The sequence below is a fragment of the Polypterus senegalus genome, chromosome 3 (genome assembly GCF_016835505.1).
Source record: "Polypterus senegalus isolate Bchr_013 chromosome 3, ASM1683550v1, whole genome shotgun sequence".
In the NCBI taxonomy this organism is placed as follows: Eukaryota; Metazoa; Chordata; class Cladistia; order Polypteriformes; family Polypteridae; genus Polypterus; species Polypterus senegalus.
The window spans coordinates 219,974,642-220,046,730 of NC_053156.1; the positions used below are offsets into that span (position 1 = coordinate 219,974,642).

A 72,089-nucleotide genomic window follows, 5' to 3' on the forward strand; every position below is an offset into this window, starting at 1 on the left:
CTGTCGACGAGGTTGACACTCTCTTTGAAGACAGACACACTGCTGATGGCTGTGCTCAAGAGGTCATTGAAGGCCTGGATCTTGGTTTTTATCCAGGATACTCGCAAGCCCAGACACTCAGACTCCTTGCTCAGTCTCTCGAGAGCCCCAATCACAGTCTCCATTGAAAAAGCAAAGATCACAGCATTGTCAGCAAAGTCAAGATCACTAATCTATCATTATACCTTTAATATATTATAATGGAAATTCCCTATGTTTGTTTTTTTTGTGTTTGCTTATTATAGTTACTGTTAATTACAGTATGTATTTTTTATACTTGTGTTGGGTATATCTAGTGTACTTTATAGCACTACATGTGTACAGCCTCCTTACCTGCATGTAGAAAGCTGATTCCAGCAAAGAGACTTACTAGCTCTGCACAAATAGACCAAACGGTTGTCTACAGACATTAGCTACAAAGGCACCAAACACCAGAGCAGATGCCCACTCACCAAACTGCTTTCTGTTGAAGACGTCTCTTCTCAGCTGCTAACCCCTGTTTGAATATGTCAATCACCTACACCAGGTGCTCTTAACAACATCCCTTGACCCAATCAAGAAATATAAAAGTCAAAATTATTATAAAGCAAAATAAAAAACACAGTAAAACCAATGGTAGCAAAAGTAGAAAATAGAAAGAGTCTTAAAAGGTTAGGAAATGTATTTGAAAATGAGTCTTATTAAAAAATACATGTGATGGAAGATGATTTTTTTTCAAGTCAAGCTTCAGAGCTGCTTCAGATTGTTGATCAGTCCTCAGAGGTCTTGACAATTTCTTTGCGATCTTCTTTCTTTTGTTGCTCCCTTCTCTGCTCTCCTTGCTTTGTTCTCTATTCTCTGCTCAGCATGCATCCCAAATGTACAAGTCTTCATGTCAAAGTAACAATGATTACAAGAATAATCAATAAGTGCTTGTCATTCTCAGTCTGCTTGTCCATTCTGATCCTAATTATCCTGGCTAATAAATTACAAAAAATATTTGTAACAATCCGGTTTTTTTTCATACTTTAAAAGAATCGTCTAAAGGATGCAAGGTTCAAGTCAATAAAAATACAGAGTTTAACATCAATCTATACCAGTCATTTAAACAGATACACAAGTGTTTGTTTGAAACAGGATTTTAGAGTCCAGAGTATAAAAGTTTACAGATGCTCTTTTGAAGAAAAAGGACCAGATTTTCTTATTGCTGTTTACTACGGTGTACTAATAGATGGCAGGTTAATCAGTATTAACTCATATACTGTAGTCCACATTTTGACTTGCTTTCAGTCCAAGTTCCAATTTCATTTATTGTTTAATTCATAGTTCAGCATTTTATCCTTCTTATGCTATATATCCATGCCCATACAGCATGATAAATTAAAAATGTTGTTTCTGTTTTAAACTATTGATAGCAAAAGCAGAATGTGTTAACTGCAATTGTCATCTGTTTACATATCCAAGGAGGAAAGCACAATTTCTTCTCATTGTGAAATCTCTACAAGGTCCTCTCTCTCACTCCAGAATATCCAATATTGATGAAAACCTATAGTCGGGGAAAAGGCGGTGGTCTAAGAGTTATAATCAGAGACAAATTGGGGATACCTCTTCAGAGAATACATTAATGTTCAGTCAGTGCTAGACACTAATACAGTTAAATTCATGACATGCACACTTCTTAAAGTTCAAACCATCTACAGTATACACTGGTTTAGACCCGACTATGCTATTAGTCTTCCTTTAGCATATAGTTGACATTACCTTCATTACTGTATTGGGCATTACTGTATTTAACTACATATTTGCCTATTTAATCCAAATATAAGTTTGTGGCATGCCAGAGCATCAACCATAAAGGCAGCAGCTATCCCAAGATCATTGGGCACTATAGGACCAGTGAATGATAAAACAAAAGTGTCGCCCAAATATGGTAGTAAAATTATTGTACATGTATATTTTATTTATATCTGCTTTTAGATTGAAATAAAATCAAATTATTAAATAAAATTCTTTTTGTTTATTAATAAAATGTAAACTAATTTATAATTATTGATGGATTGTTTTACTTGGCTCAACTATCAACCCAACCATTCATACATGATTGAGCCCCCTTCATGCAGTTTATGACTTGTGGTGGTCAGCTGGGGGCTTATGCCCAGCTGGGACGCCTGGAAGGACCAGGAGATGAATTATACCAACCCTGGGCCACAAGAGGGCAGCTGCCCCTTCTCTGTATGGGGGCCACAGGAACTGAGCATGGAAGCTCAACCCTACAGGGGCCCGTGGCCACCACCAGGGAGTGCCTGGAGGATTGAGGAGCCCTGGATGTCAGCACTTCTGCCAGGAATACCAGGGACACTTGGAGTGCTTCTGTATGCTCATGCGGCACTTCCGCCACCCCTGGAAGTGCCACAGGAAGATCGGCAGAGGGCACCTGGAGCACATCTGGGTGGATATAAAAGAGGCCGCCTTACTCTAGTCGTTAGCCAGAATCGGGAGGAAGAAGACAACACTCGGAGGAGAGGAGTGGAGGCAGTGAAGGAAGGACTATTAAAGGGCCTGGACTTAAAGAGGGTGTTTGGTGCAGGGGTACTGTGTTGTGTGTGGGATAGCTTTGTAGAATAAACGTGTGTGTTTTGGTGTCTGCCTGTTGGTGTTCGGGCTGGTTTATCACAGACTCTATTCCAAGAGCATAACAAATACAATAATTTATTTCTTGTATAGCCCAAAATCACAGAAGGAATGCCTAAATGGGATTTAACAGTTCCTGTTTTTTAACAGTCCCCGTCCTTGACTCCCTAAAAAGACACGAAAAAATTAAAATAAAAAAAAAAAACCTTGTAATAAAAATTGGAAGAAATCTTGGGAAAGGCAATTCAGAGAACAACCTGCTTCCAGGAAGGTTGGGCGTGCAATGGGTGTCAAAAATTAGGTAAATACAATACACAACACAGACCACAAGTAATGCTCTTCACAGAGCCAGATGGCCAATCTATCATTGTCACCTCAGAAATACAATACAATTGCACAAAATGCATGAATAGATTATACCGCTGACTACATACAGAACTCTCATAAGTAAGGATACAGAATTGTTCAAATGCAACAGAACAAAATAGAAACTAATTAACATGAAAAACATCAATATCAGTAAATCAGCTAACTGTAGAACCAGTGCTAGATTGTAGAAATAAAGTCAGAGACAAGCCAGACACAGTCAGAGTCCAGGAGACCTCGGCCAACCAGCCACCTCCACTCCACTGGCCATTTTACAGCTGAGTCAGTGCTGGGCCAGACAATCTGATGAAAGGACCCTTCTACCCCATAAGGTAGCATAAGATGCCAGACAGGAAGGAAACCTTGATTTGGTACCAGGATAAAAATAGCTAGCTAATTTATTGTATTAATCACTAGATTTACATCCATTACATATTTTTTAATTCTGTTATAAATGGGGTTTGGTCATAGTGGGTGATCATCACATATACTCATAATCATACTCATACACAACATATGCACATGAATCCAATAATTCTAAGTCTTCTGATTTTGTTAAGATAGCTAAGGTTACAGCTATCATCATGGAACTACACCAATTTAGAAATAAAACAACAAAGCACTCAAATCACTTTGCTTTACTCTTCATTTTAATTATCAACACCAACTGAAACACCAGAGTCATGTAGTCGTAACAGTTACCAGCAGAGGACCTCAGAGAACCAGAAAAGGAAGACAGGACTAAAGCCTCCTGCCTGTTTTGGTGAACTATAAACTGCTTCTGTAATCTGTTTAATAGTATTTCCTAGGAAAAAATTAATTCAATAAAGTAGTAAAGGTATCCTGAATTAAAGCAATGAATGACAAGCAAAAAGAGCATTATTCAGATTACTGTAATTGTCATAGATTGGAAAAGAGCACATATTACCATAAATGAACCTTATTACACATCCCAATAATAATAATAATAGTAATAATAATAAACAATCCAACACATCAGGTTGAAAAACTGCTGACACAGACAGACTACATGCACAGACACAATCAGATAGCAAACATTATACCTCAAAAACTAGCACTACAACACAAAGTAACAGATACTGTGGTTGAGTAAAGTAATGCAAGTCCCACAGATAAATGTCGGGGTACCATCCTGGTCATCCCAGCTTATTTCAGTCCAAGAAAATATAATGAAGAGGGCCGATATGTGTGCCAGTACAAATAACAAAAAATGCAAAATAGGAAAGCCTTCTGGCTACACTGCAAAAAAATGAAATCTAAGCAAGTGAAAAGTACTTGCAGTATATGACATGACATTAAATGTTGCTTTCCTTATTGTAAGAATTATTGACTTATACTTAAAATTATTTAGCTCACTTTAAGAACTCTGGTCAAGTAAATTTTGCTTACGCCATTGCCTTATTTTTTTTTTTTTGCTAAATGCAAGCAAAACAAAACCCATTTAAAGTTTTTTATCTAGTTTTTGTAAATGTATTTTTTGCACTGTAGAATAACAATTTTTTTTTCTCTCTCTCTCTCAGGTTGTAAGGAGCTCCATGCTATGGTGCAGCCTGTTCACAACTGACTGCCTCCTTCCAGCAGCTGTGGACTTTACAGTTGGGGAACTGAAAGGGGTGGAGTCATTTGCCCTCATTGGGCATCTTCTCTGTACTTCGGAGGGAAGAAAACAGGAGAAGGTTAGTGCAAGCACCCTCTCTCCGCTCAGAGTGGTAGTACCTGCTTCAGATAAGGATCCATTGACATGCATGCATGACAATACATACAAACCATATTGCAAGTACACTCCAGAACAGTAACAGAGAATTCCACACATAAACTATCCTGGGAAAAAACTATACTGGTAGTCAAAACTATCCACCATAACAGACATAACACTGGTGGACAAACAAAATAAAGCTACATTATTGAGAATGTTGTACCAAACTCACACAACCTTCAAAATACACACAAAAAATAAATCATTGTATTCTTCACTATTTGTGTCATCCTACATACAATACACAAAAGCCTACACGCATTACATGTAAACCAACACACACATAAAACTACGGAAAGCATTGGCTTAAATTACTGTACGTGTCATATGGTGAGGAAATCCATTAACATAAACATAATCTACTAATCATATGCACACCGCATAAAATTGCCTTATGCATTGGCCTAGGCAATTTTTAATATAGGCAGTAGCAATGGAACTATCCTAGAAAATACTTTGAATAATAATAATTCTGTATGACTCCATGGTTAGCACTGCTAATAATATTCTCAAACCCATTTAATTCAATTTAGGGACATGGCAGGCTGGAGCTTATTTACAGTTAATATTAATAAAAATGGTAATAATCTATAATCTGAATTGACACACTCTCTAGGGTTATTTCATGTCAAGCAACAGGCACTGCCCAGAGGGGCCACTTGTGATCCTAAAAATAGATAGGGACAATCCAGATGACATATGGACAAAGAATAATAGACTTTTATTACTTTTAATTCAACCTTTGTACATTTGGAGAATAATCATTATATGGAAAGGTTCATCTTACCAAGATACAGAATTTAAAAGAATTGGGTGTATAAGAAGATGGCTTTATCAGAGCTCTAGTAAACTAAGTTCGAAAACTGACCCAGTCTTCCTGTGTGAAGTATGTAAGATGTCCTGGCGTCCCCTTGTTTTTGTACTACAGTTTCCTAACATAGCAGCTCTGTGTATGACTTTATCTTTTTGTGAATTTCCCCTTGGGATTAATAAAGTATCTATCTATCTATCTATCTATCTATCTATCTATCTATCTATCTATCTATCTATCTATCTATCTATCTATCTATCTATCTATCTATCTATCTATCTATCTATCTATCTATCTATCTATCAATTCCAAAGACATGTCTGTAAGGTCAATTTGTGATTGTCAATTGGCCCAACATGAGTGTACTTGTGTGGGTTTGAGAATACCCTGTGATAGACCAGCGCACCATTTGTGGTTGGTTCTTGTCTCATAACTCTTAACTGGAATGAGGTGAATGAGACAAGAATGAATGGATGGCACAATGTATGTATTAAATGGACACTTGCACTGTTTTGTATACAGGAGTTGTAAAACAAATTTAACATGAACAAATACATCACTATTTTCATCTTTTTAAAAAAATATGCTTTAAATGTTTCAAAAACTCTGGAAAGCAAACATACTGTAATTCTACAAAGGCTAATGCTTTTCCAGTGGTTGTTTTCTTTACCAAATTTAAATAAAACATGAATTGTAATGACTTGGATTATTTTTCTTAAATATAAAGGCAGCAAGCAATAGTGAGGTTTTTTGGTGATTCTCTGTCTTTCACCGCAGTAGCCACAAAACCACATGTGGGATGTTGCTGAAGCTTCTGCATGAGGTTGCAACAGTTCATTTCAATATGAGTTTTGTCTTCCTTCCTTTGGCCTAAAAAGAGGAAACTTGGTTTAAAGTAAAAACAGAAGTTTGGTCATAAAACTGTCTCCAGCATTTACTGTTCACTTCAGTCTCCCAAAGGCTGTTAGTCATTATTTTCTTCTATAGACATGATTTGAGATATATTGAAAGTTACAATGAGATATGGGTTTCTTTGTTATTTTATTTTTCTAGATTTACTCAAAGTCCTCTTGCTTTTTCTACTGATATTTATTTAGTGGTAGTAAAACATGAGCAGACATTGCCCTTTTGAACAGGTAGGTATTCACCAGCAGGTACTTTGTGCAAAAATCATAGAGAGAGTAATTAAGACTAAGGAATTATTTGGAAGTGGACACCAGACATGCAGGTATTAGTAGCTAATAAACAGCAACCCTGATGGAGATAACTTGTGTGATGGGTGATGTGGCTTTAGTGTCAGACATGTTTTGTACACTGGGTGGTTTAATTTCTCTCACAGGCAAAGGAACATGTAAATATTACATTTGAAACACAGTAGATGAAGAGGCAATAGGCACCCATTGTTGGGATTGGGGTAAGAAGCTGAAAGGCAAATTTCCTGGGTAATCCTGTTACTGATTATTGTGATGGCTGTCTACAGGATATAGGTATTTGCTGCCTTGCAAAAGAATCACCGCTTTGAAGTTTTAACTGGTTAAATACACAAACAGTACAAAATTGTTATAAAAAAACTGCTCATTCCTTGGAAAATGTTTGTATTTACCTAACTTAGAAATAAACATGTCTGAGAATATTGGTTTCTAATCAGCATATGTGTATTCATTGATAGTTGGTAACAATACATTTTATTAACTTGTGTTTACACTATTTGATAACCCCAGGAAATTTGGATGTGCCATTGTTTAATCCATCGTCCTGTTGGTCTAGGCAGGGACCAAAAGACATTTAAACTTCTGGGCAGAAGGCAGGGTTGAGGGACGGTCCACTGAGAACGCAGCCAAGACACTCACACAGATCACAGGGGCTCGCAGGCAGACAAGGGTATTTGGCTGTTACGACGTGAGGCACAAGGCCGGCAACACTTACGTCCAGGGAGGAAGAGACAGTTCCACAAGAAGATGGTTGTGGGTCCAGCGAGAGAGGGAAGCCGCATGAAAGGACCAAGCAAAGCTGGCGGATGAGAAGTGAGGGATGCCTAGGTTGCAGCAACACAAGGAGCTCAGAGGGAAAAAAAAGAAAGACAAAGAGACGATTTGACAAAACTTCTGTTGGGAAATGAGTGTCCGGTGAACAGAGTGCATCTGTGGACAGTTGGACGATTAATTGTTTAGGTCAAGTGTGCAAACTGGACTCTTCATCACTAAAGGTTGTATCCCACACTTCATGTTTTAACGGACTTTTAAAGTGTGGATTGTGTGCTTTCCTTTTAAAAAAGGGAATTTTGTTCCTGATATTGTTAGATTTTATTTGGGTCGTTTATCTTTTTAATGTACTTTATATTGCCTTGTGTAATAGACGTTACTTTTGCTTTTCCTGAAATTACTGTTGTGTCTTTCGTTGTATGTTTACTCACCACCCAATTTATAGAAACCTGTGTGCTATTATCGGTAAATTTCAAGAGTTCCCAGTCTCTTAATAAAACTAGGTGGCGTAGTCGGATATTTTAATGGTATCTAGGTTAGATTACCTTTATGTGTGACCAGACATCTGTCACATTATCACAATGTCGCATTATCACCCAAGAAAGCATTCTGTCAGCGGTGCTCCTCCAGCTGTAAACTGAAGTGACTATGAAAGTGTCAGACTGATGCAGATACAGCCTGTCATGAGTAGTGGACAGGTTACAATCGGGCAATGAACACAGCTAACAGCAGAGATTCTCAAAGAGGAATATTAGAACAAACCTGTCTTCAACCAATCAGCTTTGAAGGCACAAAATTTTGCACTTCGTAATGCAGTCCTTCCTCATTATCTGACTTTTTTTAATCCATTTTTGTCCATTGTCCTTGAATTTTTATACCATACATTCAATATCCAAATTGCTATTCACTAGAGGGCACATTTCACCCAATTAGCCTCCAAAAAAAGTTTGAAAATCATTGTCCTTGGGCCTCATGTATAACGCCGTGCGTAGAATTCGCACTATAACATGACGTAAGCACAAAAGCCGAAATGTGCTTATGTACAGAAAAATCCAGATGCAGGAATTTGTGCGTACTCCAACTTCCGCGTTCTTCCGCTACATAAATCCCGGTCAGCGTGAAAAGTAACGCTCGTGCACGCGCCTTCTGTCCTGCCTGTTTGAATATGCAAATCAATATAAATCGCCCTTAAGCTCAGCCTTCTGTGAAAAGACAATGGAAAAAGCAGAGGGGAAAATATAAGAATTTCAGCGAATACCAAGTGGAGGCAAAGGAAAAACATACTATTTGTTCAAATAAACCGTGGTATAATCAACAAAAGGAAGTTGATCGAGTGACATAGTGTGTTGGAGAAACTTTAAAGCTCACGTTCACAAAGTCGCACAGTGCCGGAAATAAGAAAGAAGTTGTCAGATATCAAACTCGCCATGAAAAGGCGAGTCGTAGCCCACCGTCTGAGTGTCATATGAAAGCTTATTAGGGTACAGAGAAAAAAAAGGCACACAGTGGGAAAAAGCATGAAATGTCAACTTTAATCTTGAAATTTCCACTTTAATCATGTAGTTTATTTTGTCATTAAAGTAGAACATCATAAACTTCATCTTAAAATCATTTAATTAACCAGTTTCTCAAATCACATCGTAACTAAAGTAGCAAGTTAAATGCTTTGTTTTGTATTTGATCTTCTATGTGCTCTATGTGTGTGAATCACTACTTGCTTCTTAAACCAGATCTCTTCCTCCAACTGGACACAGAATCAATTACATTCGTGATATTACAGCTCTCTGAATAACTAAAATACTGAGATGTATACATGATATCATTTTCATGATGATAGGAGTTAAAGCACGTTATTAAACATGGGTTTCACGACGTAGTGATTGTGCACGACCTTCGATGAAATAATTTATTGCAGCAGTACTCAGGTGTGGCTCTAGGCTTGCGGCGGCCCTGGGCAGAGAAAGAATCGGTGGCCCCTTCGCCCACCAATGTCAATATGGTATCTTATGCACGGTGGATGGCCACGTCCTTTGCGAACACTGCATAGCCGCCTCGTGCTCATGACACAAGTGTTTAACTTTTGTCAAAATTTGCTGCTGTGTTTTCAGCTGTGTCTTTATTTTCTCTTTCTGTTTTATATTCAATATATATTGGCGTGGTCGCCCCTGCAGTCCTTGCTTTTCTTCCTCCAAGTAACCGATCGCCACACAATCAGCTCTGTAATAGACGTTAAGCCATCTGTAGGTTAGAGCGTCGATTCTTCAAAACGTTTAAGGAACATTGAAATATCTTCGTAGTACATGTTTAATTATTCTATCCTTCACGACACTCCCAGTGAAGAATATAGATTATTTAAATGAAGTTAAAGTTTTATTTGTATAATATAATAAACATATTTTGCTGCATTTCATCTTAAAAATTATATCGTCATCATATGTAAATACGCGCTTTATAAAGTGGCTCAGGTTGTGTAATATTATAACTGTAGTGCAAGTTTACAGTGAGGTGATTGTACTTATAAGTACAAACAGTTCTACAAGGAGCAATTGATTGAGCGCGTTTGTAGTTCTTGGGATGAAACTGTTTCTGAACCTCAAGGTCCATACAGGAAAGGCTTTGAAACGTTTTGCCGTGGCTGAGGCAGCGTGAGTTTGATGCTGTATACCAATAATTCTCTTTCCGATCAGCTGCTACTGTGATTTCCCACTCAGATACAGTGATATAAATACTCCGAGTGGTGCAGTGAGAGTAATATGGAAAAAGATGATCCGCTGTGGCAGCTCCTAACGGGAGCAGCTGAAAGAAGAAGAAGAAGAAGAAGGTGCAGTGTGAGTAACAACGCTAAAGCAGTTATGGTATTTGGAATACTATAGCTATTCCCTGGACCATTATATTATTACAAGTTTATTACAATCAGATGCATTATACTAATAAACAATATGCGGTTAGTTTCAGTGTATTTATAAAGCCACGTCAGGAAAATAAAAGAGTAACCACACAGGAACAGTAGCACTGCTTTGACGCTGGGTGCCGCCAGTCTGCAAAACCGAGTGGAGAACTTGCATACGACAGGGTATGAGGTACCGTGGAAAAGTGCGTGGCTTTACGCCAAGTGTTGGTTTTATACATCGCGATTTGAACGTGGAAAAGTTCTTAAGCAACATTTCTGTGCGTACACACCGTTTATACATGAGGCCCCTGGAGTCTAAAATCTTCACGTTTTCATTTTTGCTCAAATGAATCAAAATGAACTATAAGGCAATTGCAGTTCACATTGAAAGTATGTACTCAATTTCACTACAGGGGCAATTCACTCATACTGTATTAAACCAGTAATTTATAAGCTTAATGGATCTGTTTCATTGATTTAATAGTAGAGGGGGCAGAAAACAGTATGAATACCACAGAATCAAAAAGTTTTATAACTTGAAAACAGAAAACAAGTATGGATACAGGATTCAAAGTTGTTTCAATTAGTTCATACCCTGGGGAAGGAAAGCAGTTCATAGGTCTGTAAAAAGATCAAAGACTTTGAGCAGCGTCATTCATTGTAAGGACAGTCAGGCAATCAAATGTGTGCAATGTAACATGTACCAAAGCCCCATGTGAAGTTGTAATATTAGTATGGCCTGTCCGACAAAAGTGGAATGTCATTAAAAGCAATGTCAAAGATTGAGACACAAGACAATCTGATCTGAACATCAGAGAAAATAACTTATGCATAATGCTAATTGCTAATTCAAAAAGTTGCCCAGACAGGACAAAATCCACCCAAGTCTAAATATTCTCATTTGTAAAATAAATTTGTCATTTTCATCCTTTGATAGAGGACCATAGAGAGTAGATACTTAATAATGGTTCAAAAATCAAAAATAACATTATATTCATAATCATCAACCTTGAAATAGTCTAAAATGATACCTAACCTGCTTATGTTTGAAATTTGTAATTTTTAACCTTCTAAGAAAGCCTCCTAGAGGTCTAGGGCCACCACTAAAGAATCAGATATCAAAGATATTAACATATTCACGATCAACAGCCTCAAAATAGCATAAAACTGCACTCTAAATACCTATATAACTGATCCCCATTTTTTTTACATTTTTATAAAAGGAGTAACTTTAACCCCTCATATCTCATGTGGCATGTACAACCTACCTTCTGATCATTTTTACTGAAGATACCTACTGGTTTACTTTTTATTGCAAACAGTTTCCTGCACAAAATATGGTCCTAAAAATTACCTATAAATAAACTTTTTTGGATCTAGAGGGACAGAAAATAGGAGAGCAGCCAAAAAAGCTAGGCATCAGGACTGGTCAAATGGTATATAACATATGGATTTTTCTTGTACCGGTGAGTCAGCAAGTGCGGACAAAAATCTAGAGTGATTTCAAAGTGTTTTTAATTGATTCCTATGAACATGATTAAATATTTAAACAAAATAGAAATGTTTGTTGTTTTTGAGCTGATACGATTCACAGTTGTGGCCTCTTTACACCCTTCCTAAAATTCTTGTCCCACTTATCAAACATAATGCTTTATGTGTGACTATACCCTTATTTCACCAAGGTACCTATATAGAAATCACATTATATCTGGCTTATATTCCAGACCAATGAATGAGCAGTTTCTCATGGAGTCCTGAATGAGGCACATTACCTGCATTGTGAGGGAGCGTCAGTTGTGACACTACAGCCATGTGTCACGATTCCCAAAGGGGGATCCGGCTTGCAGGGTTCTCATTGTTGGTTACACGAGTGGCTGGACCAGGCCAAGGGGATGCCCATGTAACATCTGTCTGCGGCAGATAAAGGGTCATTTCCGGAGGGTGGGACTTGACCTTGTGTGTTCCTGGGAGAGTGCCAACCAGGATCCTGAGCTGTTTCGTCATGTGGTAGGTGCAGCACTGCGCTGTACCAGTGCATGCTCCCCACCCTGACCTGACCTGACCTGATAGTGTAGAGTAATGTAGAAAATATTTCAGTAAGGGTGTTAGCCAAGGCAGACAACAGAGAGCAGTCAGCTTACAGTAGCTCTTTTTAACTCTCTTGTGCTTGAGGTCTTGGCTAGCAGCTTGCTTGATGGGCAAAATGCAGCCACTTCAGTGTGCCAAATATATTTAATTATGCTATGTGTGTGAATTAATAATCTAACTGGATAACACTTCTAGCAGCCTTCATTGTTTGCTGCCTGCTTCTTTTTTTCTGACAGAAAAAGATAAAGTCCATCAAGCACAAGCAGACAGGCCACACTCTTTCAGTGCTCTGTTGTCTTGATTAATAACCTTTTCTACTGGCCATACATTTTCTTTATTAGCTGTTTTATGATCTCTCCAGGTCCTCAATTCTTGTTTTTATATAGCTTTATGTGAATCAAACAAGGCCAGACAGCACTGCCTTGTTGTTCCTACTGCAGATATATAGAAAGGATACATTTATAAATAAAGCTTTTTCCTGCACCTCAAGAAAAATAAAATTTAATTCCTCACATATGATGGTGTTGTTTAATTTCTCAGCTCACAACCTGCCTCAGTGAAATTAATACCTGGATGGAGCAGAACTCTTTAAAATTAAATTACAACAAAACTGAACTCTTGCAAATTGGTACTAAAGGGCAAATTAATAAAATGAGCTCCTTCCCAGTCTTTGGTGCTGATCTCACCAGACCTGCCTCTACTGCAAAGAATCTTGGTGTCAGTTTTGATTCCTCCCTTTCTTATTCCGCCCACATAAACCACATTAAGAAACTTTCTTACTTTCACCTCTGTAACATATCTTGTGTTCGCTCCTTCCTCTCCTTTTCTAATGTTGAGAAACTTGTCCATGCTTTTATCACATCCCACATTGATTATTGTAACTCGCTGCTGGCTGGTGCCCCTTCTAATCTTATATCACAGCTCCAGCATTTTTAAAACTCAGCTCCAAGATTCCTTACTTGAACCAGCAGCAGCGAGCACATAACACCCATCCTGCTCCACCTTCACTGGCTCCCCGTGTCTTACAGAATCGAATATAAAATCCTACTAATAACCTACTAGGCCTTAAACAACCTTGTACGAAACTACATCAGTGACCTTCTCCATCACTATGTGCCTGTCCACCCACTAAGGTCCTCTGATTCTGGTAATCTTGTTGTACCCCACACTAATCTTCACTCCATGGGTGACAGGGCCTTCAGCTGTATAGCACACAGACTCTGGAATGACCTACTGAAATTAATCAGGTCAGCTGACTCCATGAATTCTGTTAAAAAACAACTCAAAACTCATCTGTTCAGGATGGCTTTTAGCTCTACTTGACTTTATTACCCTTTTCTCAGTTTACCTCTATGTGAAGATGCTCATGTAACCTGTATGCGTGTGTACTAAACCATCAATTATGTTGTCTGTTAGGCTTTTTTTTCTCTATATTTGTTGTCTTAATCTTCTTTATTTATTTATCTGGTTTGTACAATGTTATATACTGTATACCCTGCCGTTCTTCCTAAACTCTGTGAAGTGCCTTGAGCATGGGAAAGGCACTATATAAATAAAATGTATTATTATTATTATTATTTAGATTTACTTTTTTGGATGTCCAAATTATCTATTAAGTATAAGAAAAACAAGTCATTGACTTAATTTGTATATATTTAAATATCATGTTAATACAACAGAAAAATATTGAGATGTGTTCATATTTTAGTTTTTTTTATATATAGTAAAATGCATTGCTTATAATAAAACATAGTTGAAGTTGCAGCCCTAGATAAAATTAATTTTTAATGTTTTGCAGACATACTGTTTAGCTATCCATTATCTAACTAGTGCTGAGAGAACCTCATTGAAATTGTTTCACCTTGAATTTTGTGAAAATGCGAAAATGTCAGTAATTTCAGTAAACTTTTCAAAAAGCATGCAATTTTGAATGGATTATAGCGGTGCAATTGCCATTTAAATGTCCCTGGGGTTTAGGGAAGCATTGGCCAACTATGCAGGACCAATTATTGTGGCCAAAAATATGATGCAGCAGTGCCTCCTTGAGATAAAATTATACTTGGAGTTCACAATACTGTAAGTTATTTATCTCTCGTTGCATCTCCTGAACTTCTATTGCTCCTAACTCCTCTATTGGAGTTCCAGTGAGATCTCTTGGCCTGAGAGGGGTGAAGGGTCTTGTCTGTGAGATCTAATAAAAGTAGTGTTAGCTTTCCATCAAGCAGAGATAATTATTTTTGTTGCTACTAAATGTAATTTGAGCTCAGGGAAAGCTAACAGAATATTGCCCTGAAACTACTAGAGCCATAATGATTAAGAAAAATATAGTTGACTACTTAAGTAAATATTCCGGTTTTGTATGCAAGGCTGAACTTTGAGTTGTGATATATTTTGGCTTAGTAAATTATTGATTAATTAGTGAACATCTGTTATTCTGTCTTCTGCTGAATTACAAAGTGCGTGACTTTAATTTTCTCTAAGCTGTACTTTTTAATAGTCCTTTTCTCGATTCAGGCGAAAGCATTTAAATTTAACAGAATTGATCTGTGTCCAAAGCAGTCTTCAGTAGAGCATTGACGATTTTTAATTGCCATTTTATTATGCTGTATTGAAGTTGAATTATTGTAGTATAATATTAATGCTGTAAAGTTTGTTCAGTATATGAGTGGGAAAATGTTATTCTATAGAATTTAAATTGTCTATAGGACTGCATTAAATATGAATATGTATGAGAAAACCAACTGGTTGTACAACTGATTATGCTGGAGAGCATATAATAAAATCTGTTGAATTTAATTGTGGTTAATTCTAGAGTTGAAATGGTAATTTAAAAATAAAATTTGGGTAGCAAATAGGCTATATGCACACTGTAGTGCTGACGTACTTCCCATGAAATCTCAGCAAGCTCAGTCACTTACATTGTCCATAATGCAGTTGTAAATGTTTGAGAAAAAGAAGTTTAAGTTTCAGGGTACAGAAAGCTCTAAACCTGAACATTGTTGTGTACTTTTATGTCAAGCTTCCAGTAAGTACAGCAAAGTACTTGGTTTTCATACATTTCCTTCCAATGTGGAAACCTAAATTGATCGTCACTATCTAGAGAGAGTTAGTTACGGTTAGACCCCATACCCGAGTTTGTAGCAGTAATTTAATAAAATAAGATTTTCACAAACCAGAGCTGTGACTGTTGAATAAGGGAGTCCTTGCATTGTTTGAGTGGAACAATTTCTCTGTTCCAAATTAAGACGGGGGTTTTTGAGAGGTGAAAGTGAGTGCCAGAAGATGTCACACCAGACGAGGAGTAGTGATAAAATCCTTGAAGGACACAATGACACTTTGGCTCTGGATCCAGCAGTTTTTGACATAACACTTAATGAAAACATGTCTCTCAGAGAAGAGATCCTCCAACTGAGGAAACAAATTGAGACCCTTGCAATGGAGCAGCGGTTTGGCATTCACCTTTTGCTGGCTCAGACAGAGACATTCACTTTTTCACAGGGTAAGATGCCCAAGAGACTCATGTTATATTATAACATTGACGTTGAGTGGCTGGATTCTCTGCTCTTTACTTGTCCTTATATTATATTTATATCATTTAAAGTTCTGCTTGCCTTTTACCGCACTAGTTGTAAAAAGCATGTGCAACTGTGCAGAATTGCCCTTTTTTATAGGTGCTCCTGCTATTGATGATGTAATGCCAACTCGTTCTTTTGGTGTTTCATCCCTGGCTAATATAATTTGTCCAGCATTGTTGCAGTAGTAAGCTTATATACATATTCACCTGTCATTGAATAAAGTTTAATGACTAATTATTGAAATTCTATTGTTTTAAAGAAACATAATGTAATCACATATTGATACCACGTAAGTTAATCGTAGACACAAGTTTCTAATATGCCCAGATCTTACCTTTACAATTTTAGATGTAGCTTAAAACATATAGTTTGAAGCCCTTCTCTTTTTTAGCTCCTGACATTTGGCGCAATGTTAGAATAATGAGACTTACATCGTTTACTGTAAGTCTGGGCACATATTGAAGCAAATGGGTGAAAATGTCATAGCTAGTCTGCTTTGATATCAGCAGCTGAGCAAAGGAAACCACAGCTTTCTTAAAATAAATCTTGTAAAAGATATACAATATATCAAACCCATTCTGTGTTGATTTTTTCTCAGTTTTAATGATTCTCCTTCTTTCGGCTGCTCCTGTTAGAGGTTGGCACAGCGGATCATTTTCTTCCATATCATCCTGTCTTCTGCATCTTGCTCTGTTACACCCACCACCTGCATGTCCTCTCTCACCATATCCATCTACCTCTGGACACGTCTCCCCCCTCTTCCTCTCCTTCTTCGACAAACAGTAGCCCAATTTCTGCCCTTCCTGACGTAACCCTCCCCATTTATCTGGGCTTGGGACTGGCATGAAGAAACACACTGGTTTGTGCATCCCCTGTGGCTGGTTTCTCAGTTTTAATATAGTGTGTATTAATTTAAGTGATAAGGTTGTTAGGTGTTTAATTTTTATTCTTATTTTTGTATTTATTGTATTATCCCAATGGGAGAGGCACAGTGTGAGTCATATCCACAGTCATTAGTACCACACTTCAGGTCATCACTGTGACACGGTGTATGATTCAGTATTCTGTAGTTCATTTTTGTAGGAAAAATATTGTAGTTTTTTTTTTTTTTTTATAAAATAAATGTATTGTGTTATCAAGACAAAGCCTTGCAGCTTCTCATTTTCATAAAATATACTTTTACTTTTGGTACTTACTTGAAAGTACATACTTATTTTAATTTTACTCAAATATTTTTTAGCTGAAATACTTCTTACTTCAGTGGAACTGAAAGTACAAAGTACTTTGATTTTTACTGAAGTATCATTTTTGAGTACATTTTACAAATCTGAGCAGAATCAACAGTGACCAATACTGTATAAAATCTTCTTCTTCTTCTTCTTTTGGCTGCTCCCGTTAGGGGTTGCCACAGCGGATCAACTGTCCGCATATGTATTTGGCAAAATTTTACACCGGATGCCCTTCCTGATGTAACCCTCCCCATTTATCCGGTAGTACACTCAACTTACTCAAAGTATCTATACATTTTGAAGAAGAATTACAATCTAGATGTCGCACTGTCTTTGTTTTAATCTGTGAGTGCATTGGCAAGGGCAGGACTAAATCAAATGTAATTAAGCAGTGATCGGAAATAACTTCATTTAATGAAGTAATATTTAAATTTTGTATTTCAACTTTGTAAGTTATAATTAAATCTAATGTGCGGTTATGCTTATGAGTTGGACCTTTGACAATTTGACAAAATCCTACTGAATTTAACAAATAAGTAAAACATTTGCTAGAAGTGTAAGTTTCCACATCAATGTGTACATTAAAATCCCCCATCAGTACTACGTGATCATAATTTATAGCCAAATCAGATAGAAGATTGATAAATTCAGTCATGAACAATGAATATGGCCCTGGTGATCTATAGACTAGCACTATAATTGTGTTGGAATCTGTTTTAATATTTAAAATCAATGCTTCAAAGGATGTAAAGTCACCTACATTTTTAAACGCGATTTGCATTTTGTTACAATGAATTATTCCAAGACCTCCTTCTTGACCAGAATCTCTTGACTTATGAAGGAACAAGCATCCATCTGGTGACGCCTCAGCTAGGGGAATAGTGTCACACTTACTAAGCCAGGTTTCAGTGAGAAGACACAGATCAGATTATGTACTTAATATAATATCATTTACCAAAACAGCTTTACTTCCAAGAGAGTGAATGTTGAATAAGCAGCATTTAAAACTGCATGCTTCTTTCTGAACTGGTGATATATTTTTTGTTTTATTTTGAAGTAAATTTCTATTACAGATTCCCCTGGTGGAGGGTCTTGTTTTATCCCTTGGTCTAATTATACACCTAATCTTTTGGTTATTAAGTAATTTAAGGTTTGCTTCAAGACTAAATTTACTGGATGCTCCACAGCAGGGATTATGGGTAACAGCTTCAGGATAGTAACAGGTGGGGTAAACTACAGCCTGTGATTTAAGATGTTAAATGCCTCGCAGTGGCCAAGATTTCTGACACAGAGGCCGCATTGGACCGTGTCGTCGACGATGAAGTATTCCATGCCAGACCAGGAGGTGGCGAAGTGGACTAACTCTTTTTCTCAATTCTCTGCAGACCAGTTACAGGAAATGCTGCCTGGCTCCAATGACATCACTTCCAGTTCCGGACTCAAAAACGCTGTCCCGGTTCTGGCCCCACTGATAACGTCACTTCCGGTCTCCGCTCCAAAGATGCCAGTTCCGGATCTGACTTCACTGATGACATCACTTCCTCTGCTCTGCTTTAAAGCCACCATCTTTGAGCTATATAATCAGTTATTTTGTGGACTCCAGTCTGTACACATCTGTACATTATGAATATTCATTTTGCAGCCAGGAATAATTTACGGGTGGCTGCCCCAAGCCTTTTTGTGTCTTTTGTTGTGATTCTGACAACCCCTTTGTTTTAGCCATTAGCATCTTTTATGTAGTACAGGAATGCCTCAAGAGTGCCCCTTACACATTGTCAACTTTTAAGTAAAAACAAAATGTATAAATCCATCCATCCGTCCATTATCCATCCCGCTATATTTTATCTACAGGGTCTGCTGGAGCCAATCCCAGCCAACACAGAGCGCAAGGCAGGAAACAAACCCTGAGCAGGGTGCCAGCACACTGCAGGGCACACACACACACCACACACTAGGGCCAATTCAGAATCGCCAATGCACCTAACCTGCATGACTTTGGACTGTGGGAGGAAACTGGAGCACCCAGAGGAAACCCATCCAGACATGGGGAGAACATGCAAACTCCACGCAGGGAGGACCCAGGAAGTGAATCAAAGTCTCCTTACTGCAAGGCAGTAGGGCTACCCACTGCGCCACTGTGCCACCCAAAACAAAATGTATTTATCTAAAAATCGTATCCATGTTTTGATTGATTTGATCAGGGCATTAACATATGAACAGGGGTTAATTCATTCTTACAGTCTAAAATTTGCCATTGAAGAATTTCTATTTGTCAGGAATCATCACACAAAATAACGCCATATAGAATGTTAGATTTAGTGAGGGCTTAAGAACATGTGAGCCGTATAGCCTTATCCAACACACCCACCATGACAGAACACAATGGAGAGCAGATTTGATGCATTACCTTTAATTCCACTTTCCCAAATTTTACAGAATTATTGACAAATTTATTTTGTGAGGAAAAAATGAGCATTTAATACACTGAACTGAACTTTTCTGTGGACACTGCCTTGACATTTATGCTTCACAGAAAAGACCACACCAGCTGAAAGAATGTGCCAGGAGGATCTCGGTGCAAATTTGCAGACTGAGTTTTGCAACCACATAGTAAAAAATAATGGATTTACTGTGTAGCTGCATTTAGAGCCGTTCCATAACAGATGTTCATAATTATGTATGGCAAAAACAAAAAAACATGTTTCTTGTGTCCTGAAGTTTGATATGTAGATTAATATGCATATGCATGGAGATATAATGAAACCAGACAAAGGATACAGAATGCTCAAACAACCCAGTGCCAGATTGAAAACCACAGGTTGCATTAGGATTTTTTTTATTCATTAGGCCTGGTCGTGTTTCCTGGCATGTCTTTGAGAACCGCGTGAGTTAAGACCAACTGCAGCAGGAGCAGCTGGCATCGAAAACCAGTCCAGAAGCACAGCTCTGACTGTAGGTCTGGCCATTCAGGCACTGATAAAAATGATTCTTGTTGGTTGGGTCAGGGAAAAGGCCGTTACTCTTGCCTGCACAGAAGCTACTGTTGCCTCCACTGCTGCTGCCTCCACTGCTGCCTCCGCCAGAGCTGCCACCACCACCCCCACTGGGAGCCGGAGTTGCTGCAGTTGTTGTGACTCCTTTAATAGGCGGCAGGGGTGTTGCTGGTGGTTTGCAGGCTAAAAGACATAAAATGATTCAAGCATATAAGTTCCAAATTGCTTTGTGATTCATCGACTTATGTTATTTTTGGACATGATGACTTACATGTGTATCCCTGCTGTTCATTTTATTTTTTTGTTATAGTTTGGGTAAACAATTCTGATTTTTTTGGTGTTTTGGTTCGGAGATTTAAATTGAAAACAATTTCATTATTCAACAGTGTGTATGCAGAAACATACCGTATGTGAGCTTAATAAACATTTGCCATTTAGTTGCAGTCATCCTCTGACCTTTCTAAGTGAAACTGAGTAATCCCACCTCGCAGAAAAGCCCATTCCAGTAAAACAGCTGAAACAGGCTAGGTCAAATCAACCATTTAATATTTGATGCTTTGTTTAATGCTGGATTCTCTATGATTCTTAAAAGCTACAATCTCATTATCTGACAGAATCACCAGAACTAGCACTTGATGTGTGCCACATATGGAGGACAGTTTTCTGTATTTGTCCTGAAATAAAAAGCCTGGCTTAGATTTTTTTGTACAGGAAAGAGAGGCTCAATACCCTGCGACAGAGTTAGCACTACTGCGGCTGCTGTCATTGGCATGCTTGCACCTCTTGGTCAAATCTAGATATTCTTTTGCTGATATTATAGCAAAGTCTTTTTTCTTTGATTTGTCAGTAATTATTTGTCTTGTCTGGCCTGTGTGTGTCCTGGAATACACCAGAAGGAGATATCGACTTCTGTTGAGCATAGAGAGGTCTGGTCTTTACAGTGTGACAAGGTTACTACTGTTGCTGTCGCAGGGAGAAGCCATCCAAAATGTGTGTGTGTGTGTGTGTAAATACAGGATATCTGGGGCCAGGGATGTCTGCTGTCTGGGCAGCATGGAAGTATATACAAGTAATCCTTGTCATTCTGCAACTCCTAAACTTCATGCTCAGCATATAAAACCACTAATAATAATGATGGAATGTTATGATTTATAGTCTTTATAAAAATCAAAAATTCTAAAGCAATCAGTGAACATCTTTTCATCTTTTGTGATCTCCTCTGTGGGGCTCCTACTTAAGTCTGTTTATAGCACATGTTTTTTCTCTCTGCATATATTTTTTTTATTTCTTAATCTTCTGTAGCTAACATGCTGATGTCTCTTCTATTCATTTGACTCTTGATCTTAATGTACACTGGTGTATTATACTTTTTTTTATTAATTCTGTGCCCTACATTTCTCTATCATTTATTTGAATTGTGTTTTATTGCTCTTTTTTAAAATGCCTCTTAGTGGTATGTTCTGCGAAACAGAGAGACAGATAGAACTTTATTTGTCCCCAAGGGAAATCTGGTTTCCTACATAAACTCTTTAAATAAATAAATGTATAAATAAATAAATATACACACACAATATGGTCTGAACACACACCAGAATGACTAAAAAGGGAGTAATTTTAAAATGAAAGAAAAGAAAACACAGTCACAGTGTGGTATTATGCAGGTGTATGGAAGTGTATGAAGGAGCCACATTAGCATTTCTTGAGACACTTCTACTGAATAATTTGTTGTGTGATATTTAAGATAACCAATGTTTGATTAATTATGGAGGTAACGCAGTAGTTCAATAGGAATTGTAGTAGTGCAAAGTATGGCTATTCAGTCCTTAGAATAAACAAAAATTTGAAATGTGCCTACAAGTTATTTTTGCTGTTTTTGTTTGTTATCACAAAATAATTATTTCCATTTATCCAAGATTACAGAATAGCAAAACTAAAACTTAGTTTAGTGTTCCTGGTAAAAGATATTAGTGGTTGGAGTTTTTGACTGTAAATTTAGATTTTTTGTTTTGTACTAGACGTCAGATTGCATTCAATTTTCTTTTATTATTTGACTAGATTATTTAACAAAGGTTTCAACTCCTGGTCTTAAAATAAATCCTGATTGACATCTGGCCACTACAGGTAGGAAAGCCACTGTAGCAAAAGATAGACCCCAAGAAAACAACTGGAGCTGGTGCCTCATTTATAAAACATTGCACAGATTTGAGCATGAAAATATGCAAAAGACATAAAAACAGGAAAATATGTACGTCAAAAAAAAAAAAAATTAGATGTATCAAGTCTGCACATACTATGTAATTTACTGTTTATAAATCACAATCAGTTTGTAAATGTGCGTAAGTGAATGTGCCTTAGCACTACCCTGAAACATCCATATATGGAGTATGCTAACCAATCTTATACATATGCAATCATGATGCTGCAGAATTTCACTGGATGCTAGAATAGCCTCCATCCTGATGCATTGGGATTCCACCACCTGCATTAAACAGTTTCTAGCTATGCTCTGCAACTGTAAGCATAACATCATGCATGGCATAGTATTGCCTCTACTCTGCATTCTAGGGCACGGTAAAGGCATAAGGCACCAGGATCTCATTAGGTTGCCACCATCACCTGGTACATGCAATGCCGTGATTGCTGTTACAATGAATAACACAGGCTACAGGACCTAATAGTTCAGCCAATTACCTTACCAACCAGTCATTCACCATGTAAAATGCCGTCACCCCTGCAAATGGTGCTTTGCCTTGAAATAATAATGAATCATTGGTTGAGCCAGGCCACTGAGACGTGACATTTGTCAACCAACCACATCATGGCATCACAGATTATTTGTACATTTACAGAATGTGACTACTTACAGCTAACAAAAGCAGCTTCATTCTCTCTAGGTGCCCTTATTACAATATGAATGCAGTAAATTGGTCCGATTATGTCAGGAGAACTGAACACTGCTGCAAATAGCCTTTTTTGGTTGTCAAAAACATACTTTATATTTTATATATATATGCACCCACACAAAACAGAAACTGGATGTAGTGCCTCGCCGGTCAGTTAATAGCTTCTTGCACGGCAGACATAATGAAATGTAGCTTAGGTGAGATATTCCTAATCTGTCAGCTACCTACCTGAGATGTGGCAATAAGTAGCCAATATAAACTGACAAAAAAACAAAAAAGTTCTTCAGTGCCAATATGTAGCAGTGGCCTTCTTAAAAGGGAACTACAATGAAGTCTGCACATCATATTCATTACTTTTAAGGTGCAATATGTTTGTCACATTGTAATAAGTGTATAAGTTTAATATGTCACTATGCTCTGTGCAAATATGTATATAAATAATTCACTAAGGCAAGACAACCATGGAAAGCATGCCGGAAGGGGCGTGGACTCACTGAGCCGCCGACAAGTAAGACACCTATGGCGCACGAAGAAGGAGCCGCGCCCATCAACTCCTGGCACCTCCAAGCCACGTTTACTGTTCATAGAGGCATGTTTCTCATGGAGGTGAATCGCCATATGCAGCGTGTTAAACGGTTTGCGAGGGGTATCCCATGGGATCCTCAAAACAATCCTTTACAACTGAGTTTAAAACACAATAAAGTAAGCAGTCTTTAAAAACCGAGTTTTCGGTTACGATGCATGACCGTATGCACCATAGCAAACTGTTTTACTGTGTTGGTTCGTTCCGTGCATTGTTATAATGTTGCTTTTCTTGCTGATTTATTACATTACTGATTTTTCAAATGTTAATTTTCTCCCTGTGCTTAAAAATGATTAAAAAACCAGCATGATTATGCAGCATATGGTACGCCGCGGGTTGGCTAGTATTTTATAAATCTGCCTTTTTCTACTTACATGCACAGATGACACAGAGCCAGATTTAGCACAGGAGTTCACCATAGAAGAACTGCTAGGCAAGCATTTTAATACAAGACAAGTTAGGGAAAACTGCGAAATGGGCAGTCACACTGAGGCCATTGTATACTATATTTGTGTGTCAAACTCAGCACAAAATTATATCTTCTTTGCCTTGTTTGGAAATGTATTATTCACCTAAGTGGGGGCCTGCACCTTTAAAGCTGATGGACGGATGGGAGATAACGTTATCCGATCCTTCCTCTGTTTTGCAGCATAAGCCATCATTAAAGAAATCTGTTATTTCTCCTATGTGGTTTCTTACCGCCGTATCACTCCATTCAAAACTTTTTTTAAAAATATGGCAGGGTCAAATTATTTATTTAAATCTTAGAATAACCATTTATATTGGGGAAAAGGGCGTTCTCCTTTCTTTTATTTTTTTCTTTTTCTTTTGAAGTCTCTCCTCTCTTTCTCTTAGGTGGGGGTTGAATTTTGATTTGTTAAGTTTGACATGATTGTATGGAATGTTTCTTTCTTCAAACTATGAAGATGGTGTTTGGTGACATCAATTCCATTCACTGTGCTGTAATTACTAGAACAGGATGGTTCAAATATAACACACTGAGCTCACTGGTGTTTAAAGACTTTTTGAAGACTTACATGCTCTCACTCTCACTTTATGTTCTTCTTCATCACAGACAGTCTGCAGGTCCTCTAAGTCAGAGTAAGTCAGGCATGAGGTGTTTAGCTAGAGAGTCTAACAAGACTGAGCCCTTACCGCCGTATCACTAAGGGAGGGTACCGCCTTTTAATATCATATCTGTATAGATTCAGATTATGTAACACACCGCAATTACAAAAGAATTAATTCCTACAAGGGTGCTAACGCCCCCTGCTGGATACACACATCAATGTACATTACAATCACAGCTCAGTGATATGTATTATTATGCACGTGAGTCATTATTTAGCTGGTTTGCCTCATTTCCCTACAATATAAAGGGTGTTGTCATTTCTCAGTTTCTCTGAAATATTGCGTACCAATGGGTCAGAGCATGTTGCATGTTGATGTTTCTCCATCAAGTTTTCTTTTATAAAACCAAACATTTGCATGGCATGTTGTGTATGCACATTTAAAGCTTCTTTTTGTGTATACAAGTCAAATCCCGTTAAAGTGAATACTGAAGTAACACAATTTTCAGAATGATGATTACTTTTTGTTGTCCTGATCAAACATTTCATTTCATGTTTAATGGATTTCATTTTAACAAAATATAAATTTCAGTATAAAGAACATTTTTTTGTCCAAAAATGGCAGCTGAAAATAATAATGTGATGCAAAATATAGTTAATGCAATGCCTACAGTATACTTTCACCGAGTCTCAGGAACCATGCAACAGGCTCTCTCTTTCTTGTTAGACCAAAAGAAAGTGTTAGTCTCTTGTGAAATTTCATACAGGTATAGCTAAATTCTGAGTCAGTGCTGCACCAACCATGCGTGTGGGTAGTTTTATTGTTTGCGGATTCTGTACTGTTCGAGATTCATAGCGCTTCTCAAAGTTTTCTTTGCAATGAACAAAAAAATTGAGAAATGGCGTTAGTTTACACTAAAATAGTTACATCTAATGTCTCATTTTCATTCTGTTTTCATACCTGTATTAGTATTAAAAAAAATACATCTATCCTCTCATTTTCAAATAAAATATTTTTTGCAGTTTAAGAAGACAGGTACAGTCTCAAGACTTCAATCAAAATAAGTGATGTTACTTCAGCACTCAAGCACACAAGATAGGAGCCACGACATGGAGGCAATTGTCTTGATATAGCTCCCATCTTCAGCTTACAAGAACACCAACAGCTTGGAATCACTGCTGTAGCAGACCAGGGGCCTCATGTATAAACAATGCGTACGCACAGAAATGTTGCGTAAGAACTTTTCCACATTCAAATCGCGATGTATAAAACCTACACTTGGTGTAAAGCCACGCACTTTTCCACGGTACCTCATGCCTTGTCGTACGCAAGTTCTCCGCTCGGTTTTGCAGACTGGCGGCACCCAGCATCAAAGCAATGCTATTGTTCCTGTGTGGTTACTCATTATTTTCCTGACACGGCTTTATAAATACACTGAAACTAACCGCATATTGTTTGTTAGCGTAATGCATCTGATTGTAATTAACTTGTAACAATAAAATGGTCCAGGGAGCAGCCATATTATTCCAAATACCATAACTGCTTTAGTGTTGTTACTCTCACTTCTTCTTCTTCTTTCAGCTCCTCCCGTTAGGATTTGCCACAGCGGATCATCTTTTTCCATATTATTCTCACTGCACCACGCGGAGTATTTATATCACTGTATCTAAGTGTGAATCACAGCAGCAGCTGATCAGAAAGGGAATTATCGGTATACAGCTTCAAGGACACGCTGTCTCAGCCACTGCAAAACGTTTTAAAGCCTTTCCTGTACAGACCTCGCAGTTCAGAAACAGTTTAATCCCAAGAACTTTAAATGCACTCAATCAATTGCACCTTGTAGAACTGTTTGTACTTATAAGTACAATCACCCCACTGTAAACTTGCACTATAGTTATAATATCGCACAACCTGAGCCACTTTATAAAGCGCGTATTTACATATGATGACAATATCATTTTTAAGATGAAATGCAGCAAAATATGTTTATTAAATTATACAGATAAAACTTTAACTTCATTTAAATAATCTATATTCTTCACTGGGAGTGTCGTTAAGGATAGAATAATTAAACATGTACTACGAAGATATTTCAATGTTCCTTAAACGTTTTGAAGAATCGGCGCTAAGCTTACAGATGGCTTAACTTCTATTGCAGAGCTGATTGTGTGGCGATCGGTTACTTGGAGTGACGGCTACGCCAATATATATTGAATATAACACAGAAAGAGAAAATAACAACACAGCTAAAAACGCAGCGATAAATTTCGGCAAAAGTTAAATGCTTGTGTCATGAGCACGAGGCGGCTAAGCAGTGACTGCAACGGACATGGCCATCCAACGTGCATAAGCTACTTTACTGACATTGGCGGGCGAAGGAGCCACCGATTCTTCCTCTGCCCAGTGCCACCACAAGCCTAGAGCCGCCCCTGAGTACTGTTGCAATAAATTATTTCATCGAAGTGAAACACATGTTTAATAACGTGCTTTAACTCCTATCATCATGAAAATGATATCACGTATACATCTCAGTATTTTAGTTATTCAGAGAGCTGTAATATCACAAATGTAATGGATTCTGTGTCCAGTTGGAGGAAGAGAGCCGGTTTAAGAAGCAAGTAGTGATTCACACACATAGAGCACATAGAAGATCAAATACAAAACAAAGCATTTAACGTGCTACTTTAATTACGATGTGATTTGAGAAACTGGTTAATTAAACGATTTTAAGATGAAGTTTATGATGTTCTACTTTAATGACAAAATAAACTACGTGATTAAAGTGGAAAAGATTGAAGTTGACTTGCTTTTTCCCCACTGTGTGCCTTTTTTTCTCTGTACCCTAATAAGCTTTCATATGACACTCAGACAGTGGGCTACAACTCGGCTTTTCACGGCTTGATATGTGACTTTTTTATTTCCGGCACTGTGCGATTTTGTGAACGTGAGCTTTCAAGTTTCTCCAACACGCTATGTCACTCGATCAACTTCCTTTTGTTGATTATACCACGGTTTATTTGAACAAATAGTATGTTTTTCCTTTGCCTCCACTTGGTATTCGCTGAAATTCTTATATTTCTCCCGTGCTTTCCCCATTGTCTTTTCACAGAAGGCTGAGCTTAAGGGCGATTTATATTGATTTGCATATTCAAATAGGCGTAATTCTGGGAGGATTGGGGGCCTTACATAATGCGCGTGCACGAGCGTTAGTTTTCACGCTGATTGGGATTTATGTAGCGGAAGAACGTGGAAGTTGAGTACGCACAGATTCCTGCATCTGGATTTTTCTGTGCGCAAGCACATTTCGGCTTTTGTGCTTACGCTATGTTATAGTGCAAGTTCTACGCACGGCGTTATACATGAGGCCCCAGGAGAGTAAAACGAAGACCAGGTTCAAGCCCAGTGTTAATTTTTCTAGAACTCATTTGGCAAGCACAGTACTTGGTAAACCTAATCCAGCAGAGGACAATTAATTGCTTTGCCCTTGATTTACTGCTTACCAGAAGCAGCAAAGCAGCTACAGAAATGTCCTTGAGACTCTCCCTTTAGAGATGGTGAATTGCCGTAAATGCCGATCACAACAGTATATGTATTTTCCCCTTATTAGTTATAACAAAATTTTTGTTGTAACAAAATATTTTTATGGTCCCATGAATTTGCTTACAATGGAATTCCACCTGTACGCAAGTTTTATGAATAAGGCCCATGGAAATGAGAGAAAAATTTGTTGTCACAAAGCAGGCTAGTGTGTTGGTCCTCCGTGTGTGGTAGTGCCTTGAGTAATGAGATAAGTGCTATACAAATGAAATTAATTATTATTATGATCACTGGAGAAAATGGTCTTCTTTGTGACTGCTTTTTACTGTTAAATTCTATACCTGTAATTCATTGGCCCAGTGATGTACCTCCCAATTTCTGGTGGGATCATGATCAAAATGTCTTACCAACTTGATCCAATCCAAACGCTTTGTGCAATACGTTGATCAGTGGGTATTTGCCTTGATTACAGAAGGTACCCAGATAGTCATCCATGTCAATAGTCCAGACAACAGCTCCTCCAAACTGATTGCTCATAACCCACTGAGCCTGAAACATAAAAATGAATGCTAAGCAAATATAGAATGAAGATCTGAATATGAAGCATAATTGTAGAAACATAAGAACGTTGAAAAATGAGAGGAGACCATTCAGTCCATCAAGCCCATTACTTAGGCTAATAGCTAAGCTGTCCCAATATCTCATCAGGATTCTTCTTAAAGGTTTTTCAGGTTTCTGTTCTTACTAAATGCCTTTATATTTCTTTTCAGAATCCCACAACTCTTTGCGTAAAGAAGTGCTTCCTGGCTTTAGTCTTAAATGCACTTCCCTTTAATTTCTACTGATGTCCTTGAGCATGTGATTCACCCTGCAGAATACTGCATGACACTAAACACATAACTCTGAAAACTTTCGATTAAGCTGTAGAGTGAAACTTAAACTCACTTCTGATTGACAGTCTATCCTGGCAGCAACTATCTCTGACTGGAACATCATTCCATTATACTGTTTCCTCATGAACTGACATCCGACCATTTAAGAAACACCAGTTATTTAGCATATGCCTTTTATGAAGAAACTGGACTTCGTAGAGTAAACCCTGACAACTCCCAGGCTAGCCCCTGTACCACTAGGCCATGTTTAGGCCATGCGTTTAGTTAGGAAAATCATTATTATTGTCATAATTTGTATTAATATGAAGAGCCAAAATGTTTCTTTCAATTTGTCTTTGATCTTTTCCAAAATTTTTGACTGGATGGAGTGAAGTTTGTGACATCTAGTTCAACTATGATATATCTCATCAACCTGTTGCTCTAATGTTTCAGGAAACTTGTCCTGCCATGATTTCCTCCTGGAAAAAGTAATGTTAAACGTCTTTTCTTCTTGCTTAGTGAAAATTAAAGACATTACCTTAATTAGCCAGTCCGTAGTAATTTCTAGGCAAGTAGCTCTGAAATATATATTTTTATTCACTCAGGTGATTGTTAAACCACTACTAGACATATTAAGACATTTTTAAATTTACCTTAATTCCAAAGCTCTTTTCATTGTCATAGCCAACCCACTGGTTTCCTTTGTATGCATACGGCACATCTTGTGGGGTATACCACACTTCAGTAGCACCTTCCAAAAAGGTACAGACCTGTAACCAGAGTAAAAATGGCATTGTATAATTTTCCTTTTTATTTGGCACCAACACAAGACTATACACACAACTACCATTATCTGAATAATGTTTGTTATATTTATTGGCCTTCAGGCTTAGTCAGGTTGGACGCCAATAACGCTGTAATGCATCTTCTCTTTACAGGGCATCAATTGATCCAGGTACTATTGACCCTAATAATCAATAACCTTAATATTCCTACTTTGTCCCCAAAAGCTTCTTACCTTCACATAATGCTTGTTATGCTTTTCCTTGACATTTTGATTGAGATGTAAGGAATGTGGGATACAAGATTAATGCTCTATGACATCATGGTCTCAAGAGCCAGCTTCGGTAGCCGAGGATTGGACCACCAAGGTTCCCGCCTTCGGCCACCACCCAACTCACACTGCACCCAACCTCCTTGGCCCATCCCATAGGTGGTGAGCCCATGAGAAGGGGAACCCACGTTGCCTATTCGGGCTGTGCCTGGCCAAGCCCCATGGGAGAAGAATGCAGCGTGAGATTGACAGGCTGATTGGTGATGCTGGCTCTGCATCTTTCTGTCGTGGTGAAAAAGGAGCTGAGCCGTAAGGTAAGGCTCTCAATTTGCCAATCGATCTACGTTCCTACCCTCACCTATGGTCATGAGCTACGGGTAGTGACCGAAAGAATGAGATCGCGAATACAAGCGGCTGAAATGAGTTTCCTCCACAGGGTGTCTGGGCTTTCCCTTAAAGATAGAGTGAGAAGCTCAGTCATCCGGGAGGGGCTCAGAGTAGAGCCGCTGCTCCTCCGCATCTAGAGGAGTCAGATGAAGTGGCTCGAGCATCTGATCAGGATGCCTCCTGGACGCCTCCTCGGGCTGGAGGGACTATGTACACCTTGGGATTCTCCCGGAAGAGCTAGAAGAAGTGGCCGGGGAGAGGAAAGTCTGGGCCTCTCTGCTTAAGCTGCTGCCCCCGCGACCCGACCTCAGATAAGTGGAAGAGGATGGATGAATGGACATCATGGTTCACTAGATCAGTCTATTTGGAAATTAACTTTTGAGCTTGTTGTTTTGTACAACCTATCTGTAACATTTCCAAAAGTCAAGGGCCATTTTCCAAAATGATCCGAATAAGCAAATATTTCAAAGAAAAGATTTGCTTAACACAAATTCAGAGTAATTACACCACTTTTCAAAAAAATTAACTTTTCACTAAGCTATCCACTAAACTGGAAATCAGGAAGTTCACAAAGCCAACTTTTACATTGTTGTGGCAATGACATCACTTTCAGGCATAAGAACATAAGAAATATGACAAAGAGACCATAAAGTCCATCAAGCCTGTTTGTTTAGCTAATAGCTAAGCTGTGCCAGTCATCATGACACAGCAACCAGAGTAGATGCTAACAAAAAGAAGCTCACAGAAAGACAAAACACTAGCACCTGTGAAAACTAAATCATGGCATGGCAAATAATATAAATAATATATAAAACACAAAATAAATAAAGAAATTAATTATGATTTTTAAAACAGCAATAATTACAAAATGCCCAGTCTGAGTCTGCCTAAACTTTTTAAGAGCAAATTTAGCACAAATTCTAGAAAGATTTTTTTACACATATACAAAACTCAGCCTGAAGTCATTTTGGGTAAATTAGGTAAATTGGACTGGTAAGCCTGTTATTGAACAAAATGGCCTGTTTTTGCCAACATTTTTTCTAATGTTTGATCCAAAAGAGTGGATTTCCTGTGCAGTAGCAGCTCACACTTATCTAGTGTCAAATGATACCGTAAATGAACTAGGCAATATCCACACTATCTAACACTTAAAAGCCTATCTAAGCTAAGTTCAAGCTACTGGTTAAAATGCCAAATTCTGTGTACTTTCCTCAACAATTTCATTCTGATTAAAATGGTGAAAGCCAGTGCTACACTGAGGTCTTTATTTCGTCTCCACCATTATAATCAAAGCTTTGTATAATGTTACCTCAAAGTAAGCAAGTTCTCCCGCCTCCTGTGTATATTTTCCAGGTTGCCCTGCACCAGAGATTGGAGCGCCTACGCCATTATTTGAAGGGTTCCTAAGAGTGAAGGTCTGTCCATAGGTGGGAAATCCAATGAGGAGCTTCTCAGCTGGGGCTCCATTGTTCTTCCAATAATTCAAAGAGTAATCCTGGCAAAAGAGAAATGAGCCTCTAAGTACTTTACATATTAAAATAATCCCTCTCATAGTTGGGGAGGTTTAGATGTTTCTGCTACACGTCATCTTTGCCATGATATGAGCTTTGGGTGAGAGATATCAATAAGAAATAAGCTTTATGAGCCTGCTGATCATCTTACTCATTCATGCTTTTATAGAGTTCAAATTATATTAGTCTACAGAGAACACTTATTATCACACCAGGAACTGATTATTTTCAAGAGGCTACATGGGAAAGGAGGTTGGGTTTATTCCACTCATTAATTGCTTCTTATTCTGGTGTCATGATTTCCTTATCATTTTATTCTTAAGAATTGGTCACAAACAGAATAAGGTGGCAGCACTATCTTCTGGATCACCAACCAGTTAAAATACATAGATTTAAAACTTGTGTCTTGCACTGCTACTCACAATATTGAAGTAGATGTCACCCCCCTGATCAGCAGGGCCCCGGAACAGAGGACTGTTTTCTCCAGTAAATGGTTCCCAAGAGCCATGCATGTCATAAGTCATCACATTGATCATATCCAGTGCTCTGTGAAATAAATGGTAGACAACATTCAGAGAGTGTCCCACTACTGGAAAGCCTTGTGAGGGGGGTTAAACACTTTTGCATTATTATGATAGTGAATAATACGTAAGGACATATTTGGGAAGCTGCTATTGTATAAACCCTAACATAAAGACAAAGAGGAAACAATGTTTACACTTAACATTTTAACACCACTAATATTTACAGTGAAGTTTACACTGCTTCCAGTTTGAATGTTTGTTTTTTTGCACTTATAACTGATGTCAATGAACGACTGTCTGTCTGAATTTGACCTGTAATGGACTGGCACTCTGCTCAGGGTGTGTTCCTGCTTTATGTCCAGTGTTGTAGGTGTAGGCTGTAGCTACCAAAGCCTTTAAATTTAATTGAGCAGGATCACTAAACAGATGGATGGATCTGCTTACTTGCATTTTTATATTTGTTAACTTTGCAGTGACTGCATTAAGGTCATGAATCATTTTTTGTTTGACCCCTACCAAATTATTGCATTACTAGCAGAGCGAAATGGTGCAATAGTAAGTCCATTTGTTTCATTCATTTATGAACCTCTGTTCATCACATATGCCTTATGTCCCTCTTTCTTTGTACATCTTGTTTTCATTGGACATTCTAGCACTTACGTCCCTCTTTCTTTCTACTTCTTGTTGCCTTATTTTGTTGGATATTCCAGCCTTGTTGTGGACACCAGATGAAATGACACACAGTTGCATGGACATACACTGCATGGTTTATCTTATACTGGCCCCTTACTTTTGCCCATTGGACAATCCTGCTCTCTTGCGGATGCTGGGTGACATTATGCCTGGGAAAAGGCACAGGTACCTGACGGGTGGAGGTCTTATTGCTTTATTGGTCAATGGAGTGAGGAATTTACAGTTTTCTCTCAGAATTGAAAAATAACTATTTGATATGGTGGTTTTTGAGCCTAATCATGTAAGCATACATAATTTTTATTTTAGCCGAAGCAAGGTAAGGACCTTGAGTAATTAGAGCACATGCATTGTTCACAGAAAATTGGGGTCTTAGAGAGCCTAACCAATACATAGCACATGCAGATAGCTCACTGAATGTGCTCATTTAGTAATAACCCATAAATAGTATTGGTTAATGGAAAGTTGGCATGCTGTATATAAGACCTCTCAAAATGCCTCAAGCCAGAAGCTCCATTGGCACAGATGTGACAAACCAAACCTTTGTTCCTACCGAAAAAATGAACTGACATCTTCAAAAACCCCACTGAAGATCTATAAGACTATTGCACTGTTGGTTTCTCTTTGGCTATATTTGTATGTTTCATTATACTGCAATGTATATTAGGAGTGAAAACCGCATTTTAAAGCAACTTAAACATATTGTTTATTTTAAACCATATGTCCTAATCTGTCTGTCATGTTCACTAAAATAGCTCTCTACTCCTGACGTTACTCTTCCCCCTCCCCTTGGCTCACAGCCTCTGTCTCAGATTAGCGCAGATATATCATTCCTGCAAACTAACTATGATTCTTAGTGAAATGAGAGAACACGTAAAATCAACCAGAATGTTCTAGCAAATTACAGAAAAAAAAGATCTAAATCAGTTAAGCAGTTCTCTCGTTTGCTAACTAAATGAAGTTAAGGTTATGCCCTGAGGCAGATGCGTGAATGAGGAGGGCCCCGCCCCCCTCACCACAGCCAGATGAGTCTCTCTCAGATTCGTACTAATAAATCGGTACCGCAAGCAAACTATGATACTTAGCACGATGAGAAAGTCGCAAAATCAATGGAACGTTCAAGCCAATTATAGAAAAAAAAACAGATCTAAATCCGTTAAGTAGTTCTCTCGTGAAAAGCAGACAGGCATACAAACGGGTCTAAAAAACTATAAGAAATTTCGCGCTTGGACCATGAAATTTTTAAAACCGTTTCTTAGCGAGCACTTATGGGCCAAGGGTAACCTACATTCCAAATTTCAAGTCCCAAGTCTTCATGGTTCCGGAGATTTCATGATGAGTGAGTCAGTGGTATTTGGCTATATATATATATATATATATAGGTTCAAAGTATGAGCTGCATTTCTAAAAGAACACATTCTTAGAGGACATGCTTCAGGACACAATGGTCTTTGTTTTTTGCTGGATTATGTCTTACTTGGAAAGTAATATTTTGCAAACTGCTATTTTGTTGGTTAATTAAGACTGTTTTCTTCAAATATGCTCACCATTGCCCTTCAAAGTAATAAATTCACATACTGGCCAAGCTGTGGAATTTGATAGGCAGACTGGATAGTGCCCACTCCAGAAGACACAGCAGCGGACAGCAGTAGTCTTGCTCTGTTGGTCTGTTGAGCTTCCTTCTCAAAGGCTGCCCGCATTTCCTAAGAAAAGAAGAAAAAGAAGGATGGTAAAATTCACCCACTTGAACCACTTTTATTGAAAGTATATAAATATATAAAAATCCAACTTTGTCTATCAATATATTCTATCCTCCTTATCCATTTCAGAGTTGTTGATAAATAAATACTGCCTTGGCATTTTCAGAGATAAAATAGTAACATTTTGATTTGTAATAAGCAAGTTTTTTTTCTTAATACTTTTCTTAAAAATATAAACACAAAGTCCATTCATTTTAGATTTCCTAAGCATGTTAAGTGCAATTTCTGTGTTGTGAAAAGCCAAAGCCAATTCCTTCAAGATTAAGTGTAAGGATCAACCCAGTCCTAGTTGGGATGCCAAAACAAAGTGATAAACAACATTTTAATATTTTTAAATTTACCTCAATCTATTTAGATGTTGTTGATTTTGATCTTAAACACAACACAATAAAGAGACATACTGAGAATGTTATTAAGCACATACTGTAGCTTAATAAATATTGTATTATCAGCTAGTCCTTGTAGAGTGACAATATAGTTTCATTAGGAGCCACTAAACCAAAACCACCTATGTCTCCGTACAAGGAATGTCATGCTAATGAAAATGGTTACTCACCTGCAGCAAAACAGAGTAGAGCTGCTGATCCTGTGGAGGGCTGCCTCTATTTGCTGGGTATTCCCAGTCAATGTCCAAACCATCAAACTCATTCTGGCGTAGGAAGGTAATAACAGAGCTGATGAAAATTTGTCGGGTCTCAGCTGTTGCCACCATGTTGCTAAAACTGATAATAACAAAAGAGAAAATCCGGTGAGTCCAAAGCATGTCATACACATAGCTGTATTTTCTGGATTTTAAGTCTTGACCACCCCTCAAAATACTTTCCGAATATGTATCTACCTTATATGCAGGGAAAGAAAATAATTGTGTCAGTAGTCCATCGCAGGTTTTTGTGATATGGCTTTATTAAATAAGCATTACAAAACTGTAGCAATAAAAATGAAAAGCACAAATAAAATAATATAAACTCCTCTATGATGGCCAATGTCCATTACATGAACAAGTGGAATATGAAATATAAAGCCTGATTACTGTGAAAGCTTAAAGTATTTGTATAATTATTCCAGCAACCATACAGCCAGCAACCATTATGCTATGACTCAATTGATAAAAGAAAGCTTCTGATGACCCATTATTGGACAGAGTGTGGAAAGCAATATGATGGTGGGGGGGGAATGTTGTAAATGTGGACAAGAAAGTTAAAAAAAACATTTGCATATGACTAGACCAGGGTTTATCTGGGATAAGTAATCAGAGCATTTATAATCTCATTCTCCCTCTCCTGGAAAGCTTGGATGTTGGCTAATACTAATTAGACTTTCTAAAATCATGCTGACAAAAGTTCAAAATCAATTAGTTTATGAAAAGAAGATAACCAGCGATGAGTATTAAGATTCAGATAGAATTTTCACTTAGAATTTAACAAGAGCTTGGCAGCAATAGTTCCCAGTGGAAAGTGATCATTTGATAGAAGGACAAAGAGAGATTAGACAGGTGTATAGGAATAAATATGTGAGGAGAAAAAGAAAAGAGAAAGATGTAAAGAGGATAAAACATACAAGCAGCAGACAATCAGGAAAAAAAAACAGAAGGACAAGACCGAGGTATCTGTTTTATTAAAAGAACATGAATGGCATAGAAATTAAGGATGTTTCCCCTTATTTAAACTCAACATGCTATTTGTGAGAAAACAAAAATGGGCCTTCTGGGGAATCATTTAATATTTTTGAAGATGGTATCCCAACACAATAGGGGGTAATGGAAAAATGTCACAAACCCAGACGCTGAGAGAGAGAAAACATTGACCTGGGACCATATATTAAATGAGAGAATTAATGTGTAAATCAGTGAAGACATTGCAAGTAAGAATATGGTAATCAACACATAGTTTTAATTGTCAGTCAAGTAATTATTATCATGGTCCAACCTGAGACTGGCTGTCCTCCCATTTTCGACAATCAGTTCTTGAAAATTGGAGACTGACAGCATAAAATTAGTTTAGAGCCCAATTGCATATCTGACTGATGCATCATATTTATGGAAGCCAACATCAGTCCTAGATAAAGATTTGCTGATTTGCATTTCATATTTAAAAAAAGGAAGCATTTCTTAGCATATATGAAGTATGTATTGTAAAAAGAAGTGTACTTACGTATTTTGTGTCCTGCATCAGATCAGATAAGGCTGCCAGTGGTGACAGGTCTTGTCACTTTAAATGACTTTTCCATTTATTTTTTTAATTTCAATATTTCATTTAGATAATCTTAGTGAGTCATAGTCATGGTAGACATATTAAGCAACTCTGTCCAATCAGTCTGCAACTCACCCAAACAAAATCATACAGGTTGCAGCCATAGTGTGTAGTGGGCTTTGTGCATGTATGTGTGGAGAACCAATGAGTGCTCAGCTGGAAGTACAATGCATATAATGCAGCTTCAAGGACTATGGAACATAGGTGTTTTGGACTTTGCAAACAGAAGAGAGGCGCAAGAGTTTGATGCTTTGTGTTTTACATATCATAACAAAATGAAATAAAAAGAACTGAGGCTGTAGTTGAACTCATTGTACCTTTAAAACATTCATAGAGCATTCAGTTCTGTCAAGTTCTGAATGTGTTTTAAAGGTACAATGAGTTCAACTACAGCCTCAGTTCTTTTTATTTCATTTCGTTGTGGTATGTAAAACACAAACACATTAATGGCTGTTAGAAAAAGGGACAATACTTTGGAAATTTGAAACTGTGCTGGAAAGTAATCACAGGGTTGTGTAGTTTATCGTGCCCTGTGTGTTTTAGTCATGTAATCTAACAGACAAAGGCGACAACATTGTCAAGTTTGACATCCCCTCCGAATAGAGGTAGTGTAATGTGCCACCAGCTTGAGGGGATCACTACTACTGCTGCATTCGACTAAAACACGGAAGTGTAATTTCTGATCTCTGACTCGAAAAACAGAAAGAAAATGTGCCCCAATATCAGAATTGTAACTCGCAAACATGGGCCTAGTCTCTCAAGTCTAACTTTGTCCAACTTCAGATTATGACATCAATTCAAAATGGAACTGTACACTGCAATCAGGACGTACAGAGACACTTTACAGGTTTAATTTGTTTATGACAAAATTTTACTTTAAATGGATCCAAGTCCATACCATTGAATATTGAGAATTTAAATGTTAACATTACCAGAATGAGCTCTAATTGATTAATTGATATTAGCTCGATGGTTGTTTTGTGATGGTTGTTTTATAATTTTAACGTCCAAGCAGAAATTGTACTATTTATTGTGGCAAACAACATAAAAATATATATTTTTTAAATATGACAGCATATTTCTCAGTGGTTTCTGCTTCAATCTGGCCTATAGAACTATTGGTTAGGGTTGGTTGCTAAAACATAAGCTTTCATGGCAGCATCCATGTTAACTTTCTCACTTGGATTGCGTGAACATGTGTAGGTTGCAAATAACACAAGTGCATCTTCTGACTTCCCAGCTCCACCGTATGATGAATTCATTATAAGGCTTTGTCTTCTACAACACCTATTGTTTAACTGTTACTGAATGGAATTAGATATCTTTGATACCTTAAATACATGGATATTGTTTAAGCATGTACTGAAATTTTACATTTTGCAAAGTAACTCAAGCAAATGTATCATGCAAATGAAAATATAGTCTTGGAGCGATAATTAGAAGAGGGACAGTAAATAATGTTGCATTCCATTTGAACAGGGAAGTCGGATATTCCGAGTTCCAAGTAGGAGGCTTCAACTCTTATTAAATCAGTCATGCATACATTTTCACCTAAATCAGTAACTTACAAGTGAAGCAAGCAACTTAGAAAGTTGTACAATTAGGTGATTATGTGAGTCTAATTAACCTTAGCACCTACCCTGTGGATCCAAAGTTCCAGCCACCAACTGACAAAAGAGTCTTCAGGTTTCCATTTCTATGAAATAAAGAAAAAGAGAGAAAAAGCTACTGAATATGTATAGGAGCTTAATCTCTAAAAAATACTATAATAACTGATTCATTACTGTTGGCTTTATGTGCTCAGAATTTAACCTCTTTTATATTAAGTTCTCAATTCAGTTTCTTTGTGCAAATTACAGGAAGTTGAAACTCCACATTGTCTCAATCGCCCCTTTGTATGGGCATTAGCGTACTCACTGGTTCTTGAGGGCATTGAAGGTGTTGTACAGACTGAGATCATCCCACTCATAAGTTGCAATCTGGTTGTTCTTCATGGTGGCGAATGCATAGATCAGGTGGGTGCACAAACATGGATCAATGTTATGAGGCATGTAGATGGTTGGTGGAGGTCTGTACTGGGCCCAGTTGGTGAAATAACAGGACAGGATATAGGCAGACCCTACCAAAAAGCACAGCACAAAAGCAGATTGTATCTTATTCTTTTTGTTTATGATACTCATATTGGTATTTTCTGTGAAGGATTTATTTAATAACCATTATAAAGGAATTTCTACACTAAACACAGTTTTGTTTTTCACCTTTACTCAATAAAGGTGCTAGAGAGCAGGCCATTTTACAAAGTGGTAACCATCTAATTTAAAAAAAAAGCGATACTGGAAAGATAGAAGAAAGACCTGCAAAGGGGAGACAAGAGGTAATACATTGACCAGACAGAACCCTGTGTTTTAATGCATTAATAGAGCATTAAGTGAATATAAAAGTAACTTACCCAGCTGCATGTGCAGCAGGAAGGCCAAAGCTGAAAGGAAAAAAAATTTTTACATAAAAGTAGAATATATATACACAGTAGGCAATGAAAAAATAATGGTAGTGTTTGAGCACATTTAGTATATACATATAATAATTCCAAAGAGAATGATGTATTGATTTTACGTAAAATACATAGGATAAGCATAAACATGCAAAACACCACTTGCCCAGCTGCCCCATCCACTGTATGTCCAAAAACCGTGTACCTCACCTTCTCTTGTTCACTTTTTCTTACATTGCATCTTTCACCCAGGTTTTCTCCTACCAGAAACACTTTTAAATAGCTTTTACACCCTGGAATCCCAGCTATATGGTTCTTTGTAATTTTATTGCATATTTCTTTTGGGAACAGTTTTTGCATTCCTTTCTTTATGTAATTTTTGATTTTTTTTCTGATTTACCATATTAATCCTTGGGGAAAAATTGTCTTTTATCTTTGACCTTTGAAACAATTTTCAGGTTAAGGACCAATGGAATAGGATCCCTTCTGACAGTAATGGGACTTGAAATGGCATCGTTCCAGATACCAATGCAAATCCTAAGCCACAGAGCCACCGTGAAGCGCCATTTTGGGCTATTTACAACAGTAATGCTCTGTGTCAGTCATGTGGACGGGTGCAGTTGATTTGAGTAATGTTATCATGTGGATGATATTTAAGGTCGCTGTGCTGTACAATAGACATTTACAGTGAGTTTTAGATTCAAATCAAAACAGAAACGAAGTTGTTTGCATTTGTTATTTTGGAAAAGGACATTAGGTAGCCAGGAACTTTACCTGTCAAATACTTTAATAGCTGTTTTTCTCTTTCTGACCTTTGTGACTTGCTAGACCACCATTGGGACTAGTGTTTTGGTGTAATTACATTTTTCAGGTCATTTTAGTACAAATGCCTTTCTTTTGAGACAGGCTTTTTCATTTTCTTCATAACAGCACTAAACTTTCTGCCTGATATTAGACTACTCAGACCTCAGACCTATGGCTGAAGCCAGCTTTCAAGCCATTTCTGGGGTTTTTACAACTAGAAGGGCTGCAGTTTAGGCCTCAAGTTGCTTCTGCTGTTACTTCTACCCTGAACCTTACATGTGTTCTTTATGGGGGGAAAAGTATTGGACCATGTCAACCCTGTCTCTTTCTCTCTCTGTCTCTTCCTCTTGCCAGTTGAATCACTGTTCCTAACTCAACTCTCAAGTCCAAGAAATTAAAATTATTTAATTTTAATTAACCTTGTGTTTGCTACAGCAGCGGATAAAAAGCACCAGTTTTTAAAAGAACAGTCTTCGAACAGGTGTAAGTCTGATGCCTGTTCCATCTATTCAGTCATTTTGTCAATACCAAATAATTAGACACAAGTCATAGTCAAAGTTTATTTCATAATCATTACAAAATTAAGCTTTTGTATGATGTTTAGGTGGTTTAGCACTAAGCTTTTATCATTTTTATAAAAGTGGTGAGCTGATATTGCATGTCACATCACAGTTGCCTCTTGCAGCTAATAAGTGCTATTCTTACTGATCACAGCATGGGGGCACCCACAATAAATTGCAATAAAAATGTATTCAAACAACATAACCAGAGCAGTAACTCCAAAAATGTAATAAAATAAATTAAAACATTCCCTGATGAGATCCTGACAATAACAACAGTAGTAAATTCAATAAATTGTAAACAAATTTCTATTTACCATATATGCTAACGTATAAGTCAGGTCTTGAAACCCGGAAAATCGCTCATAAAATCAGACCCCGACTTATATGCCCTTCAAAAATGCCAAAAAATTTTTTTTACATCTTTTTGCCTCCTTCAGTCTTGCATCAGATTCTCAGATGTATCGAATTTTGTTGCAGCATTGCAGTTACCAATTTCTTTTGCTACTTCAACAACGTTTCATTTAAAACCAGCTTCATATTTTCTTCTGATCAAACGCTCCATCGTAGATAAGGGATGCTCTTATGATAAAGGTGTATGAGGGTGTAAGACACAAAAAACACAAAACAGTGCAAATGTCGCTTCAGAATAGTTCGGGTATTACTGTGTGGTCACGTAGGCATAATAGAGAGTGAGAGCGCAAGCAATAGAGTGAGCGAGAGAGAGAGAGGTTAAGAGCACCCGCTGATACAGCACATTGTCACACCCACATAGACAAAAAAGGCAGTGTGCTCCGTGGTTACTCTCTCAGGTGGGCATTAGCATATCATAATCCCTTGTACTAATAGCACGAGTTTTCTGCATTCGACTTATACAACCGACATTATAAAATACCAGAAATTATACTGTAAAATCAACTCCACACTTATTCGTGACAGATCCATGAGTATAGACAATGATTACAAACATTATAAGAAACAAAACGTTCGTTAATTAGTTCCTGACACAGGTTCAGTGAGCCTAAGGCTTAAAGGGGCTTTAAATCAAAGCCAGGGTCACGTTCAACCCTACTTGTGCAAATGGACAGTAGAGCAGAACTCCCTAGTAGTACGTCTCTCCAGGGTCAGGGCCTTGTCTCACTGAGAGGATAGCTACACCAGGGCCGTCTTAACGCATGGGCACACTGGGCAGTTGCCCGAGGGCCCCATGAGCATGGGGTCCCCATGCTAATCTATGTATGTTGTAACTTCCTGAGTTGTTGTGTAGGTAGGGGCCCTGGTGAACAGCTTTGCCCAGGGGTCTACAATGCTTTCAAGATGACCCTGAACTGCACCACTTGAAAGAGAAATCTGGTCTCTGTTTTACCTGCTTGGGACCAGGTCCTACTCTCTGTTAGCCTCAGGACATCTGAACTTCCACCAATGGTAGTTCTCTGGCTAATGGAGCTGTGCTGGTATTTGGTAGGTTGCTCGTTTGAATCCAGGTAGTGCAGGAATGAGTGCTACTCTGTTGGACCCTTGAGCAAGGCCCATAACCTGCAATTGGTCCAGGAGAGCTGTTCAAATAGGTGACCTTGAGCTCTGTCCAAATGTTTCTCTCTTTCGTTCTTTGTGTCTCCGGAGAATAAGTTGGGTTATGTGAAAAATGACAAGTTCCTAATGCAAGAAATTTTATATGGCAAATTAAGTTAATAAAAGGCCTCCATGGCTTTACCCTTTTATAAGACAGATCAAACATCTCTGGTACTTGTACGGTTATTAGCCCTCTAGTGTCCCAGGGGAAACGGAAAATGGATTACCACAGTCATGCACTTTTATTTTCTTTGTTTATAAAAAAAAATACTGTATGTGTCAGGTAGATAAACACATTTTAAAATGTCTAAATAATGAAATTCAACAATTTAGAAACGAAACAATAACATCCAGGTATACCACTTGGAGTTTACTACTGTGTATTTGTTTACATATTCTAAAGATGGAAGCCAGGAAGCACCTCTTAGTAGAAATGGTTATAGAAATAATAAACAATCTGCTGAGTCACAGTGGTGATGATACGCCTTGAGAACTTATAAAAATTTCTTGATGAGATATTTGGACAACTTAGCTATTATCCAAATAAACAGTCATGATGGAGTAAAAGGCCTCTTGTTATCTGTCAATCTTGTGAAGTTTTGACCCTCCACCTGCTCTAATAATCTTAAGATATACCAGATACTCTGTTTCCTCTGGATGCTCTTGATGCAACAACACACCAGTTACAGTAACTCAACCTTCAAGTATTAGCAGTGCTGCTGAGCTTATATGGTAGAGGCAAATGACTGCTACCTGAATTAGATGAGAGAGCATCTTAGAGGGCTATATAGAAAAATGTATTCTTACAATTGGTTATCTCTATGTATTAGAAAACTATTATAAGCACATATGAAAAGTATATTTTATTAAGCATTAAGATGTAAGAGTGTGAATTAAAAACACTTATGTCCACATATTTTTTATTATTCTGTATGAGCTAGAAACCACTAATAGTTTCTTAAGCCAAAAGCTAGACGTGCAGGAGAGCTGGAGAAAGATGGACCCCTTGCTTAGAAAGAGAATGTGAACTCTTTGGCTGTAAATTATTGTAGCAAGCAAGAATAGTCCTTATCAAACAGATAAGATAGACAGAGCGGGGATTTGACACCCCCTAGCTAAGGATCATTGGTGGAGTTAATTAGAGGCAGGACTAGAGCAATGGAATACTAGGAATCAAATGAGGATGAATAATGCCTTGTGTGATAAGAATATTAATAAACGTAAGAGTTTCTTTTAGTTGTTTGCTCATTGTTCCATCTTAAATGAGTCTGTGTGCATGCCATACAATAAAGCTTAATTCTGCTGTCTGTTCTGAAGTCTACGAGTTGCCTTCATTGGGGCTGAGGACGCCCATGCTGCTAATCTGCTTCAACAGATACTCAGCCCGTGATTCTTAACCTACTTTAAAACCCAATGGCCTCAGTCTATGTTGTATTGCATCTGCATTATTTTAAATTACACTTTCATTAGCATGAATCTGAAGTATACTAAATAAGTCTAAAACGTATGGGCGCATGGACGCTTCCAATTAAATCAAGTTACAAATCACAAAAGCATTGTAAAACAGTGAACACAATCCTACAGTCAGCATAGTTCTGGGGTACATTGGTTCCTCACTCAAGGACAAGAACTGAACTGATACCTCAGTGGTTTACTAAACCATAACCACTAAGCCACACCACCTGAATATCCCTGATGTCTTAGTAATGTGATTCCACTTCATCGGATGGGCTCAAACTGAAAAAAAAAGTTGCATGTAATCTGTTGAATAAAGGATTAACACTGAAAAATGCCCTGAGGTGATTTTTGGCTATGTATTATTTTTTTTATTAATGTTTGTACATAACTGATTAATGCCCCTTCTGCCTCCTCTATACTTTCTGTCCTGGTGGAGAATGTTTTTGTCCTTCTCAATAATAATAATAATAATAATAATAATACATTTTATTTATATAGTTCCTTTCCCATGTTCGAGGCGCTTACTCTTTGATAAAACCTCAATTAAGAATATTTTCATCCTTCCACCTATTTTTCTAACATGCATAATCTGTTCAGGCTCACTGGGGGCCACTGCCTGTTCAATCAGCTTTAGACATTTGGTGGCAACCAGGACTGGATGGGGCACAAATCCATTGCAGAGCACACTTATACACACATTCTTACTTACACTGTTACAATTTTTAGTCAATAATTAACTTAAACCACCTTTCTTTGGAAAATGGGAAGAATGCCCACACAAACTGTAAATAGAAAATGAGCAGGCCTGGACTGGATCTCTGAGGCAGCATTGCTAACCACTGTAGCACTGTGCTGTCCTTCATATATTCATGCTTCTGCCTAATTTAAATTTTAATATGAATTAAACAACTAAGTGCATAAAATAATAAATTCCACTTCTGATGTCTGCTCTTTCTCACTCTGACAGCAGATGGAAAAGTAGATGAATATAAACAAATCAGTTCCAATAGCAAGGAAGAGGTAAGATAAATAAGAATTTGAAAATGTACAGATATAAAAATAAAAGAAAAAATAAGACATATAAAATTAATGTCAAAGTATATGATAATAGCCTCCCATAAAGGCAGAGTAAAAATAGGTTATAGAGAAAAATGATGGAAAAACATATTAAACATTGAGTTTGACTCAAGACTTACTAACCCGACGCCAGCAGTAGCTTGCCCATCTTTGCCGTGGTGCAGACCCCCTCGATTCCGAGCTGGGTTTTTATAGTTCTCTTGTTGATATCTTCAGTCTTATCAAACACAGCTGCATTAACAGTATTGACCTGAGATAATGCCCTAAAAGGAAACCTTCCAAAAGCAGATTGAATTGATGCTATCAAAAGTTCTGTTTATATAGGACAATATTATCTTAAAATTCCACTTGGGATTATGAATTATGATTGTATAGTTTTAATGTATCAATTTAATGTACATTTTACAGAGTATTTAGATTGAATTAGTAAATATTTAGTGTTGTCTAGAGGTGAAATATTATTAGAAACAAAATTCCATTTGTGTGTCCGCTTGCTATTTCAGTTCCTGACGGTGTCTCAGTCAGTTAATCACTATTTTATGTGGCAATCAATGGTCAGCTGAGAGCTTTGCTTTAATTTATGGTTCACAATGTTACTTGACTTGCTGTTCAAATTAAATGCCAGTCCTTATTTATAGTGACTGAAAAGGCAACACCAGGGGGGTCAAAAGTCAAAAGTTGATATGTTGAACTTCTCACTTAAGGCTGACAAAGCTAGGTTTGACCATTTTTATGAATAAACAAGAGCAATACTCTCATGATCATTAAGCATTCAAAAATTTTATAACTTAAAACAAAATCAAAGCACCAAAAGAGTTCCCAGATTCAGGAAGCTTTGAAAGTTAAGCTCAGGTTTACCCAAAGATATTTTGACATTTATTACACTCAGAGGTCAAGTAGACTGTATCAGATAAAACAATGCAAGACAAGCTGCAATGGATTATTGACTGATTGAAGGATTTATTGATTATATGTAACACTTCTTATCATAGAACATTAGCAAAGAAAAAGACCTAATTATGGATCACCAGCAGAAACAATAATAAAGCCACAGTACTCTTATTGTGTCTATTAAAATGGACACCATTTGATTTAAAAGAAAGTGCTGATAACTGAGACTAGTGCCAAAAGTCTAAAGGAGTCATACATGTTTTAAAGGTGCCCTTTCAGTGTTTGTGCAAGTAAGTGGATTATATAAGTCTAGGACATTATCTTTGAGCCCTCGTATTTTATCTAAGTGAAGAGATTATCAGCAAGGATATTATGTGTAAGACTACTTTGTGTGATTTTTATTTCAATGTGAAGGGTATGGTTGTGTCTGCCTTCAATGTGTTTGTACATGTGTACATGTCTTTTCAGCCTCTATCTATCTATATATCTATCTAGAATATTTTGAATTTATATTTTGAGGTGGTGTATATGAGCAATTGTGGGTATGAGTAAATGTGTCCTGTGATGGACTGGCACCCCATCCAGAGTTGGTTCCTGCTCTGTATCCAGTGGTGTCAGGATACATTCTGGCTCCCTGTAACTCTGTATTGGAATATTTGGGTTTGTTAAATAGATGGCTGGATAAATGGATGTTGAAGTCACAGTGATCCTGAAACACATAAGGGGTTGGGGAAATCAAGCAACAGTATTTTCTTTTCTTGCCCCCACAACACCCTTCTGTTCTATTAATCAAATCAAGAAACTTTGCTCCAAGCTCAACAGCTGCAGTTGTGTGTCCAGAGCCTGGTTAGTTGCTCATGCCAATTGTTATTTGACATGTGCACAAATTGTAATGTGGAATGTGAGTTTTTTTTTTAATAACAACAACAACAACAACATTTATTTATATAGCACATTTTCATACCAAAAAGTAGCTCAAAGTGCTTTACATAATGAACAAAAATAATAGACAAAATGAGAAATTAAAATAAGACAACATTAGTTAACATAGAAAAAAAGTAAGGTCCGTTGGCAAGGGAGGACAGAAAAAACAAAAACAAAAAAAACTCCAGACGGCTGGAGAAAAAAATAAAATCTGCAGGGGTTCCAGGCCACGAGACCACCCATTCCCCTATGTATGCATAACACAGGTCTACAAATTTTTTTTTTCAGGTGCCAGGGTTTTTTGAATGGATTTAGGGTATATTGAGGGTGCTGAATTCAAAAATCCTATTACTTTTGCTGAATTGGTTCTAGTTTTTGAGATAATGAACATCCATGAAAATAATGCATTTCCACAATGCGACTTGTGTGTGATAACAAATGTAATATCTTTTGCTCTGTCTTTTGACTCTTTAACAGTGTCTTAGGTAAATGAAATATCCCATATAATTATTTTGTATTTCAATTTGTATGCCTACAATGCTATAAAAGCGACTTTTTGAAGCCAGAATTCAACTGTGAAACAAAGAAGAAATATCACAGACTTTGGGCATCGAATATACCTGGCTTATTTTGGAGTACAGCTTGGAGACCAGGATAAGTCTCAGGCTCCACATATGGTTTGCAAAATATATGTGGAGCACCTACGACAGTGGACAAAAGGTGAAAGAAAAAGTTTAAACTTTGGTGTGCCAATGGTATGGAGAGAACCAAAAAACCACCATGATGATTGTTATTTTTGTATTCTAAAGATTAATGACTTTAATCATTACAAGAAAGCTTGGTGGGATTATCCTGATTTGGAATCAGCAAGATGACCTATTCCACATGGCAATGACATTCCCATACCAGTGTTTTCCACACTACCAAACCAGCCACTGTCAGACTCTAAATAGAGGCAGGGATTGGAGTGTATTGCAGGTAGTAGCAGTGGAAGTGAATTTGAGGGAAGCTCTTTGACGCCTCAACCATTAAACCAAAAAGAATTCAATGACCTGATTCGAGACTTACATCTATGCAAGCAAGCATTTGAACTTTTAGCATCCAGACTTAATGAACGAAATCTTATAAAGGCGGAAGTTAAAATTACAGCCTATCGGACAAGAGAAGAGAGGCTTCTCCCATATTTCAACCAAGAAGAAGAACTTGTATACTGCAATGATATCCCAGGAATTGTACTTCAAATGGGACTAACAGAATATCGACCAGAAGACTTTTTATAGACAGCTCCATTAGAAGCTTGAAATGTGTTCTCTTGCACAATGGTAACTGTTATGTGTCTCTTCCCATTGCTCACTCAACAAAACTTAAAGAAGAATATGAAAATGTAAGAATTGTATTACAGAAAATCTGTTATCAATAACATCAGTGGTTGATTTGTGTTGATCTAAAGATGGTGAACTTCTTGCTTGGACAGCAATCTAGATACACAAAATACCCATGCTTCATGTGCCTCTGGGATAGCAGGGCAAAGTAAGATCACTGGACAAAAGTGTCATGGCCTACAAGGGAAGAAATGATTGTTGGCGCCGCGAATATCATCAACAAGCCGCTGGTGGACAAGAACAAAATCATTCTCCTACCGCTTCATATTAAACTAGGATTGATGAAGCAATTTGTTAGGGCTTTGGACAAAATGGGTAATTGCTTCAAGTACATTTGTAGATCATTCCATGGACTGAGCATGGAAAAACTAAAAGCTGGAATCTTTGATGGTCCTCAGATTCGTAAACTCATAAACGATTCCAATTTTATCAAATTCATGAATGACACTGAGGCTTCGGCCTGGAAGAGTTTTGTCTCTGTTGTGAAGAACTACTTGGGTAATCACAGAGCAGACAATTATGAAGAACTGGTGCAAGATATGCTTGCTAACTTCAGAAATTTGGGAGTTAATATGAGCATAAACATGCACTATCTCCATAGCCATTTAAACAGATTTCCAGATAACTTTGGAGACTTCAGCGAGGAACAAGGCAAGAGGTTCCATCAGGATATGAAGGTGATGGAGGAGAGATATCAAGGCAGAAGGGACATACACATGATGGCAGACTACTGTTGGACTCTCCAACGTGATTGTCTTGATGACACACATTAAAAGGAAATCGCATAAACAGCGTTTTTTGAAGCACTGTCATTAATAACAATTAATAACTAATTAATATTGAATTAATTAATCAAATTATACATAACTTTTTTCCTGTCACTGTTTACTTGCTAGTTATAACTAAAATAAAAATATTCTTGCAATTCTGAATGCTTTTCAAACATGTTGTGTTAATTAATTAATTAAATATTAAATATCTCAGAAACTAGAGCCAATTTGGCAAAACCAAAGTCATATTCTTAATCAGCACCATAAACTTAATATAAAACCATTCAGACATCGTTGGCACCAAAATTGAATGATTCTAAGAACATGTAATGAAAAGTGCAATAATTATTTTAACCAGGTAATCATTACTTCATTTAATGACAACAAAATATGGAATGCCTGAATTTCAGGTGTAGCCACTAGAGGGCATATCAGAGCAGCAAATACCAAACACATCTAATGCAACACAGTTCCAGGTTCAAATAAAATTATTTTATTTATAAAAGTTCTTTAACAGGCTATTTGCAATCAGTCCAGCCCAACACAGCACAGCACAGCACAATACAATCCTTCATTTCTCTCTCCTTCCTCTCTTCGCTGGAAAGCCTTGTCCACCACCTCCTGAATCTAACTCCCTGAGTAAGCCAGACTAGTTTATTTCATGCTGGACAAGGGAATAATTCTGATGTCATAACATTGAATCCAGGGAGCACTTCAAGATCTGACGGAGCAGCTATAAAGTAGAGGCAGCGTCCCCTAGCACCGACTAGAGCCGTCCCCCTCAGACTCTGGCTCCCATGAGCCCAAATGGGGGCACAACAGTGATGCACTATCACCTAAGTCCACTGATGCAACTCTTTGTCCCCAAAGAGCAGTCTCCCGTTGTCCTTCCTTTATCCCTGCCTTCATATCTGCGTGAGGGAGTAGCATTCATTCTTCTCATTGGTCTCTCCAGAATGGTGTCCTTCTGGCCAGGTAAGGTATGGCTTTCCATTCTGGAGGGTAGCTCAGTCCACCCTTGAGCATCACACAGTCAATGGAAGAAAGGAAGATCTTATTTAGGATAGTGTAGAGTGTATGCTCATATAGCTGTGCACAGCTGATGGATGATACTTATGATTTCCAACTTTGAATCTTGCATGTACAGTATATTCCAAACAGCATACGGTATAAAGCTACACAAATGTGGAAGTGAATGCATTGACCAGTGTACCAAATATCAATAATTTTAAAAACTGAATATATAGATAGCAATAAACACAATTAAGAAATTCCATTTTGTAAAGAATACAGATTGGCTAATGGAGATGTGAGTGTTTATATACCATATCACCGTATTCATTTTTGGACACATTTTCAATGAGCAAGTATGTGTGCCATTTCCTTTCTCTTCATCCTTCAGCAAATGTTAGATGGTTTTGGCATTTATTTATTGTCCGCATGTTTTTGACATGGCCAAGCAGATGTTACTTGTTCTGGAGCACCCTCAACAGCGTAAGCTAAAGTAAAGTTTCTTGATACAGAAAAGCAAGGAAAAACAATTTTCAAAGTCAGAGTGTTTACTGAAAATATTACAAATCAGTAACAGCGTACTGCACGATAATGTGCAGTGAATACACTTGACTTGAGCATTCCTAGTTTTCATCCTCTTTCTCTGTACGTTTATCATTCATTTGCTCAGAGGCTGATGCGCTTGCTGCTTCCTGAGCAGCTTTTCTTTTCTCCACCCTAGTGGCCGGCTGCTTCTCTTCTCTCGTCAGCATTTTTTCGTGTTAAAACTGATTAAGTTAGATTTTGTGTTGCAATTACTTAGTATGTTTTCTTTAATTTTATCACTTATTCTGGCACTTATTGTAAGTGTTCAATCTGCCTCAAGGATGATTAGCGAAAGTGGTAGGGAATGAGAACGGCACCCATACGCATGCGCGGCACGGCCGCCCTACTGCGCGCTGCCGAGAGTTGATTCTACAATAAAATTTAAAAAAAAATAAATAAAAAGAGTAATAAAAATCATCACCCCAAAAATGGATAGTAGACATCACGTAGTGTATGTGTACCAGATTTCAAGTCGATAGGTGAGCTACAAGTGATTTAAAATCCTGGACAGACAAACGAACAGCCACAGTAGCATATTATATAAGAAGATAAGGGAGTATGTTATGCTTAAATATTATAAGCGAGTATGTTATGCTTAAATATTATTTAATTTGTTATAGAAGCATAAAAGTATTAACATAACAAGTTACACATATACATAAAAATATTACAAATTATTCATTTTCTTTTGCACTTATCGCCATAAGTGCTGTGCACCCATATAATATTACAGCCTTCATTCCATGGATAGGAGGATGTGATATTAATGGCTAGTATGACCGAATCAGCTCCTTTTGATGAAAAATCATCCCATCATGCAAGTGACTTTGAAAAGTTCCACAAAATTTGAAAAAAACATTGATGCCAATTGTAGGAATGACAAACAAGACAAAGATAAAGAGCAGGGAACTTCCTTGGTGAAAAATTAAAAGAAAATCAGAAAGAGTAACTCAAACCAAATGTTGCCCCAGCCACAAGCAGATACTGTCAATAACTGATGAGACAGTTTCCTGAGCAGGAGGTGCATCTCCCTTAGTTGCAGGTCCAAAGATAAACCCAATTAATCCAATTCATTAGAGCAGGGAGTCATGGCATATCTTAGCAGGAATGGGTGCAAGGCAGGAACCAACACAGCAGCAGTAGTAGCAATGGTAGTAGTATGATCGTCACGGGTAGAGAGTACAGTAAAATTCTTCTTTAAATGTTCAAGCAGCAAGCAACTCTTTCCATTCATGTGTACCATTATAACTAAGGATATAGACAGTGTCACGCACATATGATTAGGAGGCAACTAAAAAGCACAACTGAAGGGAATTCCACACCAGGACATAAGGTGGCAGGGCATGCTAATCCTGTGTCTGTTATCTGTGCAGATCAAAAATGGGAAATTCTGCCCGATTCCACTTCCGGCCCTAAAGATGTCACTTCCAATTCTGGCTATGTCACTTCCGTTTCTGGCCCAGAAGACGTCACTTCAGGTTCTGGCCCTGAAGACATCACTTCCTGGCAGACACCTTAAAACCCACACAGCTTCCTGCTTCCAGTCAGTCAAATGTTGGACTCAAGCCTGTGCATATCTCTGCAACTTAATTTGCCTTTTGCAGCCAGTGCTTAAATATACGGGTGGCTGCACCAAACCTTTTTCTATGTGTCAAGGTTATTTATTTCACAACAGTAAGACGTGAAATGGACTAGTTAACTGGTAGGTAGGTATTTTGATAGATATGATAAGGCACAAAATGATAGATAGATAGATAGATAGATAGATAGATAGATAGATAGATAGATAGATAGATAGATGTACCCCTTACCCCAAATGTGGAAGAACAGACGTGAGGAGACCATCCCACAACTGTACCTCCGTCCATCACAAGGCACACACATACCCAAACAGGACCAACTTGGACTCAGTAATTAATATAAACTTCTCATCTTTGGAGAAGTAACAAGAAGGAAACCTATGTAAACATGGGAAGAACATGCAAACTACAGATAAACAACGACATGGTGGAGGATATGAACTCAGAATACAGGGTCTGTAAGAAAGTACCTGTTGATTCACTTGATGACAAAAAAATCACTGGCTATGGTGTAGGCCAATCTAAAACTGATTTAAAATATATTAAATTTACAATTTTTAAAAAAAATATTTTTAGTAGCCAGAAAGCATCTCTTACATGTTTAATATAACTATTAGTATTCAGAATTAGTACAAATTAGCAATGTGCAGCAACATAAATAGTCTTACAATATCTCAAAAAAATGTTACAGAATTTTAGCAATCTTAGGGCAGAAGGCAGAAACAACACCTAGACAGGGCAATGTCCATCAAGTGGTGAACACACACACACACACCTACTCATCATTCAACAGCACCAAATCACCAAACCTGCATGTCTTTTGACTGTGGGAAACCAGAGCACCTGAAATAAACCCATACAGACACAGGGAGAACATATAAACACAACACAAAGCGTATTTGGGACTTCCCTAGTCTACAGGTTGGAAGGCAACATCCTTACCACTGTGCCACTTCAATTTAAACTGTTAAGTATTTCTTATTTATAAACATGAAACATTTTAAATATTTTTAAACTCAGACATTTTTTATTTGTAAAGCATCCTGGGCTGCATGTTAAATGTATGAAATGTGCTATAAAAATAAACTTAATTATTATTCTAATCCTCACGTAGAGTATTACCAAATATTGATAATTTCCAGAAGAAGTGTTGAAAACTTTATTCCGTCTATAACATTCTCTTATTTGGTAAAATCCTGTTTGTTAAAATTGTAAAATAATAAGTTTACTTTAATTTAGTAATGAAGGAAAAGGATGGGATATTTTTTAAAAACTGAATCCAAATGTGCCCTGATGTATGAATCACAATTTGAGAAGCCTTTTACAAAGTCAGAGACAGTGTAGTGACTAATGCTGTGCTTGAGCCATTCTTCTGAGAAAGCAGCTGGGTGACTGCATTATTAAGTTCAAGAGTTTATGAGTGTCTTTGGTCCTTTTTTACAACTAGGGGGCTCTGCCCTCTGCTCGCTTCGCTCGCACACCCCCGTGTTTGGTTTACCGGATATACAATATAATACAATTTATTTTTTGTATAGCCCAAAATCACACAAGGTGCCGCAATGGGCTTTAACAGACCCTGCCTTCTGACAGCCCCCCAGCCTTGACCCTCTAAGAAGACCAGAAAAAACTCCCAAAAAAACCCTTGTCGGGAACCAATCGAAGAAACCTTGGGAAAGGCAGTTCAAAGTGAGACCCTTTTCCAGGTAGGTTGGGCATGCAGTGAGTGTCAAGAAGGGGGTCAATACAACACAGTACAATACATAGAACAGAATAAACCCTCAATACAGTATTAAAATTCTAGAAGTACGGAGTAGAATTTCACATGAGATGATTTCACATAATATGATTTGGATTTGTTTTAAGTCCGGGAGACCTCATTCATCAAGCTGCCTCCCCCATTTTGCCATTCCACATCTGAAATAGTGCTAATCCGATGAAAGTACCCCTCTTTTCCACGATTCCTGCGATCCTCCATCAGGGATGATTTTACCTTAGGCAGGCAATATACAATTTAAAGAGATTGAAATTTTCTTGTGAATTATTACATATGCATTATTTTCTCTTTTACTTTAAAAACTTTTGTAAAAACAATACTTGTCCTTTATTTACGGCCCTGTGCATGGTTACATCTCTTTCTTGCCAGACGTATTATGCTGCTCGTGTTATGAAGGGGGGGTTTGGCTAAATGCACGCTAAGGATATGTCTTTGGATCATTTGCTGTCTTTTAGCTGCTTGCGAGCTGCCTCTTCTGCCTGTCACATGTCGTTGTTTTAAAAACTGGGAGTACATGATGCTTGTCTGCAAAATGCAATTCCACAACTGCTAGGTTTGATGTCTGTGAATTTCTTTTAAATGATGGCTCACTGCATGGTCTTGCGTGACGTTGCAAAAACAATAGTTAACCTTTATTTCCGACCTCAGGCGTGGTTAAATTCTTTCTTGTGCAGGACGTATAATGCTGCTCCCATTGTTTGACGGGGGGATTCCGAGAATTGCGAGAAGGGCAGCACGACGATCTTTTTAAAGCCTGTACAGCTGCTGATCCTTTTGCTACTTTGTGTCTCTGCTGCTCGTTTTGTGATCGCTTCTCCGTGATCATAAATATACACCTCACCGAATTGTGTTTTCTTTTAAATTAAACTTGTCGTTGCTTTAACTGTTGCGGGTCCACAGATTCTCATACTGTATGTTCCATTATTGTGTAAATCTACGTTTTGTGCATTGAATGATGCAAATGCGAAAAGACTTTTCTTCTGCTCTCTTCCTTTTATTTCTGACCTTGCTTTGGCCTGCTATTTTTTCAATGATACCAGGTCCTGATTAATTTCCTTTTTTTGTGCTAATGTAATCTTTATATGCACTGAGACACCTGTATCGGTGGTGTGTGCTGCTTCCAGTTACACTACTGATTTTTTTTTTTTTTGCCCATTCTCTTTCGTTAAAATGTCTTTCGAGAACTTCCGAGAAATCACGTCTCGTCACCTGGCTTTTACATTCCAGGATTTTCTTTTATATATATATATATATATATAGAGAGAGAGAGAGATTAAAGTTTGAAACAAACCAATTGTCTTGTCTAATCAACAGGAAACGTTCTGACATTGTCAAGTATTTTTCCATAACTGAAGCTGAATAGTTATAGTTTGTTTTTGTCGACTAAGTTTATTGTGGTCATGACTTGGATTTTCATATGGGTCATGTAAGTTTGGATGAAGGCAACTGTTGAATCATTTCAATGCTCCAGAAATCATTTATGTTGATATCTGCCACAATGAAAGATAAAAAGGGGACCCATACATAAGTTAGACCAACCATGACTCAGGTCTGGACTTCAAGAACAGGCAGCCTCACCCCTACCCAAATAATAGGCTTTTGTTAACGTTCAAAAATTGTCCAAAAATTCTATAATATTCAAATATTTATTAAAGAATTTGAAAAAGATGCCATAAACAGAACATTGTCAAAGTAGAAAAAATATGTTTGCCTTTGTGGCAAACAAATCCAAAAATCCACACATCAAGAAACAGCACATTGGAATGATAGCAGGGATCAAAAAACAGGAAATTTCAACAACAAAAGAAGAATGAAATGAAAAAAAAAAAACATGAATCCAAAAAAGCAACTTCCCCATTAATCCTGCTGGAGCAGCCATGAGTTGCATAATCAGGTGGCCTAGCCTTTATGGACTCTACATACAGGGAACAGGGCAGCTGAAAATAATAAAGCCAAATAATACATTCAATGTTAACTTAATATGGCATTATGCAACAACAAATAAACACAAAATTAAATAAATAAGACACAGAAAGAACAAAACCAAAAAAGACATAATAACAAACTATGAAACATATTTAAATAACGGCAAGAATATTTAATATACAAACCTGAGCCAGGACAACATTCATTTTTTTTGTGTTTTATTAGGGGAAAAAATCTAGAAACAAGTTGTTTTGCTGTGTTAGGGTCCCAGGGTGACCCTATTCTCCCCTTTATACTCTTTATTATTTAGGCCTAGGACAATATCTTAAATTCCATACTTCAACCACACTGCCGGCTATTGTAGGTCAGCAATTCCTTTTAAATGAGAATACAAGTCTGTGGAAAACCCATTAAAAACTGTGTAATAAATAGTGGCAAAAGTCTGCACTGCAAAGGCTACACCACCATGGTTTCTTCATAAAACATCTGCCTCCAATTTCTCTGGTCCGTGTGTTTTAAACCACCGCCAGGGTTTCAGGGAGACAGCAAAAGATACTGAACAAAAGAACTGACACTAAGAGAAAGTAAACATCTAAAATAATTGTTTTCCATTCTTGAGTTCAGTAGCACAAGGCAATTGAAGCTTAATAATTTATTTGCATGTTGTATTGAACGCTGCAACAGAGGAGACAGAAGGATACATACACACACCTCAGCTACTGGGTTCCACACATTTGAAAAATACGTCAATCTGCTACGATATCTTTCTGTCATTTTAACTATTGCATCACTTGATAACATACCAACAGCAAATAGAGTTTAGATAAGCATTATGCTCTATGGATATACACCGTGTTTAAATACAGCAGCTATTTTGTCACGGTATGTTTGCATTTCCAGTTAGATGGTATTGTTACATTTCTTTACTTATTGGTTTACATGAAGAAGTCTGATGTTGTGTAGCCACATCTGTGCATCTACTGGTGTTATTAGGCAGATTTGTTGATTCAGGTGTTTTGAGCACTGAAATCTGCATCTCCTGTGGCTCATCTTTATCAGCTATATTAATGGCAGTCCTTTTGAAGAGGTGTGACAAACTGTTTGCTTCAGATGCATGTTTTGTAGTTCTGTACACATTTTCATACATATAGCTGCCAGTTCTTTTAAGCTTACATTGACTCCTACATTATCGTCATAATGCTGAACAACACACACAGCACCTGTGACAACATATCTGATACTACAGAAAGGTTTTTCCCTTGTATCAGGTTATTTTTATTTTAAAAACAGGTTATGTTTATTTTTAACATGTGCAATGTGCTCTCTGCATGCACATCCCACATTTATATGTGTATATCTATATAAATATTTATAATACACAGTTTATCATAATCAGAAGCTTGCTCTCTATAAGACCAGGTTACCGAGAGCACCTCTGATCTTTGAAGTTCAAAATCACCCTACTCTGAGCGCCTTTCTCATGAAGCATTGGATTGGTTTGGAAGCTGACACTCAGTGAGCTGTTTAATTGTTCCCACTGATAGTTGTCTCCAGATGTATAAAATATACACCTGGCTTCAGCAAGACTAAGCCTTCTTTAGCATTTTATTTTAGGACTGTCTGTGTGTTTTTCTATTTAAATATTAAATGACTTTATAAAAATGAAGTTAGTGAAATGATTAGTAGCTTTAATTTGGTCATTAGACTCCATGGAAAAAGTATTGTCATATACAAGATTGCCATATGCCTTTTACAGGAAGTGTTTTTAAGGGCACGCTGGGAAAGGATTTAGTAATGTTCTTCTCTTCTTTTACAGATCTAAAGGCAAAGGCCTATAAGAAGAATTCTAGACTCCTTCCACTACTCTGTAATAAAAGATCTACCAACAAAGGGAATCAGTGTTCAGTTGGATCAAAGGCAAGTTAAAGCGGCCGGAAATGCCACTTTTCTAATGTTATTTTGTGTGAACTTAAACGTAACAAAGATACGGCTGTTAAATAAGGTTTCTTTTGGTTTCCCAGGTTACATCTGCTTGTTTTGTTCATGGATTCAATACCTGTTTTAAAAAAACTGACAGAGATTCTACTCATTCTGGGAGAAAACTTTCATATGTCTGGAAAAACACATAAAGAAATGGTGGGATTTGACCTATAAAAATATCATTTTTCATCTCCCTGAAGTGTGGTTCCCAGTACACCCTTCTCACTATCATTTTGCTGCTGCTGCTGCTGCTGCTGCTTTGCCTCATTTTATCCAGAAAATAATGTTTTCTATGACATTTACTTTTTCCCCATGGCCTTTATTTCATTGCCCATGGGTTACTGTGGTGATTATAATCCCTATTTCTGTTACTTCTTATCCAACCTGACTTTTTGTGTGAACTTACAAGTGATCTGGTCTATATTTTGCATAAAATTAAATGAAAAATGTATTATATGACTGATTGGAGCTTAATTTGCTTTCTGGAAGAAGAATGGTCTGCCAGTATAAATTCCAAGATCTTTCAGATTTCACAGACTGAGATGAACTACCACTCAGCATAACATCCTCTGACCTGAAAGATCTGCAATAGCACACATTATTCATTTTGTGAGTTCCACAGTGCACGGCAGATTCAGTCTACTACAACAGAGTGGCATCTCCATTACAGTTTCCATTCTATTAATTAAAGAAAATATTATCTTTCTATTCATATTCAGACCCAATTTAACACACAACAGGGCCGTGAAGGGTCTAAGCCTCTCCAGTTTCTTCCACCTTGCAACTGATGTCATTATTTTTACTTCAAGTGGCACACTCATGCACTAATCCATACTCACTCAGTACAGGCTAATTAATGTAACACATGTTCAGGATTATTAAAAAGAAGCAAAGCTGACATGAAAAAGTGTTGGGGTCCTAGCCAGGAAAACCCTGTTTATTGGATTGTATTTTTCTTTTAGTTAAAGATTCTGTCTGTCCATTTTTCAAGAGAGTGCTACTTAATGGATTTAGATCGCTTCTTTTTTTTAGAATTTGCTTGAACATTCCAGTTGATTCTGCGACTTCTCCCATCGCGCTAAGTATCATAGTTCGCTTTTAGCAGCGATTTATTCATGCAAATCTGAGAGAGAGGCTACGGACCAAGAGGAGGGGGAAGCAGGACCTCAGGAGACGGGAGACAGGTGGGACCCTTCTCACTGACATACCAGGTAGTCAGTCTACCTCTCGCCACATGTTAGAATGTACCTTGCCTCCGCTTAGCTAAGGATGCCTGTTTGTTCAGCAGACATTATTATCTAGAGATTATTAACGAATAACGTTTGACATTTTTGAGAGATAACAGCTACATGTGTTTCAGAGGGTACCTGCTGATTGGAAGAGATATCACGGCCATGTGCTTTTCTCCCCACGCGGGGTACACTCGCCTGTCAGAGCTGAACACGATCAGATACAGTGCCAACGTTTGACGTTGGAGCATACCTACCTTATGCTTGGCTATAATTACATTTTTTTAATCTTTTTTATTGATTTTTAAAGTTTGCCCTGTTTCACTAGTACATGGGTAGAGCCATGGGGAACAGCTAGTCTACAATAAAGATTACTGAACTTTCACAAACTGTGACACAATCTAAGCCTTTAATCAAGGTACAAAATTTTGTTCAGCACAGAAATAGTTAAAAACATTGAAAAATGCACTTTTTAAAGCCCTGTCAATCAAATCAAAAAGGATGATGAAACAAAGGAGATGACATCATTTTTGAATATAAAGTTCCGCTCAGCACTGCCACTCTTCATTTGCATTTCTGGACTCCTGCAGATTTGTTGCCAAGTGTTCTTTGCAGCCTGTGTTGTGTGTTCTTCTTGTGGGACACAAGTAAAGGTTTAACTGCACTCATCTGATTTCCTACTTTTTGTGAAATTGGATTGTATCCCCCTGTTTTTAACCTGATATTGTGAAGTGAGATTTATTTTTTTCACAATTTTGAGGTGAGGTTCATAAGATTTGTTTTGCATGATGATCCAGAGCTGTGATCTCCAACTCTGGTCCTGTGGCAGCAGGTTTTTTATTCTAACCCATTTCTTAATTAATGACCAGCTTTTGCCGTTAACTGACTTATTCTCTCTTAATTGACTTGTTTTTGAAGACTCAATCCTCTAAATTGCTTCATTTTTATTCATTAAATGGAACCCAAACAGAAATGAGAATGAGAAGTGAGCCAAAGATGACCAAGTTGTGGAGTCAGTTTCTTAAATCGAAGTCGGTTCTTGTTGTTAATTGAAGCCATTATTTAATTCCATGGCTTTTGATGCTCTCATTCTGCCACAGCAGATGTTTAGAAAACTGCTCATTTTCTTTCTTCTAAGAACAATGTGAAAATGTTTTGTGGACCTAAGCAGATCAACGTTACTGAAACCTTCACCTTTCTCTACTTTCAAGTATTGCATTATGGACACAGGTTGCTAATCATTATTGTTTGGATGCTAAGGAAAAAATAAATAATTGGGGGTGTTCCTGATTCTTAAATAGTAAGTCAATTAAAATTAAGACAAAAACTGGTCATTAATTGAGAAAAAGTTTAGAATGAAAGCTTGCAGCTACAATAGCGTTCCATAACCAGAGTTAAAGATCCCTGCTCTAGAGACAGTTGTTGTTGGTTGTATTAGATATGTAAAATGTCCCCTATGTGTGTGTGTTTGTAATAGTGTGTTAGGAAGCAATAATGACATTTAATGACTGAAGCTGAAGTTTTTTTTTCTCTATATTTGTGAAATCTTATTGTCTGGCAGATTTAAACAATTGTGTTTATTTGAAAATCTGCATGCATTCTCATAGGTTGAATTGCAGATTCTTGTTCCCCATGATCTATTGCTGCTATTCAATGAAAATGAATGACCAGGCTGATTGAATGATATTGAACTGAAGTGGCAGGTGCCAGTAAAAAAAAATGTGAAGAACAGCAGCAGCATCAACTTAAATTGCTTCCTGATAAAATAATGTCTTGAATGCAAAAAAAACCCCAAAAAAACAGAATGATAGAAGGATGTGAGTTACTGTAGATCTGGTTGGAGGGTAAAGAGAAGCTGTGTGAGAGGAAGACTTGCTAGATTTAAGAGTCCTTTAAAGGTATAACAGGTACAAGTGGGCAGCATGGTGGTGCAGTGGTAGCACTGCTGCATCGCAGTTAGGAGACCTGGGTTCAATTCCCAGGTCTTCCCTGCGTGGAGTTTGCATGTTCTCCCCGTGTCTGCGTGGGTTTCCACAGTCCAAAGACATACAGATTTAGGTGCATTGGCGATCCTAAATTGTCCCTAGTGAGTGCTTGGTGTGTGTCCTGTGGTGGGCTGGTGCCCTGCCCAGGATTTGTTCCTGCCTTGTGTGCTCCAGCAGACCTCCGTGACCCTGTGTTAGGATATAATAGGCTGGAAAATGACTGAGTGACAGGTACAAGTTTCACAAATGCTGATTTGGACATTTAATAGTATGATTGTATCAATTTGTACCACTGCAATTGTTCAATAGAAGGTCACATTTTGTCTTTCCTGAGAATATTCTGCTGAAGGAATTTACTAAACTGCATCCTGTGGTGCATAGTAGAAAATAAATATTGCTATTACTATAAACTGAACAGATAAAAAAGTTGTGCAGTGTTTGATACTGCTGCTCCAGGCAGGCACCTTTGATTCCAAGTTATTCATTTTGTTCTGGTGCCCTTGTTTATTTGAGTATCTCAATTGTTAGTTAGGTAGGAGAGTCAGGAGTGTCCTATCCAGGGTTGGATTTCTGCGTCCTGCAACTGGAGAAAGTCAGTCATTTTCCAACCCGCTATATCCTAGCGCAGGGTCATGGGGGTCTGCTGCCAATCCCAGCCAGCACAGGGCGCAAGGCAGGAACAAATCCCAGGCAGGGCGCCAGCCCACACACACACACACACACACACAATTTAGGATCGCCAATGCACCTAACCTGCATGTCTTCGGACTGTGGGAGGAAACCGGAGCACCTGGAGGAAACCCACGCAGACACGGGGAGAACATGCAAACTCCATGCAGGGAGGACCCAGGAAGCAAACCCAGGTCTCCTAACTGCAAGGTAGCAGCTCTACCACTGCACCACCGTACCGCACACTGGAGAAAGTGAGGTCAGAAAATGGATTGTGCATTTTTCGAGTTGTATTCAATTCAAGAAATTAGGACAGCTGCCTCAGAGCTCCAAAGATGCTAGTTTCAAACTTGAGCCCTGTCACTGCTAATTTGAACTTTGCATACTCTCTTTGTGTCTCTATGGGTTGCTGTTTTGTTATTCAGACTTTCACAAAGGTGAGTGTATTAGGTGAGTGAGTGAGTGAGTGTGTGAATGTGTGAATGTACCTTTTGGTTGACGGATATCCCGAGCTTTGCACCTCATACTGCTGGGATTGGCTCCAGCTTTCTGTGACTCTGACTGGCAATAAGAGGATTACAAAATGAATGGAACTAAATTGAATGAAAATTTGCCATACAACATACTGTAATTGCTTGGAATGTGGTATCAATATTTACAAACATAAGAATAAAAAAGTACAGTATGCAGTATCTGACCCCATCAAAAGGACTGCTTTTAAGAGGGCTGAAAATGATCAGCCCCAGGAGATCCAGATTTCAGTACTCAAAACTCCTCAATCAACTAATCTGCCAAACAACACCAGTGAAAGCACAGATAACCCTGCACAGCATCCACCTTCTGTATGCAGGTGTACATGAGCAACTAAAGGAAGTTATTAATTCTGTATTTTTTATAATTATTAATTAGAAACAGATAACATTCCATACAGTAAAATCAAATTTATGAAATCAAAGCAAAATTCAATCCCCACCCAAGAGAAAGAGAGAGGAGCCAGCAACTGAAGCTACTCTATAAAAGGAGCAAGAAAAGAAGAGTATCCTTTTCCCTGAAATGGAAGCTTATTCTAAAATGTTATTGATTAGATCGTGCCATATTTTAAAAAAAGTTTTGAACAGATCCTCTAAGTGAGAATTTGATTTTTTCCAGTTTCAAGTAGTATAGAACATTGGTTACCCACTGACTTAAAAGTGGTGGGGTGGGATTGTTCTAGTTGAGCAAGATAAGTCTACATGTTAGTAGTGTAGTAAAGGCAATTGCAGTACTATTACTGTCTTAATTAGGAATGCAAACATGCACTCGTAGAATATAAACTCTGTTGTTGTTATGACATATAGTGATGCAATAGTCAAAGTGAACAAAAGATACGTAGCAGACAGAGACACTTCTCTAGTAGGTGTGGTGACCTGAGTGAGTATCTGTCTGCTTCCACTGCTGCAATCATGAAGCTTCAGTTACTTGTGCTACTGAGTTCCTAAATGCATAACATCAGTTTTAGTTTTTTGTTTTCTCTCATCATCAAATCTCTTGTTGAATTTCTTTTGACTCTCGGCGGTTTAAAATGGAGAAACTGGGGACAGGTGTTTTAGGAAGAAGCCCCATGGGTGGAGCCTTTGCAGCGCTATTCACTACAAACTTTATAATGGGTTTTTCACCAGATGTGTATTCACATCTGGCCTCGTGAGACTATACTCCAGCAGCCTTATAAAAAGTACTAACCTTCTTAGGTGAACAAGTTCAGAATTACAGTTCTTAAAGCATTATCATTAACCAAGATGAATGAATGCTTTATAGGAGAAACCATTGATATGCCATACTGTAATTGTTATGACTGGCCTGTCAACCTGTTTAATATAACAAACACCTTTGACTGGATTGCCTGTCCACTTTATGACTCTGTGTGCTGAGCTGCTGAATTGCCTGGACGACTCATTGCAGTTTGAGCTTTGAGTACGAAGATGCTCTTTTAGAGAATACTGTTAACAAGTACAGAGTGGACAAAGTAACAGAAGCATCACATGAAAAATGAGATTAACTTTGAAATAGCTAAATAAAAATTACAAATGGCATTACAAAGGTGAGTCACGCTAGATTGATTCATTCAAAATGAGTCATTTAAGTTTTCAAAGTCGCATGAGGTAACAGACAGAACATATACCAAGCACAGACGAACTGCTTCAGTTCAGTTACATCAACCAACAGGGATAAATGGATATTTAGCTGAATAGCTGGTAAATGTCACAAAAATACAGTCTAACAAGTTACAACCAAGTATGACCCAGGACTGACACATTCTTAACAAAAACTGAATGCCATGAGCCTTCATGAAGATATAATTATTGGCAGGGTTCTCAGTTCAGGAAACCACTTGTATCTAAGGCCAAAAATGCACAATCTGGTGTTGAGAGCACAAAACTTGAACCCCTGAGCAATGAAAAAAACAGTATGGTCTGGAAAGTTTTTTTTCACCCAATTTCCAACTTTAGGAGAAAGGCAAAGGATGGCTTCAGCACACAATTTATGCTGTCAGTTGTTAAAGATGGTGTGGGATCCATATTGGTATGGGCAGCCATATTAGATATTAGTATGTCCTATAATTGCAGTGCATGGTCATATAACAGCCCAGGAATTTGAGACCATTTTAAAGGATTAGTTGCACTCACTCTTGCTTTATAATGTTGTTTTTTTCAGGATAATCATGACCCCATATACATCTCTAAACTAAGTTAAGAGTCTTTTATGAACACCAAAATGAGCCAAAATGCCTTTCACAGCCTCCCTAATCATCAGATCTAAACATCACTGAACCATTATTGGAAGTGTGAATTCTGCCCTCTGCATATTTCAAAGGACTGTAGGTATTTCTTGAAGAGTCATACAGTATTAATTAATTCATTACGTTTATATAGCATTTTTTTAACCTTTACATACATTGTAGGGAACCTCTCAAACCACCACCCATGTGGAGCATCTACCTGGATAATGTAATGGCAGCCATTCTTTTGCTAGTACACTATCCACACATTAGCTATTAGTGCTTGGAGGGTTGAGAGAGATAGTAAGACACAGGATGACTAGGGGTCAGAAATAACAAAACTATGGTGGGAAATTCAGCCAGCATCAGGAAACACCCTACTCTTTCCAAAAGATGCCCAGGGATTCTTTTAAGACCACAGAGAGTCAGGACCTTGGTTTTACATTTCATGCCACTTTTTACAGTACAGATTCCTCGTCACTACATTGGGGCAGTGGGATCCACACATAGACAAAGGGGTAAGGATCCCCTGCTGGCCTCACCAACACCTCTTCCTGCAGCAATGTAAGCTTTTCCAAGATGGTTTCCTATCTAAGTACTGGCCAAACATGCATAGCTTCAGGTGGATTTCATAATGAAAAGTGCATGTAGTATGTCTGCTGACATTGTATCCCACTGAACACAGTTCACGACTTATATGACGGTATTCCAAAAAGGACTGAAGCTATCCAAAATCAAATTGTGGCAGTATATCTTATTATATTATATTATATTATATTATATTATATTATATTATACTAGCGAATGGGAGCCCGATCAAATCGGGCTACAAATTCTACATTTGTAAAATACATACTTTCTCTGCAAAGAATTATTTGTTTTTTTAAGTTCTTGAAATGATTTTGTTATCATGACATTGATTTGTGCTTAAAATAGACCTTTTCGGCCGATGTAATGAAGAGCTTCCTGTTTAAACGGGGCTGCAAGACGTGAACTCAGCTCTTCGGCGTACCTCATTTGATTTTTTCCGGCAAACAAATTAAAAAAAAAAATTTTATGTCTGTAATCAGAGTCGGAGTAATAATTATGTTGGTGTGGTCATTTTAGATCTGAGATCAGCTAAAATTTAAACAATGACCGTTGTCAGAAGGACGGATGCCAAAACCGAACTGCCCAAAGATAGATTTCAACGTACCAAGCAAATGGCAATACGTTCTAAATTACTTACGGTTCCGGAGCTGTCAAAGGGTTTAAGTCAGTCGACGATGTTAGTCCTGGAAAGTACGCCCCACCAAACCAATGTTCCAAAAAGCAACCAAACTTACTGTTATCTGCTCAAAATAACACCAGCTTACTATACTCAGCCGTCCAGCGGTGTCACTGAAGCATTCGAACATTCTTAGACAATCATGCAATACCGCGTCCGTGTTTGCCATGTTATGTTCTAACTACAGAGGCAGTGTCTCATTGCATGGTTCTAACTTGTATTGAGTCGAGGTATTGACACGAACACCATACATAAGGGGTATTGACGCGAACACCATACATACGGGGTATTGACATAAACACCATACTTAGTGATAGTATCAAATTATATATAAGGATTATATTATATTACTAGGGGGCTTTGCCCCCTGCTCTCTTCGGTCGCTCACCCCATCCCATGCCCCCGGCATGCTACGCTACAGCCACTTCGCGTCTTTGCCACTCTCGTTGTGAAGAGCAGGCTGAACGCACGCTGAGGAGATGCGGTCTGATCTGCTGCTGTCTTTCTGCTGTTGCTGCCTTGCTGCGTGTTCTGCTTGTCATGCTGCACATCGATCATTTAAAAGCCTGTACAGCAGCTGTTCTTTTGTCTCACTGCCTTGTCTCGCGGGACGTCAAATTGTCTTCCGAGAAGATCACGTATCGTCTCCTTCCAAGGCTTCCAAATTTTTTTTCTAATAGAGAGAAATTATATTATATTATACTAGCTGTCTAAGCCCATGCTGTAAAAACCTAGATCTCCTAGAAACTATTGAAATCGTTAGAAAAAAAACTGAAATGCAGAGTTGGCGGTTTTGTTTTGTGGACGTGCTTGCCCCCTTGTCTATCAGTGGCTAAGCGAGTTTCTCTCTCCTCTAATGTTTCATTTTGCCGATGTGCTCGCCTCACTTGTGTATTAGTGGCTAAGCAAGTTTATCTTTCATCAGCGGTTTCACTTTGGTGATGGAGTTGCTTTCTTTTAGCTTCATGCTGTAGCTTTCCACTTCTTTCTTCTTCTGACTCGTTAACTTGGGGCCGCCTTGCCAGCTCCTTGAGCTTCACGCTGTTGCATTGCACTTCCAAGCCAGACAGACAGACACAAACACTTCCACTCGTAGACATTTATATATTATATTATATTATAGTTTTACTGCACCATACTTTTTACTTTTACGTGTACATTTGTGAAGAATGCTACTCTTACTGCACTACATTGGGCAACACTCGACTTGTTACTTTTTTCCATTTATACATTACACTATATTTTTGTCAGAGAGAAGAAGTCGCCAGTGGATCTACTGCATGACTGTTTCACCAATCAGACGTAGCAACAATAATCACATGACTCCGTTTCACCAATAGCCATGCAGTTACATGACCACACACAAACTTCCTGCGTCTCCAGCCTGTCACAACTTCACTACAAGAACCTTGAGAAGCTTAACCATCACTTCACTGAGTGAAGGACAAGCACGTTTTAACCAAGCATGCACAGACACTCATGGTAAAGTGAAATGTCTTTTATGTGCACAAGCTGCCTTGTTCTAATGTTATTGTCTATCAGCTGTGCTATTTGGAGGGCAAGTGTGTGATGATACCGGTCCCCTACAGACTCCCTCTTCTCACATGGGAGTCTGCTGAACCCACACCATCGATAGTTATGACTGAAACTTCTACTTGATTAATATTATTTTGAAGTAACGCTACTCTTACTTGAGTACAATTTTTGGCTACTCTACCCACCTCTGATTATATTATATTATACTAGGGGGCTTTGCCCCCTGCTCGCTTCGCTCGCCAACCCCTGTGTTTGGTTAATCTTTTTTTTTTTCTTTGGAATTGTTTCAATTTCATTATTTGCACTTTTACTTTAAAGCTTCATTATAAACAATATTTTTTGGAGACACATTGTGACAACGCAATGTATAACTGCCTGTTAGTGAATATTGTTTCTGTTTCTCTAATAAATAATCCGTCTTTTTCTAATGTTTGTCCCTGTGATTTCTTTTTGCTTGTTAAAATTTGCATCGCTTCTCCATGATCATAAATATACACCTGACCGAATTGTGTATTCTTTGAAATTCAACTCTTTTTTCAATTACACCTGGTCCTGATGATTAATCACCTTTTGTTTTGCGGTAATGTGATCTTTTCTATCTTTTCTTTGATACTGTAGCGACTGACATGATAAAGTGTCACGCAAGTTTTACTTGAACAATCGCTGACTTTGTAACCCCAAACACAACTTTCTAGCACCTTCTCCAACCCCTCCTCCCCTGGGTCTCGCCCCCTCCTTATCACATCAATCAATACCCCGCTATCAGTCTTCCGTGCTGTACTCCACACTCCCTCAATCGGACCGAACAGTCACTTAAAACCAAAAAGGCCGCAACCTGGCTGGGACGCTGCAATACTTTTGAATTTTACTGGTTTCATAATCTCTTATCTGCCTTTTTTTCTCTCCAACGCCTTTGGGTGTCTATTCTCCATATTGTCCTTATACGCTTTATATGTGTTTAGAGCACATGTTTTTTGATGGATGTACTCTTATATATCTGTGTAAGTAGGGCGTGTCTTGCAAGAATCTCATGTTCCACGTGGGTCTTTTAAATGTCTTTCGAGAACTTCCGAGAAGATCACGTATTGTCGCCTTATTTTTGCTTTCCAGGATTTATGTCTTTTTATAATAGAGAGATTATATTATATTATATTATATTATATTATATTATATTATATTATATTATATTATATTATATTATATTATATTATATTGTATTACATGCCTCACAGTTAGGAGACCGGGTTCGCTTCCTGGGTCCTCCCTGCATGTAGTTTGCATGTTCTCCCCATGTCTGCGTGGGTTTCCTCCGGGTACTCCGGTTTCCTCCCACAGTCCAAAGACATGCAGGTTAGGTGCATTGGCGATCCTAAATTGTCCCTAGTGTGTGCTTGGTGTGTGTGTTTGTGTGTGTGCACGCCCTGTGGTGGGCTGGCGCCCTGCCTGGGGTTTGTTTCCTGCCTTGAGCCCTGTGTTGGCTGGGATTGGCTCCAGCAGACCCCCGTGACCCTGTAGTTAGGATATAGTGGGTTGGATAATAGATGGATGGATATTATATTATATTATTATTCATTTTGTAATATGTACAGAGTACAATACAATATTTCCTTCCATGTGCTAACCAACTTGCAACACATTGCCACTTTGAAGTGAGAATTACTACTTTGCCTTATAAATAATGAATTTACCTAGAAACATCTGTCTTTTTTATCTGAAAAATCCATCCATTGTCCAACCTGCTGAATCCGAATACAGGGTCACGGGGGTCTGCTGGAGCCAATCCCAGCCAACACAGGGCACAAGGCAGGAACAAACCCCAGGCAGGGTGCCAGCCCACCGCAGGGCACATAGACACACCAAGCACATACTAGGGACAATCTAGAATCGCCAATCCACCTAACCTGCGTGTCTTTGGATTGTGGGGGGAAACCGGAGCGCCCGGAGGAAACCCACGCAGACACGGGAGAACATGCAAACTCCACGCAGGGAAGACCCGGGAAGCGAACTCGGGTCTCCTAACTGCGAGGCAGCAGCGCTACCACTGCGCCACCCTATCTGAAAAGTCTCTCATCACATTTGCCATAACCTAGTAGTGAAACAAAAAAGAAGACAAAAACTCAAAACACTGAAATAATATCTTAATATATTGTTACATGTTTCTGCTATTGTGTCCACTTTAAGGCAAAGGTTTGTAATATTTGCTCTGTAAGATTTATTTTTTCCAAAATGTTATATTTTTCATCATTATATATTTTATACACATTAAATTATCCATATAGTACAGACTGTTATAAAGGTACCTGTAAATCGAAACGATTCTCCAGTTTTTGGTCAGTGATGCTGTTAATGACAGAGAATGAAAGGTGATATCTCCTGGAACCCAAATTAGTTCAACCACTTTCAGATGACAGATTTTCAAGGTCATACTAACAGATTCATCTGTATATGGCACCTCAGCTCGTTCTGAGAGGTCTGGGGTCCATCATTACGGTGCTATCAATAAATATAGAGTTTTACTGGGACCAGGGGTGTGTAGATGGAAAAATGTGTCTAAAATGTCAGTTTCTGATCTTGAATACAAAATATATATTTTTAAAAAGGTAGAGCTGCAGATCTTTGGTGTTCATTTGTTGTTCATGGTGGAAACAATCAACCATTTCATAGCATGTGAAACAGCAGACTTAATCAAACTAACATTCTAAATATTTAACATTGACATTTCTTAAATGTATTTTTAGGACTACAGTTTTGGTTCGACTTCATTGTGTAATTGAGAAGACTGCAATCCTTTATGGAGTAGTCATGGATTTTCACATGAGACTGGAATAATGGTAAGTTTTTTGATTGTACACCGTGCATACATGTTTTTTTTTGCTATTTTAATGTTTGTATATTTTATTGCTGTGGCTTGTTAGAACTAACATGCACCCATCCATTTTCTATACCAACTTCTCCTGGTCAGAGTCACGGAAAACTGCAGCCTATGAAGGTACCACTGGGCACGAACCAGGACTGCACTTTGGATGTGATGCCAGTCCATCGCAGGGCACATTTTTGTGTACACACATTCATTGAAACATCAGTCTGATTTAGAGTTACCTTGTCTGTACTATGGAAGAAAAGCTGAGTCCCCAGATGAAACCCATGTGAATACAGGAGGAAGATGTAAACTGCTCACAAGGGGAACTCCAGCTGGGGCAGCTGAACTAGGCCAAAACTTTATGAGGCAGAGAAGCTGTACTCTGTGCCAACATATTTTAGATCATCCTTCTAAAGCTGAAGGACCAAATTTATAATGTTTTAACATTAATAACATGTTTTTGGATAGGAGCCATGGACAATATAAAGAATTTCAGCTCCACACTATGCTTTGATAGCAAATTCTGGAACTAAAAACATCTAAGGTGACCAAAGCAACATGACCATTCATCAGAACAAAGGATTAAATTGGGGTCAGAAATGACACCCTACCTGTATATACAGTAAATGGCTATTTTAGATATTTTAGAATCAAGAAAGGAAAAACAAGGCTGTAACCTGGCATTGACTTGGACATGGACGACAAGCATGGACCAGATTCACTGCCTGGCTGGAACAATCTCTATCCAATTTAAAAGTAAGCTTGCCATTAAAGAACACCTCCTAACAAGTCCAGTGTCTCAGAGCAGGATTGGTATTCTTCAGTTTCCTGAGAATATCATACTGGTAAATGGTCATGTAAGTAGTACATTCATTAGAGAAACATCAACTTTTGTTTCAATGACTCAGTGTGAACTTCTCATACACTTGAAGATTCATTAATACATATGCACCCATTTATATGCCAGTATGACAGTGACACTCCATAACATGGCACACAGTTCCTCATGCTTTTTGCAGTCTCCGTTTGCTAAATTCTGATAATCTGTGTAACTCTAGTATGCTGCCTGTACACAGGGCCCACTTTCTCATTATGGTGTCCTCAAAATAACTATTCAAGCAGGTAAACTGCTGGTAAACCTGGTGGCATGGTTGTTAGTGCTGCTACCTCAACATTAAATTGGGTTTTATTTATTACTTACAAATGATTCATGTGGTACAATATGTAGTGAAATGCTTAGTTGCTCAACTACAATGACTGTGCATCTAAGAAGAATATTAAAGTACATTAACATTAATAATGAGTTTATAAATGTCAATAGAAATCATTAATAAAATTGTAAAATATGTGATAAATAATAAATAATAGCTTAAACAATAACTTAATGTAAGAGGGTTAAAAATGGGTCATAGACCGTTTCCTTATTTAAGATGTGGAACTACTATTTAACAAAGTTCCTCCTCAGTGTCTCTGATCTTCAGGCCATGGTACTATTTACTTGA

The 72,089-nt window shown here is 37.9% G+C and overlaps 1 protein-coding gene across 1 annotated transcript; it reads right to left on the reverse strand.

The window, feature by feature from the left end:
* Positions 1–19,840: 19,840 nt before the first annotated feature.
* LOC120526868 (acidic mammalian chitinase-like) lies at positions 19,841–45,611 on the reverse strand. Its single transcript, XM_039749986.1, has 11 exons — positions 45,587–45,611; positions 39,951–39,980; positions 39,419–39,620; positions 39,141–39,197; positions 35,809–35,974; positions 35,071–35,195; positions 32,701–32,824; positions 32,077–32,262; positions 29,980–30,096; positions 28,862–29,003; positions 19,841–20,543 (listed from the first exon to the last, which is right to left on the reverse strand). Exons 1-11 carry the CDS (start codon positions 45,609–45,611, stop codon positions 20,257–20,259), a joined length of 1,461 nt encoding a protein of 486 aa, XP_039605920.1. The 3' UTR covers positions 19,841–20,256.
* Between the last annotated feature and the right edge of the window lie 26,478 nt (positions 45,612–72,089).

What these genes read in the sequence shown, in the direction of transcription:
- LOC120526868 (XM_039749986.1), bottom strand. Translation starts at nt 45,611, where the DNA reads ATGGGCAAGCTACTGCTGGCGTCGG. An exon ending in CAAGCTACTGCTGGCGTCGG is followed by an intron (nt 39,981 to 45,586) that starts GTTAGTAAGTCT and finishes TTTTCCTTTCAG; the next exon opens with CTTTGGCCTTCCTGCTGCAC. An exon ending in CAAATTCCACAGCTTGGCCA is followed by an intron (nt 32,825 to 35,070) that starts GTATGTGAATTT and finishes TTTATTTCACAG; the next exon opens with AGCACTGGATATGATCAATG.